This window comes from Petromyzon marinus, unplaced genomic scaffold (assembly GCF_048934315.1).
Source record: "Petromyzon marinus isolate PM22_M1 ecotype Great Lakes invasive population unplaced genomic scaffold, UKy_Petmar_22M1.pri1.0 PM_G_Scaffold_58, whole genome shotgun sequence".
NCBI lineage: Eukaryota > Metazoa > Chordata > Hyperoartia > Petromyzontiformes > Petromyzontidae > Petromyzon > Petromyzon marinus.
The window spans coordinates 151-72,239 of NW_027423011.1; the positions used below are offsets into that span (position 1 = coordinate 151).

General features: G+C 45.8%; 2 protein-coding genes across 4 annotated transcripts; one reads left to right on the forward strand and one right to left on the reverse strand.

The window, feature by feature from the left end:
• Positions 1-1,003: 1,003 nt before the first annotated feature.
• Positions 1,004-12,590, forward strand: LOC142918216 (speckle-type POZ protein-like). 2 transcript variants are annotated; one of them, XM_076062344.1, is made up of 9 exons: positions 1,004-1,115; positions 1,685-1,806; positions 1,990-2,141; positions 5,628-5,755; positions 6,539-6,716; positions 8,107-8,162; positions 8,595-8,717; positions 9,741-9,886; positions 10,049-12,590. In XM_076062344.1, the coding sequence occupies exons 1-9, from the start codon at positions 1,038-1,040 to the stop codon at positions 10,191-10,193; spliced, it is 1,128 nt and encodes a 375-aa protein (XP_075918459.1). In that variant the 5' UTR covers positions 1,004-1,037; the 3' UTR covers positions 10,194-12,590. The 2 variants fall into 2 exon arrangements, with proteins under 2 accessions (XP_075918459.1, XP_075918460.1); XM_076062345.1 differs by lacking the exon at positions 1,004-1,115 and adding an exon at positions 1,156-1,262.
• Positions 12,591-24,638: 12,048 nt separating this feature from the next.
• On the reverse strand, positions 24,639-56,333 carry LOC116937932 (hydroxylysine kinase-like). Of its 2 annotated transcripts, XM_076062346.1 has the most exons (7): positions 56,004-56,333; positions 41,888-42,002; positions 38,021-38,348; positions 34,871-35,013; positions 28,276-28,456; positions 26,843-27,155; positions 24,639-25,980 (listed from the first exon to the last, which is right to left on the reverse strand). In XM_076062346.1, exons 2-7 carry the CDS (start codon positions 41,981-41,983, stop codon positions 25,806-25,808), a joined length of 1,236 nt encoding a protein of 411 aa, XP_075918461.1. In that variant the 5' UTR covers positions 41,984-42,002; positions 56,004-56,333; the 3' UTR covers positions 24,639-25,805. The 2 variants fall into 2 exon arrangements, with proteins under 2 accessions (XP_075918461.1, XP_075918462.1); XM_076062347.1 differs by lacking the exon at positions 41,888-42,002.
• Between the last annotated feature and the right edge of the window lie 15,756 nt (positions 56,334-72,089).

Sequence of the window (72,089 nt, forward strand, 5' to 3'; positions counted from 1 at the left end):
CTCCCTCCCCTCCCTCCCTCCCCCCTCCCTCCCCTCCCTCCCTCCCTCCCTCCCTCCCTCCCTCCCTCCCCTTCCTCCCTCCCTCCCTCCCTCCCTCCCTCCCTCCCTCCCTCCCTTCCCCCTCCCCTCCCTCCCCTCCCTCCCTCCCTCCCACCCTCCCTCCCTCCCCTCCCCTCCTGCCCTCTCCCTACCTCCCTCCCTCCCCTCCCCTCCCTCCCCTCCCCTCCCTCCCTCCCCTCCCTCAGCTCCCCTCCCTCCCTCCCCTCCCTCCCTCCCTCCCCTCCCTCCCTCCCTCCACTCCCTCCCCTCCCTCCCTCCCTCCCCTCCCTCCCTCCCCTCCCCCCCTCCCTCCCTCCCCTCCCTCCCTCCCACCCCTCCCTCCCTCCCCTCTCCCTCCCTCCCTCCTTCCCTCCCCTCCCTCCCTCCCCTCCCTCCACTCCCTCCCCTCCCTCCCCTCCCTCCCTCCCCTCCCCTCCCTCCCCTACCTCGCTCCCTCCCTCCCTCCCCTCCCCTCCCTCCCTCCCTCCCTCCCCTCCCTCCCCTCCCTCCCTCCCTCCCTCCCCTCCCCTCCCTCAGCTCCCCTCCCTCCCCTCCCTCCCTCCCTCCCCTCCCTCCCTCCACTCCCTCCCTCCCTCCCTCCCTCCCACCCCTCCCTCCCTCCCCTCCCTCCCTCCCTCACTCCCTTCCCTCCCTCCCCTCCCTCCACTCCCTCCCCTCCCTCCCTCCCTCCCCTCCCTCCCCTCCCCTCCCCTCCCTCCCTCCCCACCCTCCCTCCCCTCTCACGACGTTCCGACCGCAACACAAGCAATCACCGTCAGGTGTGAAAACCACAGCAAGAACATTTAACTCGTAATCTCGTAGTCACTTACGTGTTAATATCGCCTGATGATGTCACTTACATGTTAATATCGCCTGATGATGTCACTTCCCTCTTAATGTCGCCTGATGATGTCACTTCCTGCTTAATGTCACCTCATGATGTCACTTCCCTCTTAATGTCACCTGATGATGTCACTTCCCTCGTATTCAATGCAAACATGTCCAGGGCCCCGAGCCCTCCACCTCCGTCTGAAATGTCCAATGTGCCCATCGCAGAAAGCTGGTGCTACACACAGGTAACTTGTTCCCCTGTTGTGGCCAATCACATTCAACGGGTCTCCCGTCTTGTGCCGATCAAAGTATGCGCATGGCTAATGTATTTAACTTTTACACGTTTTTTTGTTCATCGCGCAAAGCCATCCAAAATGGTTTCATAATTATGTGTAAGTGCAATTATGGATTATCATTGTACAGGCTATTTTTGTACATCAGATTGCAAAGTTCATAGAATTGCACTAACAACATTATACTAGATAATTGTCTCTGATTTTGACTGGTAGTGTATTTTTACAAAAGGGGCAGCAGTTTTTATCAAATAAAAAAATAAAAAGGCCTTTTATTGCACACTCTAATCTATGACATGTTGAGACTTGTGTTAACGCTGTGCAGTAATGAACATGCAAGGTAATCCCAGAACACTAATAAGACCCTTTCATTTACAGTAATGTTTCTTTCCTTATAGACAGTTTGTGTTTTTTGAGCACAATATTCAGATGTGTGGGTGAAATACTTGAGGGTTTGTCAATGGTGATGTATTTATGGTAATGCATGAGCTTTATAGCTGTTATGTGCTCGTGTGTTTCAGGTTAAGGTCGTAAAGTTCTCTTATATGTGGACCATCAACAATTTCAGCTTCTGTCTTGAAGAAATGGGCCAAGTTCTCAAGAGTTCTACATTTTCAGCAGGCACCAATGATACATTGAAATGGTACAGTAAATTCTGGCTATTTTATGACATTAAAAAAAAATCACAATGCTCACGGAGGTGCTTTACTAGAACAATTTTGCATAGTGCATGTTTTAGTTCATACTATATTGTTTTAGTAATGTAGTCTGCGCGTACATACACACCTAATATTAACGACCATGTCTTGTTCATATGTTCAATCAGGTGCCTACGCATAAACCCCGAGGGTTTTGACGAAGAGAGCAAAGATTACCTATCGTTGTCCTTGTTATTGGTCAGCTGTCCCAAGAGTGAAGTCTACGCCAAGTTCAAGATTTCTATTCTTAATGCCAAGGGAGAGGAAACCAAGGCTATGGGTGAAACTACTTGTATTAAAGTATCAATTCACGTCATATGTGTATTTGGTAACAGGATTATATCATAATCAGCCATTATTTATCGACTGCTTGAAACATTTTATAAACCTTACGAACACCATCCCTCATCCTTCACATGAGCTGATCTAATATCTCCTTGTCTACGTTTGACATCGTCTTGGGCATGTACTTTACTTTTCTTCCTATTCGACCACTAGTCTCATCCATCAACCATCCCATTTAGCGATGTGTCCTGTCCAAGCCCAATCTATATTTACAACAGTGAATATGATGTCTCTAATTTGCCGTTTTGATTTGACCAACGTGTTCCTCTTTCAGTTTCTCACTGTAATTCTCAACATACTTCTCTCCACGCTTTGTGTACTTTGTAGTTTTATTCCATTTGTCAGTGTTTCTATTTGTAATCAGTGTTTCATAGTAGGTAATATGCACTAGATTGGAATCTTTCATCCTGTAGCACATTGCAACTTTTCATTATCAAATTCATATTCCAAAAGTGATCTTGATCCTGTTCCACCTTCAGGAGTTTCCATTATGCATATTTTTGTGTTTTCCATGATATTGACCCTCCAATAATAATTTTATTTTGCTTAGTGTACCTGGACATTGTCATTCACGGACATTTCTTTTCCTAGTTTTACAATCTTCACCATGTGTTATTCCATTGTAATTTATCAAGTGACGGCTTTATTTTTTCTGCTTGCACTCACTGTTTATTACAACTTCATTATTTTTGTTTGTATTCTCATCCATTTTTTTATTCATTTCTGGTGGTTTTACAAAGGTTGGCATTTTCATCCCATTTCACACTTCTCCTTTACCTTGCTTTAGTGGTTCATATTGTTTGTTTTATAATTGCCTTATTACTTTCAGGATACTCTTTCAATGCGCGATAACTATTTTAAGTGATGACATCCATACATTTACTGTGCTTTGCTAAGGCTATTAACATTTCTCTGAGAGTCTAAATCTATCTTTTTGTTTTAAACTTTCATGTTTTTTTCTTAGTATTTGCTTTGGTGTTGTCTTTGGTAATGTTAACATGTAACTCACGTCACACAACCATGTTTACAAAGACAAGCATTATTAATACACAAACACATTCACCTAATCCATATGAACTATATCTTCATACACTTAAATCCAGGTCTGATTTTCATCTACCTTGAAGTTAAAAGCTAAACTGAACTATTTTTATTTTACCAGGCAAGGCCCACTGAGCTACAGTGTGGGGAAAAAGTATTTGATGCCCTGCTGATTTTATACGTTTGCCCACTAACAAAGAAGTGATCAGTCTATAATTTTCATGGTAGGTTTATTTGAACATGTAACTCACGTCACACAACCATGTTTACAAAGACAAGCATTATTAATACACAAACACATTCACCTAATCCATATGAACTATATCTTCATACACTTAAATCCAGGTCTGATTTTCATCTACCTTGAAGTTAAAAGCTAAACTGAACTATTTTTATTTTACCAGGCAAGGCCCACTGAGCTACAGTGTGGGAAAAAAGTATTTGATGCCCTGCTGATTTTATACGTTTGCCCACTAACAAAGAAGTGATCAGTCTATAATTTTCATGGTAGGTTTATTTGAACAGTGAGAGACAGAATAACAACAACAAAATCCAGAAAAACGCATGTCAAAAATTGTATAAATTGATTGGCATTTTAATGAGGGAAATAAGTATTTGACTCCCTCTCAATCAGAAAGATTTCTGGCTCCCAGGTGTCTTTTATACAGGTAACGAGCTGAGATTAGGAGCACACTCTTAAAGGGAGTGCTCCTAATCTCAGCTTACCTGTATAACAGACACCTTTCCACAGAAGCAATCAATCAGATTCCAAACTCTCCACCATGGCCAAGACCAAAGAGCTCTCCAAGGATGGCAGGGACAAGATTGTAGACCTACACATGGCTGGAATGGGCTACAAGACCATTGCCAAGCAGCTTGGTGAGAAGGTGACAACAGTTGGTGCGATTATTCGCAAATGGAAGAAACACAAAAGAACTGTCAATCTCCCTCGGTCTGGGGCCCCATGCAAGATCTCACCTCGTGGGGTTGCAATGATCATGAGAACGGTGAGGAATCAGCCCAGAACTACACAGGAGGATCTTGTCAATGATCTCAATGCAGCTGGGACCATAGCCACCAAGAAAACAATTGGTAACACACTACGCCGTGAAGGACTGAAATCCTGCAGCGCCCGCAAGGTCCCCCTGCTCAAGAAAGCACATATACATGCCCGTCTGAAGCTTGCCAATGAACATCTGAGTGATTCAGAGGACAACTGGGTGAAAGTGTTGTGGTCAGATGAGACCAAAATGGACCTCTTTGGCATCAACTCAACTCGCCGTGTTTGGAGGAGGAGGAATGCTGCCTATGACGCCAAAAACACCATCCCCACTGTCAAACATGGAGGTGGAAACATTATGCTTTGGGGGTGTTTTTCTGCTAAGGGGACGGGACAACTTCACCGCATCAAAGGGAAAATGGACGGGGCCATGTGAGAACCTCCTTCCCTCAGCCAGGGCATTGAAAATGGGTCGTGTATGGGTATTCCAGCATGACAATAACCCAAAACACACGGCCAAGGCAACAAAGGAGTGGCTCAAGAAAAAGCACATTAAGGTCCTGGAGTGGCCTAGCCAGTCTCCAGACCTTAATCCCATAGAAAATATGTGGAGGGAGCTGAAGGTTCGAGTTGCTAAACGTCAGCCTCGAAACCTTAATGACTTGGAGAAGATCTGCAAAGAGGAGTGGGACAAAATCCCTCCTGAGATGTGTGCAAACCAGGTGGCCAACTACAAGAAACGTCTGACCTCTGTGATTGCCAACAAGGGTTTTGCCACCAAGTACTAGGTCATGTTTTGCAGAGGGGTAAAATATTTATTTCCCTCATTAAAATGCAAATCAATTTATAACATTTTTGACATGCGTTTTTCTGGATTTTGTTGTTATTCTGTCTCTCACTGTTCAAATAAACCTATCATTAAAATGATAGACTGATCATTTCTTTGTCAGTGGGCAAACGTACAAAATCAGCAGGGGATCAAATACTTTTTTTTCCTCACTGTACATAGCTCTTTTTCAGAAGTGCCCTGGCCACAAACAATAGCCTAACGAGATGGCTTATTGTGTGGAAATGCATAGCAGCCAAATACTCTGGATTTTTATAAATATGGAGGGAAAAACCGGAAGACCTGGATAAAAATACATGCAAGCACAAGGAGAACATGCAGACTCCAAATATACAGGCATCAGGGTTGAGATCGAACCCATGACCTATATACCAGGCGAGGTAGTTGACTGCCACCGTGGCGCAGGGCTTTAGAATACATTGCTATCTTTACATTTTGAAAATATAATGAAGTTTTTTTTTTCCCATTACATGAAATTACCACAGTTTATTGTAAGAACTGGTGAGTATTGTTTGAAACCTATTTTTTTACAGAGACCCCGCGAGCATACCGCTTTGTCCAAGGAAAAGACTGGGGATTTAAAAAATTCATTCGAAGAGATTTTTTGCTTGATGAATCTAATAGCTTGCTTCCAGATAACAAACTGACACTCTTTGGTGAAGTAAGTATGACATGCTGCGGCTATTGTGTAATTTTCTATTTTATTCATTACAATTGCACAGTTGGAGTCAATATTCTACTTAATTGAAGATTGTAATAATTACTTTCCCTGTTCCATACAAGGAAATTGTTAACATGAGTTTTCCAAGCACTTTTTTCCTCCACTGGTGCTAGAGTTAACATAGCACAACAATTAAATAATCAAGCTTAATTTTTTTTAGGTTTTCTCCCTCTGGATAGTGTTTATATTTAAACCTTGACATTTTTATAAACTAGAATGTCAGGTATTACATAATGTGTTTTGTTTAAATGTCACCACATGAATTCCTTTTCCTATTCTCGGACATCAGCCAGTTTGATGTAAATGTTTATTGTCCTTGGGGGGGTCCTTTTAATCACCAGATTAAATTTTTTTACCTTTAAAATCCTTTACAAAATACAAGCATTTTTGATAATGAAAGGAAGCACATCAAGGAGGGCTGTTCACTTCCTCTGTTGCTGTGCAGAACCCATAATTAGGGGCCTCACTACCTGTTGAAACTGTTTATACAGTGTAAAATAACTTGACAAAAATATAGAATGAAAATTGATTAATATGAAAAACATTTCACGGACCACTATTTTGGCATTATTCACAACACTTGTTCTGATATAGGATGTTTGTGCAGATTTGCTTGCTTGATTGAACCAAAGCCTACATCTTCATGCAAAATGTGAAGTTAAGTGAGGATTTGTATAAAAAAATCATCAAATGCCTTCTCAAAGCTGGTTGATGTTTATGCAGGTTAGTGTGGGGCAGGATTCCGTGAACATTTCTGGTCAATCCAGCATGAGTACATTCAAAGTACCAGATTGCCGGCTGGCAGTTGACTTCGGGGAGATCTGGGACAATTCCCGCTTCACTGACTGCCTGCTTCGTGTTGGTGGCCAGGAGTTTAAAGCCCACAAGGCCGTATTGGCAGGTCTGTGCCACAACAAGCAACACATGCGTCGTTTAGTGTACAATAGAACCATATAATTAATGATACTGTAATTAGTTTGGGGTAATCAACTACAGCCATTTCCTGTTTTACACTGAATTTAATTAACTAACACTGGCAAATGCTTACGTCAATTTGTAATGCTTTTTGTTAAAGGATACATCAGTAAATATGTGTAATGAATTCAACTGAGTCACAGACGCACTTCTTCAACCAACACACGGGGTACTACCCCTTAACACATGAACAACCTATGGTGGTGGACCACCAGGCTATCTACACTAATTACACGGGGTCCGGGTCCACGTGTTGGTGACTCTTGTAGGACGTAGATTCTTAAGGATGAACAACAGCAGCCGGTCCCTCTCAGGGACCCGGCTTTTATCCTCTGTGGCGGGGGTGGCTCCGCCCTTAGCCACGACCATCTTCTGGAATCCTCTAGCGGGTTCCCGGCCCTGACACGTGACCACCCCTAGCCCCCACCTGGGGGCCCTGTGTACACTTTACCGGTCACGTGTCCTTCGGGGTCAAGTGCCATGGCCCTTGGTAACCCCATTCCCATGGCCAGCACTCTCACACACTATCCTGTAGGGGTCGGCACCGCACGCAGAGCGTGGTGCCACTCAGCACTGTCAGACAGCGCTCACCATGCCCCTCTCGGGCCGGTACTGCACCCACATCCACGTGGTGCCCTCGATGTTAATACGATGTTAATACATCGCACGCCGTGCCTCTCTATAGCCGGCATTACACAATGACATTCGCGATGTCACTACATATATATAAATGTAATATTGTATTATGTGAGAGATAAACATATTTAATAATCCTGTTGCTAAAGTTTTTATTCCGTTTTTATTTACTTCACTATATCATCGTTGTGCAGGAATTCATTTTACACAATGCAATTATGGTGTAGGTTTTGAGCCTCTAATTTGGACATTTATTTGCGTCCATGTTTGACAAATCTGTAATGGATATGCCATATGAAATAAAATATGGATCTGGATTGTACCTCTTTTGTATCTAGATTATTTGATCTCTAGATATAACATCTAAATGTGTCTGTACCACATTCCGGTGTTTTTCCAATTAACTGTACAGTAAAACCTTGAATTGCGAGTAAGTTCGTCTGCAAGTGTTTTGCAAGACGAGCCAAATTTTTTAATAAATATTAATTTGATAAACGAGTGAGGTTTTGCAATACGAGTAGTACGTATACGCTTTGTCTGCCGAGCGTCACGTGATCACAACTGATATACGAGTGCTTTGATATACGAGTGCTTTGGATTACAAACACGTTTCCGGAACAAATTATTCTCGCAATCGAAGGTTTCACTGTATTTGTTAACAGTTGCTTTACCTTTTTCAGGTCGGTCACTTGTTTTTAATGCTATGTTTGAACATGAAATGGAAGAGAGCAAAAAGGTATCTTTAAATGCAATCTTAATACAGCACATTAATACTGTGATCATACATTTCCAAGGTGCATTTGTCACAATGGATCGGTTGATAAGTATCTCTTGAGAGTGCTGTCAAATGTTGAACTATTACCCTAGTAACTCTTTTGGCGCATTGCACATTTATTATCAAAAAGTATTCATTCCGAGGGAATGTTAGATTGTATTTTATAGCTATTTTTTATATAACATTTCACAGAAGGCCATTGCATGTGTGTCAAGAATGGATTTATTACGCGCAATAAATAGTCATCGGCAAGTTGAATACAACTTTAATGGAGCCACTTTACATGTGTTGTGTAGATATAACGGATGTTTATTTTATTTAATTGAATGCTATATTTTCGTCTCCCAATATATGCCGAAGTTAATTTGAATATATTGTGTTGCTACCTTGCAGAATCGAGTGGAGATTAATGATGTGGAGCCTGACGTGTTCAAGGAAATGATGCGTTTTGTCTATACGGGAAGGGCTCCAAACCTCGAGAAGATGGCCGATGACCTGCTGGCCGCTGCTGACAAGGTTACACGCTTAAAATGTTAACATGAGATCGCACCACCTTGTGATGTATCGGTATGCAGTTGTAGGTCGCAAGTGAAATTAAAACAGCATTTAGGTATTTTCTAAAGCCCATGTCACAAATAATATGAATAGCAAATGTATATGATGCAGACGTTCACATTAGTGCTTTCAGGTTTTGGAATTGATGTCCTGGGAGATGATTGAATTTTCAACAAAAAATATAAATTGTCATGCAATTTCACAATGGAATTGAATGTCAAACTGGTATTAGTCCATGCTAGAGGCTAGTACGTGTGCATTGAAGTGCATTCACATGCAGCATTTTTATCCTAAGTGCAACCATTTGGCTGTGTGTTCTTGTATTGAGGGTTTTTTGTTAATCACATTAACAATTGATACAATTAGTAATAAAATAAAGGGAAGTGTTTTAAAAGATTGTTTGATGTGGCATGGCTGTATAGAAATAAATTGGAACAAATATACTTTTATTAAGGAAACGGATATCCTGCTGTTCCTGAAGATCTGCCAGATAATCAGTTAAGAGTCATTACTCTCCCTTCTGGAACATCATATTCAATAGTTCCTAAAGCGATTGTAATAAAATAAGAATACAAATCGTATAAAGTCGCATGTTTAAGCTTTGTTCATTAAAGTTTCATATTCTGCTAGAGTTGAAATATGGTGGCTTGCAGTTGCATTGTTTATCAGCTTAACAACCAAACTCTTTAAGCTCTTGGAAAACAACATCTCACCTCCTTTGTAATTTGCATGACTTTGTAACCAATATAATCAAGTTTAGGACAAGGACCCCTAATTATAGTAGAGATCAATAAATACATGACTTAAAACATAAATATGCTGAAAGGTTGATGCCATGTTTTAAGAAAATTATCAAACATTTGACTGCTGTATACTGCGTTTATAAAGTAGTTGATGGGGTGAGGGAATATTAAACAAGCGAAATAGGTAGAGAAAATAGTGTTCTTAATACTGAAATTGCACTTTGTTTTTACTTTTCTCAAGTATGCATTAGAGAGGTTGAAGGTGATGTGCGAGAATGCACTATGCACAAACTTGTCGGTGGAAAATGTTGCGGAGACTTTGATCTTGGCCGATTTGCACAGTGCAGAGCAGTTGAAGGCCCGGGCCATTGACTTCATAATAAACAGGCAAGTCTAGTGAGAGTGTGACTGTCACTGAGCTGCGTAACATTGATGATGCTTACATGGCAATTTGCATTACAGTCCCTTTTAATGGAGACTAACCGTTTGCCCCAATCCTTATAGACACTGCTTATTAGGAGCTCGCTTAACCCTGACTTGTACTTGCAGTCATGCGATGGACGTAATGGAGACGGCGGGCTGGAAGTCCATGGTTCTGTCTCGCCCTCACCTGGTTGCGGATGCTTTCCGTGCCTTGGCCACGGCCCAGTCTCCACAGCTGGGACCTCCATGCAAGCGTCTCAAACAGACTTAACGGTGGCAGGCAAAGAACATCTATGACCAAGAAAACTTGGGCTGCACGGTGCGGTTATTTACCTGTGGCCTCCATGCAAACAACCGTGAAGACTTTGCATCAGACTACCAACTTTCCTCTGCTTTGAAAATAATGTTAATTTAAGCAAATTTATTTACTTTCACAAAAAGGTGGCCAAATTCACTTTACCATGTAATATAGTGCTACATCTATACATCTACAACTCTATAAACAAGTACATATGTAGAAAAAATGGAAAACTACAGCCTAATAAACACCACGACATATCCCAATTGAGAGAGTGTAAAATAAAACGTTCGATGTGATTGTCCCTAGGTGGCAGGACAATTTGGTTCAATTGTTTAGTTAAGTAAAAACAGAATGGTCTAAAACCCTGCAATGTCTACCTTAACATGAAGGATGAGTATTCGTCCAGTGTCTGTGTACTCAAGGTTACAGATAGTGGCATAGAGAACAACCAGTTCTGAAAGATAAGAATGTGCCAAGCCATATAAGGCCTTAATTCAAGAGGTAAACTTTTCAGATTGATTTTTCATTGCACAGACAGCTTATGCATTGACTAGAACAGGAGTACTATGATTGCCGAGTTTGAAGACTGACAAAGATAATATTGCAGTCGTGTATCCTGCGTATAACAAAGCATGGATGGAGTACTCGGTGTAAGAAAAGGCAAGGCACAGCATCAATTTGGCCATGTTACGCAGTTCATAACATTTCACTTTTTTGCTTGTATGGGCTTTCATGTATGACCCAAAGATTTTTGACTTACAACAAAAGTAAATCTTATTTCCATCAATTTAGTAGTTTGTATTCACGGAAACAAGATGTGCTGTGTTTCTAAGTTTTGTTTCGTATTATATTGTAATGATTTGTTTTTATTATGAATTTCATCTATTACCAACTCGTAGCATCATGTCAACCCAGAGTTTTACGTGATTGGAAGGACCATAATTTTTGCATCAGCGCTGTTTTACGTAACCTCTCACTTAAAATTAAATTGTACATAAAATTGCATAAGCTTTGAAGGATTACACACATAGATTTGGAAGCACAGATTTAAATAATATTCAAAGCTGCAGGATATAATATGAAAGTACAACAAATGAGCAGTGTCATGGATTTGAGTCGATTTGAAGAATATTACAATCTAATGCAATGTGTTGGGATATGAACAAATGCAAACGACGAGAATGTTGGAGGTTTTTTTACGTGTTAAACGTACAAAACAAGTTGGATAATACATGCAAAATTAAGGATAGCCAGTGTTGTAAGCAGTCTATTTATTTTGTTATTTGTTTAATATTTTAGTTTCGTCCTTATATATATTTGATGCTAAAGATGTATATGGTACATTGCACTCTACCTCTTCAATTAAAAACTGATTAGGTGATTCGGGGAAGTTATTTGTTGTCATGGTGAGAGTTAAAGCATTGAAATCTGATTGGGGTTCTAATCTGCAGCAAGTCTATGCTGTCGTAAGTGAGTGTGACAAAAACTCTTAGCAGAGTGCAGCCAGTGCGGTGGACTAATTGAACCCTGAAATGTATCAGGCAGTTACCGATAATGTACTCTTCAAATTGTTGCCTTGTATGACTTCCGAAATTGAAAATACTTTGCGCCAAATGTAAATGTTTATTGGAAAATGGATATACTGTAACTGCCAAAAAAATATATATAATTGCAGAAATAATAATATGGTCTTTGTAAAAAGTGTGTGTTTTGAAAAAGTGTGATTGCATGCAAGACAGTTTTGGGTTCTTCCCACGAGTTTTTATGCATATTCAGAGATGAAAATATGTTAATTGGTTTAATTAAAAAATGTTGCTACAATTGTAATACAAAAATATAAACTTGAAGCTAGTAATGCGGTATAGTGCCCCAATGTTTGACCTTTTATCTTTTTCCATTACAGATAATACTGTTTTGGATGTAATATAAATGTTTTGTAAGGCCCTTTTACAATGAATTGTCAGCAGATGATTGGAATTGCAAAATGAACCATTCTTTGTATATTACGTGTTTTCTAAATTGATTTGCATTATAAATGGCAATATAAACCCTTTTCATATGGTAAATATATTACCGTTATCTGATCTCTTCTAGAAATCAGTATTTGGATATAAGAAAAAAAGCTGCTTTTAGCTCTGCACCACTTATTCCACATTTTTTTCATTAAAATTGTTTTTGATAATGTTAATATTTTCATTTATGACATTTTGCAGTGTTACACTTTTTTCGGTAAAGTCTCGTCGAAAGAAATTACTACACGACTTTACCCGAAAGAACCAAAGAGTCATTCCTGCAGTCACGAAAGCTTTGAATCTATTTTGCAGTGTATTTAAAAGTTGAATAAACATGAATGTACCTGGAAATATGTCCAGTTTAAGTTGTCATGTTCTTTACTCTGGGAATGTTACAGATATGTGGATATGTAAAATTTCAATTGACACCCAACAGCAACATTTTAACAAGTTGTATTTTGGAGCCAAAGGTAAACTTAAGTGTATATTTCCTTGCCACTTTTAAAGGCATGTTTACCATGTGTTGATAAACAGTTCACTGGAGAATTGTAATGTGTTCACTGTTCATCATTTACAGCGTTTTGTCAACCCACTGCTTAAACGAAGGCCTCACCACACCATGTCGGTCATTCTTCACCCACTGATGTTAACTGTGGCTGGGAATTGAACTGGTTGTTTCGTCAGTTTCCTAGTGCCACCACTCCATTCAATTACATCCTGTTTAATGTGTATAATTATAAGTGGCATTCTTACTCTTTGGTTCTATTCGGTAAAGTCACGTAGGTAAAAAAATTAAAACAACAAAAATCACGACGTTTCGGCCACAACACAAGCGGCCTTCATCAGGTGAAGGGACCAACCTGTCCAGCGGGCAGCGTTGGAGTGAAGAAAGCCAAGCGCTGGTCGCCTCCCTTTAAGCTGTGAGGGGGCAAACAGCAAACGCTCTGACAAAGGAAATTAGCATGAAACGCACCACTGACAAAGCTTGGAATTAGCACAAGATGATAATACACCACCCTGGGAGTTTGGAATACCACTATGCATGTTGTTGTTGCAACGCAACAACAACATGCATAAATACAAACTGACAATTTCATCCTTGCAGTCACGAAAGCTTCAAATCTAGAAGTCGCATTCTATTTTTGGTGGTCATACGTTCAGTATTTTCTGCTGAACTGAGTGTTGGATTTATTCATTTTAAATGTACTTTTTGCTTGGTTACATTTTGCTCAGGTAACAGCTCGCATTTGCGGTAATTGGTGCCATACATCAATGTCTTGTCTGGCATTAGACACGTCTGTACGAACAGTGTTTTCATTAGCCTCCATTTATCAGTTAGGGGAACAACTAAGCTCGAAGGGGCAGTACGTGTCGTTCTGGTCACTCAACACGACGTGTACTGTTCACGGACCACTGAGAAAACGCGTTGCAACAACAACATGCATAAATACAAACTGACAATTTCAGCCAGTGCAGCAGCTTTATATAGCATGACCACATCGATTCAAGTTTCACAAACATCTTATTCGTATGTGCAGACGTGTAGCAACTACAATAATGTTTCTTTGAGGTGGTAGAGCCGGATGACTGCGTCAGCTGTAGCAGATTGTATCACTGTAATGCCTCCATTATGTTTGTGAATCGGGCATTGAATTGTTATATGTTCCATGGTTCTGGGTGAGCCCAGTCGCACACTGGAGAGTTTTTTCTATTTTCCTTTTTTGTGCATCGACCGGATGTTGTTTAAGGTAGCCCGTAAGCTTTACGGAAGATCGAAGCCAGGTACCTTTTACATCGGGTCTTTCATGAGGTGCTTGTGTCTTATGGACTTCATTCGGATTTCCAAGAATCACGTTTGAATGTTGACTTAAAGCTTTCGTGACTGCAGGAATTCACATTCTTGGGTCTTTCGGTAAAGTCACGTAGATAGGTTCAAAGAAAATAACAAAAAAACTACGACGTTTCGATCACAGCACAAGCAATCGTCATCAGGAGAGCAATCTTATTATCCCTGAGATCAGGGCTAGGCCAGCCCTGAACAAGATCCGTTTACCATTGGGAGAAGTGACAACAGCAGATGTCAGTGTGAAGGCGATCGGTATTACCTTAGTGTTGCGGCATCTCTTCAGAAATGTGAGTCACTTGATCGAGTCGACGGATCTTGTTCAGGGCTGGCCTAGCCCTGATCTCAGAGATAATGAGATTGCTCTCCTGATGACGATTGCTTGTGCTGTGATCGAAACGTCGTAGTTTTTTTGTTATTTTCTTTGAACCTATCTACGTGACTTTACCGAAAGACCCAAGAATATCACGTTTGAAGTTACATTGTTGAAGGTTAAGCGCGTGGGTCCAAAAAGGCTTGCGCGACTCGAGTGCTGGCGAGGGACTGTATTGAGATCCGAGTGGATGGGGAGACGTTCGTTTTTCCACGATTTGCTGTGCTTCCCGGACAGTTGCAGTATTGAGGCAAATGGATGGGGAAGTGATGCGTGGCAACTCGAGAAGCCAGGATTGTGGATCCTGCTTTAAGGTTCAAGTGCCACCGCATTGCATCGTTCAATTGGACATCAACAAGCCGGGTGTGTGCCGAGCTATTTATGGTCCATGCCATTGCACAGAATACACAAGGACCATGGCTTATACCATAGCACCGGTGATAAATAAGAATTATCAAACAAGAACATGGAACAAAAGCTGAAAAGTATTTAGGAAAAAAGCGTGGAGCGGTGCATGCTGAGAGTTACTCCGGGATGGAAAGAGGAATGCAGATGTACTGACATCGCAGACGTCGCTGTGTAATGCCGGCGGTAGAGGGGCATGGTGTGCGATGTACTCACATCGTGGACACCACGTATATAGTGACATCGTGGATGTCACTGTGTAATGCAGGCCCTAGAGAGGCACGGCGTGCGATGTACTCACATCGTGGACACCACTTGTATGCGGGTGTCGTGCTGGCCCTAGAGGGGGCTCTGTGAGCGCTGAGTCATAGCGCTGAGTGACACCACGCTCAGGTGTGCATTGCCGACCCCTACAGGATGGGGTGTGAGAGTGTCAGCCATGGAATCGGGTTACTTTAGGCCATGGCACTCTGGTTGACCCCGGAGAACACGTGACTGGTAAAGTCTACACAGGGTCCCCAAGTGGGGGGCTAGGGGTGGTCACGTGTCGGGGCGAGATCCTGCTCGAGGATTCTAGAAGGTGGTCGTGGCCAAGGGTGCGGCCAGCCACGACCACGGAGGATATAAGCTGGGTCCCCAGAATTGCTGTTGTCATCCTGAAGATCTACATTCGACGTCCGTGAAGAGTCACCAACACGTGGACCTGGACCCAAGCTGGGGTCCTGTCCGTTGTAGCTACTCCCAGTGTAGTTACGGTGTAATTAGTGTAGTTAGCCTGGTGGTCACGTAGCTAGTTACGGTGTAATTAGTGTAGTTAGCCTGGTGGTTATGTAGCTAGTTACGGTGTAATTAGTGTCATTAGCCTGGTGGTCACGTAGCTAGTTACGGTGTAATTAGTGTAGTTAGCCTGGTGGTTACGTAGCTAGTTACGGTGTAATTAGTGTAGTTAGCCTGGTGGTCACGTAGCTAGTTACGGTGTAATTATTGTAGTTAGCCTGGTGGTTACGTAGCTAGGTACGGTGTAATTAGTGTAGTTAGCCTGGTGGTTATGTAGCTAGTTACGTTGTAATTAGTGTAGTTAGCCTGGTGGACACGTAGCTAGTTATGGTGTAATTAGTGTCGTGATTCATAATAAAGGTTTTTGGGTTAGATCGCGTTAGTTATAAATGTGTCGTAACCCTCCACCACCCGACACGGCCAATCAGCAAAAAAGTGTCACGTTGACAAAAGACAAAAGAGTTCACTACATCAGCCCACCGCTGTGTTGAAGGGTGAATCCACAACATTTACAGTTTGAATACGACGTTTCGCTGGTAATTACATCCAGCATCATCGGGCAATTCGCCAGAATGGTAAAGCCCTCACTTGCTCCCGGTCTTAAATAGAGCAGCAGTAGGGTGACGTCTTCATTTAACTCATTCAGGTGCAGTAATTATATAATCGATTGGTGATCAGTGACAGCACCGTGACTACACGGGATGTCGCGCTTGGCCTGAGCAAAAGGCAGACGGCACAAAGAATGAAGACGCACAATATGACACTGTGAACTTGCGAGACAATTTCGTTTTGCGCGTGCGACACTCACCGCCATTCTGCTGGGTAAAATGTGTAGTACTCTTTGGTTCTATTGGGTAAAGTCACGTAGGTGAAAATAACATAACAAAAAATCACGACGTTTCGGCCACAACAAAAGCGGCCTTCATCAGGTGAAGGGACGAGACTGTCTGGAGGACAGCGCTGACTTTACCCAATAGAACCAAAGAGTATGGATCCTAGCAGTCACGAAAGCTTTAAATCTAGAATTAAAATGTGTAGTCCAATCACTTGGCACTAAACATTTTATTTAAATGTGAAGACCTTTGTCGATCCACTGCTGGATAAATTCCTCCACCACGATGTTTCTGCCATGGGGGTTGTTTGACCATCATTCACCACATTGGTCAGTGTGGATTGGTGGACAGGTAGGTGCCCAGAATTAGTTCAGATATCACTCGCTAGTGATGTCATCCATGATCAGTAATCAAACTTGAGTCGCTGCTGGGTTCATAGTGCATTGCGCTAACAATTGCACCGCTACTACACCTTAAACATTGAATGTCATCATTGACCACGATCAATCCACAGCTGGATGAAGACCTCCCGGTGCTATCCGTGTATCTGCTTGAGTCCCGAGTGGTTGGGGTCATCTGAGTGGAAGTGGTGTGTGGTTATCCACGTCGGGTGAGTTTTCTCACCAACCTGCATTGACCAGGGTATAATGACTAACGGTCACATATCTTTCCCACAATTTTAACGCATCTTGATACATTAACCAGAATCTGAAAATATGAAATATTCATCATTACGAGGAAATAAAACAGGAAGGAGACAGACTCCTAAACATGGATTTCTCTTTTTCTTAGTTCTTTCGGTAAAGTCACGTTGAAGGGAAACAATAAAATAATCAAATATATATAAAACAATAAAAATTCTCACGACGTTTCGACCATAACACAAACGGTCGTCATCAGGTGTGTCGGTTTGCATATATTTATTTTTAAACGGTGTATTTATTTATAAAAACGTTAGCGCCACACGCAGTGATTTGGCAGTATATTTAGAAGGACTAGTCCATCTATGTTCTGAAAAGAGGAGGGGGGAGACGAAAAATTTTAATGTATGCTGTCTGAAAGCCACTGTAAGCGTGAACAATCAATTAAGACCTGAAATGGTTTATCAAATCTTTCCAATGATTGCTAAGCCAGAATCCATCTTCTCGGTTGAAATTGTCTCTGTGCTTGTATATGTGGATAGCCTCATGAACGAATCTCTCATGGTAGCCAGATGGCTTACAAAGAACCTCTGTCTTGAAAAAGTCAATGTCATGTGAGCCTACTGAATTATAACAATGATCTGCCACGGCCGAGGTGTTGGTCCTACCGTGTTTAAGGTCTGCTTTGTGTTCACGAATGCGGTCCGAGACATGGCGTTTGGTTTCTCCAATGTAACTACTACCACAGAGGCAACTTAGTTTGTAGACACCGGGGTATTGTATGTCCGGAATCACATCTTTTACAGACGGAACCAGATCACGGATTTTATGTAATGTGTTGAAATGGACCTGGATCTTGTGTTTATTCAAGATTTTGGACATCTATTTTGTGATCCCCGCAATGTAGGGTAAAGTGATGGTTTTGAAAGGCTCCTCAAGTGGGTCCTTCTTCATGGTTTGAGTGATAGCTATGCGGATTGTATAGTCGGAGTAACCATTAGCCTTAAGAGCTTGGTGTACGTGCTTGAGTTCACTGTCTATGTGTTCCTGGTCGGATATGCATTGGACTCTTTGATACAGAGTCTTGATGAGAGAATTCTTCGGTGATGGATGGTGGTGGGAATCCGGCTTCAGATAAGCATCCGTATGGGTAGCTTTCCTGTAGACAGAGTGGCTCATTGAACCATCAGGTCTCTTTTTAATTAGGACATCCAAAAAAGGTAGCTTGCCATCTTTTTCGACTTCCATGGTAAATCTGATGGCTGGGTGTATGGAATTGATGTGGTCGAAGAATTGGTCTAGAGCAGGCCGGCCATGTGGCCAGATGACAAAAGTGTCATCCACGTACCTCTTCCATAAGGTTGGGCGCAGAGTGGCAGTCTGGATGGCGTCAGTCTCAAATTTCTCCATGAAAATGTTAGCTATAACCGGAGATAGGGGGGAGCCCATTGGGGTGCCCTCAGTTTGTTTGTAGAAAGTTCCATTCCAAGTGAAGTATGTATTGGTTAAACAGTGTCTCACCAGGGGGGGTACCTCAGTGTTTAGTCCTTGATGAACCAAGTCTTCAATGATTGCGATGGTGTCAGGTACAGAAACCTTGGTGAATAAGGAAACTAAATCAAAACTGACAAGCAGGTCGTCTGGGGACAGGGAAATACCCTTGATTGTCGATACCAGGTGAGTAGAATTTTGTACCGCAGAGGTGGTTTTTCCAGTGAAAGGATGCAGGATTTCAGACAAAAAACGAGCCAGTTTGTAGGTGGGGGAGTTGATAGTAGAGACGATGGGACGAAGGGGTGTATCTACTTTATGTATTTTTGTTAAGCCGTATAATCTTAGTGGCCTGGCAGCAGAAGGTTTCGACGAAAACTGTTTAGATTGATAAATTAATGCGGTTGAATCAGAAATTATTTTGTTGGTTTGTGTGACGAGGCTGTTGGTGGGATCTCTTTTTATTTTTGTATAACTACCATCGTCGAGTAATTCTTTAATTTTGTTGTTGTATTCTATTTTATCCATGATGACAGTAGCATTGCCCTTGTCAGCTGAGAGGACTACAATATCATCCCTCTTTTTTAATTTATATAATTCAAAACGCTCATCTTTGCTGAGGTTGCTAGCTGGCATCTTAGCGTTTTTGAAGGTTGCAGCGATTTCAGATATTTTTGGCATTGCCTTTGTCGGCTGAGAGAACGACGTTCTCTCAGCCGACAAAGGCATTGCCACTGTCATCATGGACAAAACAGAATATAACAACAAAATTCAAGAACTACTCAACGATGGCAGCTATACAAAAATAAAAAGAGATCCCACCAACAGCCTGGTCACCAAAACGAACAAAATTATCTCTGATTCAACAGCATTAATTGATGAGAACAAACAGTTCTCGTTGAAACCCTCTGCTGCCAGACCACTAAGATTATATGGCCTTCCAAAGATACACAAAGAAGATACACCCCTTCGTCCCATCGTCTCTACTATCAGCTCCCCCACCTACAAACTGGCACGTTTTCTGGCTGATATACTGCGACCTTTCACTGGAAAAACCACCTCTGCGGTACTAAATTCTACTCACCTGGTATCGACAATCAAAGACATTTCCCTGTCCCCAAACGACCTGCTTGTCAGTTTTGATGTGGTGTCCTTGTTCACTAAAGTCCCGGTACCTGACACCATCGCTATCATTGAAGACCTGGTTCATCAAGGACTGCATACTGATGTACCCCCCCTGGTGAGACATTGCTTAACCAACACATACTTCACCTGGAATGGAACTTTCTACAAACAAACTGAGGGCACCCCAATGGGCTCCCCCCTATCTCCGGTTGTAGCCAACGTATTCATGGAAAAATTTGAAACTGACGCCATCCAGACTGCCACTCTACGCCCGACCTTATGGAAGAGGTACGTTGATGACACCTTTGTCATCTGGCCACATGGCCAGCCTGCTCTAGACCAATTCCGCGACCACATCAATTCCATACACCCAGCCATCAGATTTACCATGGAGGTCGAAAAAGATGGCAAACTACCCTTTCTGGATGTCTTAATTAAAAGGAGACATGATGGTTCAATGAGCCACTCTGTCTACAGGAAAGCTACCCATACAGATGCTTACTTGAAACCGGATTCCCACCACCATCCATCCCAGAAGAACTGCCTCATCAAGACTCCATACCATAGAGCCCAATGCATTTCCGACCAGGAACACATTACCAGTGAACTCAAGCACGTACACCAGGCTCTCAGGGCTAATGGCTACTCCGACTACACAATCCGCAAAGCCATCACTCCAGTCATGAAGAAGGATCCTCTTGTGGAGCCACTCAAAACCATCACCTTACCCTACATTGCAGGGGTCACTAAAAAGATCTCCAAAATCCTGAATAAACACAAGATCCAGGTCCGATTCAACACAGTACATAAAATCCGTGATTTAGTTCCATCTGTAAAAGATGCTGTTCCAGACATACAGTACCCGGGCGTTTACAAACTAAAGTGCCTCTGTGGTAGTAGCTACATTGGAGAAACCAAAAGACATATCTCGGACCGCATCCGTGAACATAAAGCAGACTTGAAACACGGTAAGACGAACTCCTCTGCCGTGGCAGATCACTGTTACAATTCAGTGGGCTCACATGACATTGAGGTTCTTTGCAAACCAACTGGCTACCATGAGAGATTCGTTCATGAGGCCATTCACATATACAAGCACAGAGACAATTTTAACCGAGAAGATGGATTCAGGCTTAGTAACCACTGGAAAGATGTGTTAAATCATTTCTGTTCTTAATTAATTGTAATTTTACGATGACCTTCAGACCGCAGCTCTTTCGCCAGCATTGCCTCTTAATACCTCTCACACCACGGTTAATGGTATGGTTTACAACATGGAGTATACTAGGGCTTCGCAGCTGTCTCTCTCCCCCTCCTCTGTTCCGACCATGGACGAACTCGTCCGTCTGAACGGGGCCCGTAGCTATCCGTGGTACGGAAATTTGAGGGTAAGAATCCACCCATTTTTTCACCATATAGCATTGTGATATATAACGACTTATGGTTGGTAGCTTAGCTGATTGGAGAATATAGAGTTTATTGATAACATGAAGGTAATTTATATTTTAGTTTTTATTGGTTCACTATATAGTACTGTGAATAGCTCAGATGTGTAGTCATTTCTGTGACCAGTCACTAGCAAATCACCCAGTTATTTCAATGCTAAATTCGCCTAGTTATTTCAATGCTAAATTCTCCTGTTTGATTTGTACTAAGTGCCTCGGTGAATGTGTATGCTCTGACTTCAACGTAACTATTTCTGTAGCAGTTACAAGCGAATCACTCAGCCATTTCAATGCTAAATTCTATGCTAATCCCATTATCAAGGGGTGCCTCTGCGGATGTGTATGCCTTAATTTAGCTATTTCAATGCTAAATTCTATGCTAATTCCTTTTAACAATGGGTGCCTCTGCGGATGTGTATGCTTTAACTTTTAACATAGCTATTTCTGTGACCAGTCACAAGCTAATCATTCAGCCATTTCAATGCTAAATTTTATGCTAATTCCTTCGTCAAGGCTCTTTGTTCCTCTCACACAGCTTAAAAGCCGTGATCTGAACGTGGCTCTCTCACTCCAGCGCTGTCCTACCAGACAGTCTCGCCCCCTTCACCTGATGAAGGCCGCTTGTGTTGTGGCCGAAACGTCGTGAGAATATTATTGTGTTATTTTATTTTATCAATTTATTATTTTATTCTCATTCTACGTGACTTTACCGAAAGAACCAAAGAAGATAGATGGACTAGTCCTTCTAAATAAACTGCCAAATCGCTACGCACGGCGCTAACGTTTTTATAAATAAATAAATACACCGTTTTTAAAAAAAAATGTATGCAAACCGACACACCTGATGACGACCGTTTGTGTTATGGTCGAAACGTCGTGAGAATTTTTATTGTTTTATATATATTTTATTATTTTATTGTTTCCCTTCAACGTGACTTTACCAAAAGAACTAAGAATATGAATTACTCCAGTCACGAAAGCTTTAAATCAAAATGGATTTCTCTGTTAGATGCAGTCATTTGATGCCACTATTTGTGATATCTCAGGGAACACGATGTGACAAATCAAGCATACCAGCTTATATGGAAGAATGTCTCGATTCCAGCTCTCAAATCAACAGATAGACACGATGCTTATATAAATAACCACATTGTACAGCTTACCGACCTGCCAAGGAGTTAACCAGTTCTTTCGATGTCCTCTAGTACACAGGTAACTATAGGCTACAACAGGTGTTTCGTAAAGCCAGTAGATACACCTTTCTGCGGCCCACTTTTCAACTCCCACAAAATCAGCAGCCTGCAATACAATGCAGCGATACGGTCCAATTAACACTTCAATGGCGACTAATGGGAGATGCGAATGGACCGTGGAAGACTGGCCCACAAACTTCAGTTTGAGAATGCAGAGGACTAGAGGGAAAAATGCCAAGGAAATCCCAATCGGATACCCCCCCCCCCAATTTCTCTCTACGAAGAGTTGACGGCGGGGATTTGAGAGGCGGCAGCAGCAGCAGCAGATGGTGGCCGTACGCTTGTGGCAGCGAAGCCCCGAGTAGCCGTCCCTGCAGGTGCACACGCCAGGGAGCCGCGCAGCGCCCGCCGTTGACGCAGCCATCTCGGCACAGCGCTGTTCGGGGGGCATCGCCAGAGGCGCACGGGAGGAGGAGCCTTTAGCCGTCGGCAGAATCCTTGCATCGGGTAGAGCTGCCCCAGACATCGTCGTCGTCGTTGTCGTCGGCCGCCAAGTGATCGGAGTGGCGATGATGACGCATTGGCGAATGTTCGTGCGTGTGTATGTGGTCACAACGGTGACTTCCTGGGCCTCAATTATGTCGGCGCAGACTTAAATGAGTACCTGGTGTGCTGTGGATACAACGTCAGCATTGGGGCGACAAAAGCGGCTTTGGGGCCGTCCATAAATGACGTCACGCGATTTTGGACGATTTTTGACCCCCCCCCCTCGTCATTGTCACAAATGTCTGACCCCCCCCCCCAAAAAAAAAGATAAAACATCTTCTTTGGTCTGGTAGGACAGCACTCCAGCGCTGTCCTACCAGACAGTCTCGTCCCTTCACCTGATGAAGGCCGCTTGTGTTGTGGCCGAAACGTCGTGAGAATATTATTGTGTTATTTTATTTTATCAATTTATTATTTTATTCTCATTCTACGTGACTTTACCGAAAGAACCAAAGAAGATGAATCATTGCAGTCACGAAAGCTTTAAATCGAAAGATAAAACATGCTTCAAATCGCTTTAAACTATTGTCATTGTAGTGCGTATTTATTGTGCCGCTGCACTCTGATGTTGTAGGAGAAAACATTTATTAACAAGTCTATTTAATTAAGTGGAACGTGTTGTCTATATTTATTTAAAGTTGCGCATTTTGATGTGACGTCACATTTATCACCCCCCCCCCCTCGTCACGCATCGTCACAAATGTCTGACACCCCCCCCCCCCAGGTGCGTGACGTCATTTATGGACGGCCCCTTTGGCGTGGTGTTGGCCACACCACCTACTCGATACAAGACGTACACAAGCTGAAGAATCAGACTGGCGAACGAGAGGCACAATTGAAATAAATACATCGTGACACGGTTGGCATAGATGAGGTGAGAAGGAAAGGAGAGCACCCCATACCTCTGAAGAGTGGCATAACCTTTCCTATCATAGGGGCACAGCTGACAGTAATTCTAGAGGAATGGGATTATATTATTGCTGTCTCTGAGAATCGCGCTTCGTGTTTGATCGCTCTCATCGGATAGGGCGACCTGAAAAACTGGCGGTGTACTTTCGGGTTACCAGAGCACAGAATGCAAGCTCACATTCACTCGGGTAAGATGGGCTGCAAGCACAGTGGCCAGATGTTAACTATCTCGCCTGGTATACAGGAGGTCGTTGGTTCGATCTCGACTGATGCCTGCTGCTGTATATTTGGATGTTCTCCCCTTGATCGTGTGGCTTTTTCTCCGAGTCCTCCGGTTTTTCCCTCCCAATTCAGAAGCATGCGTTTGGAGTATTTGGCTGCTAGAAATTTTCACACGATAAGCCACTTCGTTGAGCTATCATTTGTGGCCAGGTCGCTTCTAAAAAAAAAGAGCTTTATAGCTCAGTGGGCCCCGGTAAAATAAAAAATAGTTTTAATTTAGTATGAGAACGCAACATTCTCGTCGGCAATGGCATAAGACAGGAGGCGGCAGTGTATACGTGGTGCATCTGCATTCGAGGCTTAGCCAATTTTCACAGCCTCAGATCAATCCACTGCTGGATGATGCCTTTCCCCATATTATATGGGTTGCTTCACCATACTGCACCACACTGGTCAATGCGGTTTGTTTGAAGGGGTCCAGATATCACTTCCAATTCATGTTATAGTCATTCCCTGTAATCGAACTTACAGTGAGGGAAAAAAGTATTTGATCCCCTGCTGATTTTGTACGTTTGCCCACTGACAAAGAAATGATCAGTCTAAAATTTTCATGGTAGGTTTATTTGAACAGTGAGAGACAGAATAACAACAACAAAAATCCAGAAAAACGCATGTCAAAAATGTTATAAATTGATTTGCATTTTAATGAGGGAAATAAGTATTTGACCCCTCTGCAAAACATGACTTAGTACTTGGTGGCAAAACCCAGGAGTGTCCCACTTTTGTAGAGGAAACCTTTACAGCAAAATCATCAAACACCCACCACCCCCACCACACTACCGTTCCCAAAGTCCGCCGAGTGGAAGGTCATGGCAACGCAAGAAAGTCGACTGATCTTTCACGAGGCCAGGACTCCCCACGCCCGTGTCTGAGGGTTCTAAGGTCAACTGTAGTTTAGATTAACAAAAATATCTGAATGCAACTGCAACTCACAAAATAACAAAATTAACCCAGAATGCACCAAATCTCGTCAGATCTTTGAAGCTCAACCGGGGAAGAGCCTGGGTTTAGTGCTTAATTTGAAGACTGTCTGGGAAAAGCAGACGTTTTATGCCTTGCGCTGCAAGTTGGCCAACAGATGTCGGTGTACGGTGACGCTTTTTATATTCTTGGTTCTTTCTGTAAAGTCACGTAGCAGGGAAACAATAAAATAATAAAAATATAAAACATCTATGCAGTTGTCGAGTGTTACCCCCCCCACCACCTTTCGTATGCACAGGTAATCTCCGAGTTACTCCGGTTTCCTCTCACGAGCCAAACAAGCTACAAAGGAATTGGTCGAACATCTGAACGCTGGAACTTCATGAATACAAAATCTCAGAAACAGTCAGGATTTCCTGAGTAAATGAACGGGAAAAAAATATTCTGACAGTATTATTATTATTATCACCCACGGATGCGCATGTGAATGCCGTTTTGTCAACAGCGCTGGATGCAGCAACAATACGTTCCTAACCTGAAGCTACGAAAAACCTCCCCTATGCATTAAGTGCCTGGCATGAGCAATTCACATTTTTCAGATTCCGTATTCAAAGATCGCACGTGTCCAAAACCAACGGCGCCACGTTCAAGTTGAAACCGGTTCCTTGCGAAGCCTCGGGAGGTACCGGTGGGGCGAGTGGGAGGACGTGTCTCACGGTGGGCCCCCCCCGACCCCAAACTCCCCCTTCTCTCTCCTCGCCGTCCGTCTCGATTTCCACCGCGGTTCTAGTTTCTGTACCGTGCCGCAATATCGGACCACAGCCTCTGCATGTCCTCCAGGCCCCTGGTCCAGAGCTCGCGTAGCTTCACCCAGCCGGTGCGCGCCGTTATCAGCAGGTAGTCAGCGTTCTGCGGGTATCGCAGGATCGTGTAGCGGGCCATGACCAGCGACTGGCAGAACCTGCGGGGAAAAGTAGACCATGTTGTTGTTGTCGCCGTTGCTGTCGTGACGGTTAATATCGTTTGTTATTCAAGAGGGTTTTTGCTGCCGACTTGTTGATCGGCTGGGATTTTAGCGTCCAGGAATTGCAGCCATAGTTGGATCAAGTCTCGTGGTCAGCAGCAGAAGTGCCAGCAGAAGGAAAGTCGCTGTCTTCATCTTCCTCGTCTCCAGCAGCAGCAGCAGTGTGATCAGCAACATGATCGTAAACAACATCGCTATGAGTGTCTTTTCTATAATCATCATCACCGTCATCAGCAGCATCCGTAAAAGTGCTGTTAGCAACATCATGGTAATCAGCATTATTATGTCTTAACTGTTACTGATCCCCCCCGTTCACCAACACACATTAACCAGCATGGTGAAGTATGGTCAACTACCGCGACGATCGACATGGCATTGGCAAGACCTTCATTCATCATTGGTCTGATGAAGAGCTTTAAATAAATAATAAAGCACGTTTCGATTTAAAGCTTTCGTGACTGCAATGATTCATCTTCTTTGGACTGTCCTACCAGACAGTCTCGTCCCTTCACCTGATGAAGGCCGCTTGTGTTGTGGCCGAAACGTCGTGAGAATATTATTGTTATTTTATCAATTTATTATTTTATTCTCATTCTACGTGACTTTACCGAAAGAACCAAAGAAAATAAAGCACTTTTTTTTTGCCGCACAATCATCGAGTTTATCGGATTCTCGCCAGACCTGGATTAATTCTCGTTACGCAACCGCCACAGGTTTTTGAAGCCAACGTTTCCCGATGCGGCCAACGGCGATCCGGGCAGACCCGACCCGAACTGCCCCGGCCCCCCTCCGCTCTTACCTGCACGCCACCAGGAAGTAAACGGCCCTCCTCTCGTCCTCGGTGAGGGCCTGCACGCTCTCGTAGCCAGCCAGGACGTGACCCCCGGCCTCCATCGCCTCGCCGCTCTCCACCATCATGTACATGATGGCTATGGCCAGGTCGTACACGTGGTAGCCGAACATCATCGAGTTGAGGTCCACAATGCCAGAGACGCGGTGCCGCGGCGCTCCCTCCGCCGACTTGGGCCCCTGCTGCTGCTGCTGCTGCTCGCTTCCTGCGGCCACCTCCTGCACCAGGATGTTGTCGTCATTGAAGTCACCGTGGATTATGCCTGCGGCGAGGGGGGAAAACGTCGAATTTGATTTCGTCCGTTGTCTTTTATTGTTGACCGTCCTCCCCTCGTCGCCGTCGTCATCGTTCGTGCCCGTGACGTTTTTATTCCGGCTGCACGATTGGGGTTGCGCAAGCCGCGTGTGCGAGTCTAAGAATGGCCCCCGCAGAGTCTCAGTGAATCACCAACTTCTTCTCCTGCCTTCAAAGGCACAGAATTACAATAACCCACCAGCGTCGTACAACCCTGCACGGGGGCGAGATATGGAGCGGTGTGTAGTGGTATGCACACCGCATCACGAGCCCTTGATTCCCGGCCATGGAGAACATCACTGATATCTGAACCAGTCCTGGGATCCTACCTACATCCTCACCGACCAGCATGGTGAAGGTGGCAAAACAACCCCCATGACCCTACACAGCCTGGGAAAGCCTTCGTCCAGATAGTGCATTGACAAAGGGCTGTACATTATTATTAAGAGTATATGTGTAACAAAAACTGTTGAACACAATTTAGCATGCATTGAAAAATGATTTGGTAGTCTGAATGTAATAACCCTGTCATTTGATTTCACCTGTGATCAGTGTCTGTGCGAGTGTTCCCCATTACATGCATGCCTTGTAATGCATCTGTGTATGCTGGGTAAAAGTAATCACGTAAAGCACATTGCAAAGAAAATGCTTGCCACAAATGAATCACAATACCTTGCTGATCTCGTCAAGCAGCATAAACCATCATGCGAACTCGGGTGATCCTCGCAGCGGCTTTTGGCTAACCATCGAACAAACAAAGACGGTCACCGCATCGCGCGCTTTCAGATGCACTTCTGCGGCCGTCTGAAAAGCTCTTCTTTCCGATATTAGGAAGGCACTGGAGCTATGCACTTTTAAACCTAGATTGAACACTAATTTATTTTTGAACTGATTTTTTGTGTTTAGTTTGTTGTCCTTCCCCCGCACCTCCGATTAGCACGGTTGGCTACGTACGGTGCAAAAGAAGTTCAACGTACACACGTACGCGGCACCCGTCGTGGCTTCAAGGCCTCGTCGGTGGCCTGAAGCGCCCCTCGCCCCCTGAGGCATGGAGCTACGTCCCGGGTGAAGCTGCGAGGCGAGCGTACATCTGGTAAACTTGTGCAGGTTGGGTTGGATCTCCTCGCGGAACTTGGCGATGACCTCCCTGACCAGACCCTGGTTGGGGTCGCCGTCCAGAGTGAAGAGGTAGGACTCGAGCAGGTGGGTGTTTGATAGGTTCCAGATGAAATCGTCTCGTTGCAGGGAGTGCAGGAACGGGTGCTCAAACTATGCAGATGTTTAAAAACGAAGGCGGTAAGATGACAAAAAATGCAATACGAGATTAACATAGCATTGGCCAGTTGAGTACACATGTAAGTTAAAGGCAGCAAAACGTCAAGCTAGCAAAGGATAGTCTTCGTTTCAGAAAAGATGTTCTCCTTGACTTATTATTTTCTCTTCGGTTTTTTTCGGTAAAGTCACGTAGGTAAAACTATAAAATAAAAGAATAAATGAAAAAACTACATTTTTTTTCATTCTATCATTTTATAGTTTTACCTACGTGACTTTACCGAAAAAACCAAAGAGTATGAATCCTTGCAGTCACGAAAGCTAAAAATCTAGACTTATTATGCAGCTGAGGGTGGGGCTGCCCAAGTCCTGCGTGCGGCTGGCAAATGTTTGATTGGTATTTGTGAATAACAGGACACTTGAATGGATCTGAGAAGTAGTTTTGTGAGATCACCTTCTGTGGGCCATTCTCTAACCAGAGGTGATGCACAGAATGAGATGTTTTTTTCCATCTCATGACATGGCACCAATTAGCACAACTCATACAGCCCTTATCAAGGCACTGCCGTATTCAGTGTTGGTCATGTAGGGTGTTTGACCATACTTCGCCAAACTGGTCAGTGTAGGTTGGTGAAGGATAGAGGACAAGGGGGGGTGGGGGGGGGGCAGGACTGGTTCAGATATCACTTGCCACGAATGTTAGCCGTGGCCGGAAATAAAACTCAGGTGGCCGGGTTCGTAGCGCAGTGTGCGCACAACTGCGCCACCGCTCCACCCCGACGCTTGGAATAAAATTTGGGGGGGAAACAACAAAAATACGTTGTTCATAATAAAGGTTTATGGGTTAGATCGCGTTTATTTATAAATGTGTCGTAACCCTCCACCACCCGACACGGCCAATCAGCAAAAAAAAGTGTCACGTTGACAAAAAGACAAATAATTCACTACTTTAGCCCACCGGTGTGTTGAAGAGTGAATCCACATTTACAGTTTGAGTACGACGTTTCGCTGGTAAATACATCCAGCATCATCGGGCAATTAGCCAGAATGGTAAAGCCCTCGCTTGCTCCCGGTTTTATATAGAGCAGCAGGGTGACGTCATCACTTAACTCATATCAGGTGCAGTGATTAGAGGCGGAGGGGGGGGTATTGTAATTATATAATCGATTAGTAATCAGTCATTGGTTATGATTAGTAATGAGTTGTAGATTAGTAATTCTTTAAATCAAAATGTAATGTGTATTATTTAATAATACGCTTCCAGGCCGCACTAAGCCTGTAGCTGTCAGAGCGATTAAAGTTATTCTTGTTCCTCTCAATTTCAATGGATTCTCTAATTAGTCTTTGCCAGTAATAATTAGTTTTACACACCACTGCAACATTGTCAAAATCAATTGAGTGTCCTTGTTGACAAGCATGTTCTGCCACTGCCGACAGTTGTGTTTGAGATAATTTAATATTTCTCTGATGTTCTTCTAGTCTTACGCTGATGTTACGTCCCGTCTGCCCAATGTAGCAGCTGCCACATAAACAATTAATCCGATATACACCTTCTGTTGATAGTTAGGTAATGCGTCTTTAGTGCAAGATACTAGTTTTTGAATTTTGTGTACTGTACCAAATCTTACTGTAATGTTTTGCTTTTGCAAAACACGGGCTAATTTGTCAGTTACTCCTGAGATATATGGAATTTTTATTGTTTTAACAATCTGGTCGCTTTCAGCAGTATTGCTTTGCAATCGTGATTTGGCATTTAGTGCTCTGTTAATTTGAGCATTATTGTAGCCATTCTGTCGTAGTGCGTCTTTAACGTGTTTAATCTCTCTCACTAGACTCTCACCATCTGACACTGTTTTAGCCCGATGTATGAGCATCTTGATAAGAGAGGATTTCTGAGCTGGATGATGATGTGATTCTGCATTCAGATAGGCATCAGTGTGCATTTGATTTCTGTAAACGCTGTGTTATTTTATACATCGGGCTAAAACAGTGTCAGATGGTGAGAGTCTAGTGAGAGAGATTAAACACGTTAAAGACGCACTACGACAGAATGACTACAATAATGCTCAAATTAACAGAGCACTGAATGCCAAATCAAGATCGCAAAGCAATACTGCTGAAAGCGACCAGATTGTTAAAACAATAAAAATTCCATATATCTCAGGAGTAACTGACAAATTAGCCCGTGTTTTGCAAAAGCAAAACATTACAGTAAGATTTGGTACAGTACACAAAATTCCAAAACTAGTATCTTGCACTAAAGACGCATTACCTAAATTATCAACAGAAGGTGTATATCGGATTAATTGTTTATGTGGCAGCTGCTACATTGGACAGATGAGATGTAACATCAGCGTAAGACTAAAAGAACATCAGAGAAATATTAAATTATCTCAAACACAACTGTCGGCAGTGGCAGAACATGCTTGTCAACAAGGACAGTCAAATGATTTTGACAATGTTGCAGTGGTGTGTAAAACTAATTATTACTGGCAAAGACTAATTAGAGAATCCATTGAAATTGAGAGGAACAAGAATAACTTTAATCGCTCTGACAGCTACAGGCTTAGTGCGGCCTGGAAGCGTATTATTAAATAATACACATTACATTTTGATTTAAAGAATTACTAATCTACAACTCATTACTAATCATAACCAATGACTGATTACTAATCGATTATATAATTACAATACCCCCCCCTCCGCCTCTAATCACTGCACCTGATATGAGTTAAGTGATGACGTCACCCTGCTGCTCTATATAAAACCGGGAGCAAGCGAGGGCTTTACCATTCTGGCGAATTGCCCGATGATGCTGGATGTATTTACCAGCGAAACGTCATACTCAAACTGTAAATGTGGATTCACTCTTCAACACACCGGTGGGCTAAAGTAGTGAATTATTTGTCTTTTTGTCAACGTGACACTTTTTTTGCTGATTGGCCGTGTCGGGTGGTGGAGGGTTACGACACATTTATAAATAAACGCGATCTAACCCAAAAACCTTTATTATGAATAATATTGGTCGCGAAAGCCTACATGTTAAACTGACTAACTTCTATGGGGAGGATACTTTTCTTAAAACCAGAAAATTGGAGAAGCTCCGCATTAAGCGGATAAAATTGATATCTTCACTGGCGTTCCTCAAAAGGTGCAGAGATTCAAAGGTAATACCAAACGCAGTTAAAATAACACATCACATAAAGTCTTCTAAAGCTAACCAAATACTACACAAAGCTAGCGAATTATTATTAATAGAGAGAATACAGCACAATAGGAGTGAATTATCTTACATTTCGGAATCGCTAAAGCAGTTACACTTAGATATAAGCAATAGTGTATCTATGCATTATTGGAATATAATCGATAACATAACACAACAATCGGCTCATAATGTGTTTAAACTAACAAAAACTAACCAAATTAATACATTTTCTAGACTACATAATAAACAAATCCCTACTGAAAACCAAAAATTTAAAAACAAAACCGTACTGAACTTGACTAACACTGTATTAACCGGTGACATGGTCTCTATCCTTTCTAAAGGCCTTAACTTTGCCGTTACCCCACACACAATTCCAGTGGATGAGATAATTGCTGAGGTAGAATCAGCAGTTAGACTCCTTCCACATAATGAGGCAGAGATGACTAGACATGAGATTGCTAAAATAATTGAGAATAGCAAAGTTCCAAAAGTAAATATTAGCTCTAACGAGGCAAAAGCCTTAAGAGAGCTGCGTGTAAACAAGGATATCCAAATCCTAGCAGCTGATAAAGGCCGCACTACTGTAGTGATGTCACGAGCCGATTATGATAATAAAATTAGAAATTTACTAGAGGAAAGAACCTACATTAAAATTAAACGAGATCCAACTAATACTTTAGAACGTAAGACCACTGCAATAATTGCAAATTCATTAATCCCTAAAAATGAGCAATACCAAATTAAGCCAAGGGCCTCAAAACCACCTAGAATCTATGGGCTACCAAAGATTCATAAAATCGGCATCCCATTACGACCCATAGTCAGTACAATTGGCTCTGCCACATATCAATTAGCAAAATATATAACCCAACAAATACAGCCCTACATCGGTAGGACATCTTCATTCATAAAAAAAAAATTCAGAACATCTTGTGAATGTGCTTAAAGATATTAAACTTACTCCTGATGATATTCTGGTAAGTTTTGATGTGATTTCTCTATTCACTAAGGTTCCAGTGGACGAATCGCTTAAATTACTTGATACACTAGTAAAGAATACCGGTTTACCAAAAGATATTCCGAAACTTGCTGGCCATTGTTTAAATAACACTTACTTCTTATGGAGAGGGAATTTCTTTAAACAAAAGGAATGAGCAGCAATGGGTTCTTCTTTATCCCCTGCTACAGCAAATTTGTACATGGAAAACTTTGAAATAAGAGCACTTGCCTCGAGCACATTAAAACCATCCTTTTGGTTTAGATATGTGGGTGACACTTTGGTTGTCTGGCCACATGCTAAAGATACACTGAATGATTTTCTAAATCATCTCAATGCACAAAACCCGGCCATCCAATTCACCATGGAAATGGAGGTGAATAACACACTCCCATTCCTAGATATTTTGCTTGGACATGGCCTAAACGGTAAAATAACACACAGCGTTTACAGAAAGCAAACGCACACTGATACCTATCTGAATGCAGAATCACATCATCATCCAGCTCAGAAATCCTCTCTTATCAAGACGCTCATACATCGGGCTAAAACAGTGTCAGATGGTGAGAGTCTAGTGAGAGAGGTTAACCACGTTAAAGACGCACTATGACAGAATGGCTACAATAATGCTCAAATTAACAGAGCACTGAATGCCAAATCACGATTGCAAAGCAATACTGCTGAAAGCGACCAGATTGTTAAAACAATAAAAATTCCATATATCTCGGGAGTAACTGACAAATTAGCCCGTGTTTTGCAAAAGCAAGATTTGGTACAGTACACAAAATAAAAAAAACTAGCATCTGGGACTAAAGACGCATTACCTAAATTATCAACAGAAGGTGTATATCGGATTCATTGTTTATGTGGCAGCTGCTACATTGGACAGACGGGACGTAACATCAGCGTAAGACTAAAAGAACATCAGAGAAATATTAAATTATCTCAAACACAACTGTCGGCAGTGGCAGAACATGCTTGTCAACAAGGACACTGAATTGATTTTGACAACGTTGCAGTGGTGTGTAAAACTAATTATTACTGGCAAAGACTAATTTGAGAATCCATTGAAATTGAGAGGAACAAGAATAACTTTAATCGCTCTGACAGCTACAGGCTTAGTGCGGCTTGGAAGCATATTATTAAATAATACACATTACATTTTGATGGAAAGAATTACTAATCTACAACTCATTACTAATCATAACCAATGACTGATTACTAATCGATTATATAATTACAATACCCCCCCCTCCGCCTCTAATCACTGAAGCTGATATGAGTTAAGTGATGACGTCACCCTGCTGCTCTATATAAAACCGGGAGCAAGCGAGGGCTTTACCATTCTGGAGAATTGCCCGATGATGCTGGATGTAATTACCAGTGAAACGTCGTACTCAAACTGTAAATGTGGATTCACTCTTCAACACACCGGTGGGCTAAAGTAGTGAATTATTTGTCTTTTTGTCAACGTGACACTTTTTTTGCTGATTGGCCGTGTCGGGTAGTGGAGGGTTACGACACATTTATAAATAAACGCGATCTAACCCAAAAACCTTTATTATGAATAATATTGGTCTCGAAAGCCTACATGTTAAACCAAAAATACGCCGCTTGAAAACCAGTCATTCGATCACTTGGAAGGACTCTCACGTTGCTAATTATGAACAGCTGCGTACGTTCCGAGCAAGTGGGCTCGTTACGTCACATTACACTTGCTTACCGAGAGAAAAGGCTCGCCGAAACTCAAGAGTTTTTTTTTAAGATTGTCGCAGTAAGGGGTTGGGGAAACTATCGCTCCGCATTTCCCAATGAAGTAATTTGCGAGTTATTTCTTTTTTGGCTTTTTACTTTGGCGAATATTCTCATATTCTTGTTTCTTTCGGTAAAGTCACGTAGAAGGGAAACAATAAAATAAAACAAATATAAAACAATAGAATTTTCACGTTTCGACTGCAACACAAGCAATCATCATCAGGCGTGAAAACCACAGCAATAATTTTTTTTTTCAAATTTCCTTGTTGTGGTTTTCACACCTGATGACGATTGCTTGTGTTGCAGTCGAAACGTCGTGAGAATTTTATTGTTTTATATTTTTTATTATTTTATTGTTTCCCCCTCTACGTGGTGACTTTACCGAAAGCAACAAGAATATGAATCCCTGCAGTCTCACGTCACCTGTCAAGAGGCGCTCGTGCGCTCGTACCTGCTGCAGGGCTTGGTGGATGCTCGCTGCCAGCTTGCCCACCTGGTAGTACAGGCTGCCATCCGCCAGCACCCTGGACAGCAGCACGCCGGGCAGGTTCGTGAGCAGCCGCACGTTGAACTCCTTCTCTCCTTCGCCGCAGTCTGAGAATTCACAGCAGGAGTCGCCACCGAGGTCAAGAGGTCACCACGGTTAGTGAAATCTCACCGTCGCTTCCTTTTGCTGGAACATAAAAAGCTGTTCGGAAGCTGATATCGGAACCTCCAAGGTCTGGCCAAAGTGTCAACTCACCACTTTGCGCCCTGTGTTCATTACCCACGTGCTATACTACACAGGGTCTCTAATGAATTGCTCAACTGATAGCCAAGGCTACTATTCTTTTTTTAGGAAATTAAGCGACAATTTGCTGCTCAGCATTAAATGGTTAATAACAATAATGAACGTGCCAAGTCCGATATATAACGCACATAAAATTCGTGTAGTCTTTAAAACGCCAATCTCTCAAGCAACTTGAAACGAGTATTTCTGTTCCCCCCCCCCCCAAAAAAAATAGTAAATTGGAGTGATTTTTTTCTCATGACTTTCTTTCACGGTACTATTAACGCAGAAATTAATAACACGAACGCATTCCGAAATTCGCATTCCTATATGGCCTTGTTGTCTAAACCGCTATAGCTAAATAAAGCATTTGAGAGGAATAATACCTCGCCACACCCATGCGTAAGGCATCGGCCAAAGTTGCAACGTGGCATGCAACCCTCGTGCCTTAGCGCACGCTGACCGGAACCGCGGGCAATTCGCCCAGGTTCGGGCCAGAATGGATACGTCAGCACACGAGTCTAGCTGAATTCCCTGGGTTCAGCTTGAGCAAATTACTTAGGAGCAGGGTGAATGGGGGCCCATCTGCATCAGGAGGCGACTTTTATCGCTCGTTCCATCACGTAAATATAAGGGTCAGCGGCTTTCCGTGATCTTCGCATTCCAAACACGGCGTTGGGCGGTGATGTCAGCTCACGCGATGAACCCCGAGCCTGGGTTTAAAGGAGCGCTGCTAGCCCAGGCATTATAATCAGAATATGTACTTTTACTGGAGGAATCTGATGAGCTATGAAGCACTTTGCTTTACAAATGTTTAGCAGCCCAGTGTTGTCCCAACTACAGCCCGTGGGCCAAGCCCGAACCACCAAAATTAATTCATTCTGGTCTACAGGACAACTATCCCGCCACGCCTTACAGGAACTAATTAAGTACATGTCTCAGTCAGCAATACTCACTTGAAATTACACACGACAACCGTCGCCCCCACGCCCGCCCCCCAACTGAAAAGTTTGACAAGACCCTCCCGATATTCAGTGAGGCTCTGCTGTGAAAACAAGTGTAACGATGATGATTACAATAATAATAATATTAATAGAAGTGATGCGATGCAGGAGGTCGAAGTGGGTGTGGGGGAGAGATAAGCTCTGTATCGACATGTTTGCATTTCTCTAAATCTCTCCTCTTGCGGATAGATCTTTCTCCTATCTCTTCCATATAAATATCATATTTCTGATTAAATCTCTCTCTGAATGAGTTAAATGATGACATGACCCTGCTGCTCTATTTAAGACCAGGAGCAAGTGAGGGCTTCACCATTCTGGCGAATTGCCTGATGATGCTGGATGTAATTACCAGCGAAACGTCGTATTCAAATATTGTAAATGTTGTGGATTCACTCTTCATCACACCGGTGGGCTAAAGTAGTGAACTATTTTGTCTGTTGTCAACGTGACACATTTTTTTACTGTTTGGCTATGTCGGGTGGTGGAGGGTTATGACACATTTATAAATAACGCGATCTCACCCAAAAACCTTTATCATGAATAAATCTCTCTCATATCTCTACAATATATCGCTTGTGACATATCTTTCCCGTCTATGCTTGTTCATGTAATACATGGTTTTGGTTTGACGTGTTCCCCTTGTCAGCCAATCCGGAACTCGATGCAAAGAGTTTGACGTTTGCTTCTCAGGGTCTCGTGGGAAGATAAGCAGAAACAAAAATTACGATTTAGGTTTTGTAAGTATGTTGAAATTCTTTCGCACCATACGTACGTAGCCAACCGTGCTCATCGGAGGTGTGGGGAGGTGGAACACACTGTGCAGTTGGCGAATGGCGGCGTCGGTGAACTGTACAAACATTATATCTACCAACCTGCAGGTCAGTAGATGAGAAAACAGCAAGTGTGCTTCTGATCTCTCACCACAGATGTTATCGTCTCGTCCGTGTGGCTTTGCTGTGAGCAGTCATTCCAGTTTCATCCCACACACCAAACATTGTTTTTTTAATATATATGAAGAATTTACAAAATATCACAATGTGGACCTTGGGCCAGTACCAACAAGCAGTGCGTTACATCCACCAACCTCACAAAAACTAAAAAGTATGATCCTTTTACATCACTTATCGTCAGTGGAGTGCGACCCAGTATTATACCACCGCCTCATGCTCGGATATTGATCGTTGTCTTTGCAAGTATAAACCAATGCTGTGTTCGTATGATTACTATCAGCCTATGACTAAATCACCTGGAATGTGCCCTATCATAAGATCTGAAAGCTAAGCAGGTTGAGCCTGGATTAGGGCTTCTATGGGTGACAATCGTGCATTAAACAGGCATCACAGGCTGCTGCGTGGTGCTATGTTGTGGGGGCCAGAGTTCAGTTGCAGCAAAATCAATTGTACTGCACTGTACATCTATTAAACTTGATTTGTCACTTTCGTGACTGCAGGAATGACTCTTTGGTTTTTTTCAGTAAAGTCACGTAGAAATAAGAAATAATAATAAAATTACATAATAGCATACGACGTTTCGATTGCAACGCAAGCAATCATCATCAGGCATAGAAGAGCTAAATTTAAGAGAGAGAGAGGAAACATAGAACCGCAGATATATATACAGACACCTAAGTAGAAGGGAGTTCACACAGAGACACAAAGAGAGACACAACGTACGGAGCACAGAGAGATAGGGTCTCTGTGCCGAGGCCTTAGCATGTAGGGGGAGACAAAGGGAGATGGAGACGCACATCAAGTAGAACAAGATTTAGTATTATGTACATCTCTTCTCCAATGTCTCTGCTCCCGGGACCCACGCAGGCGCAGCTCACCGATGCTCTCGAGCGACATGATCTTCCCGCTGATGTTGTCCACCACCTCCTGCATGGGGAAGCCCCTCTCCCGCAGGAACCTCATCATAGCCATCTGCACCTCGAGCATCTGCGGCCGCTGGCTGTCCCACGTGTTGGTGACCTTGAGCACGAACTGGCGACCGTCGCGCGCCAGCACGCGGTAGTTCTGGTCGACGTAGCTCGCCAGCGGGCTCACCCCCGCCACGCTCACCCCGTAGAGGCGCTCCACCAGCTCCGCCGCGCGGGACTCGCTGAGGCACGGCTTCTCGTGCTCGCGGCCATCGTCCTGCGGCGCGGCTTGCATCGTCTTCAACGGACAAAACGAGGGCAATCAAAAAGCTTTTGGGTTTTGCGAGTGCACGTTGGCGTTCGCTCCATTCGTGCAGCGCAAGGCGCCTCCGATGAGCACGGTTGGCTACGTACGGTGCGAAACAAGCTCAGAGTACACACGAGGCTACACCCTGGAGGCGCTACGCTTCACGGACAGCCCACAGTAGTTGTCGCATTTACAGAGTTGTGCCGACACACGTGGCATACTACTTATTTAAATTACATCTCCGAGATCTTTAGCATCCGACTGTGAAGCAGACAGTGCGCAATATTTACAGTTCATACACCCACAGCGTTAACCGGGGCGGTCGTGGGACTCGTACCACAAACATCTGCAACGCGCTACCGCTTGGCCATGAAGTCAATCGATCGATCAGCGATCAATAAACACGTCTCTTTGCTCGCATCACATTTACTAGCAACACATTTCACCGAACAGAAAAGCACCACTTAAACATGTCAGATATAAGATTCGTAATAACAGAGAATTCTCCTTGTGTATTTCAGTGGAAATACAGCCAGTGCCTGATAAAGTAGCATTACTGTAACTGGAATTATAACAAGAACCATGGGTTTATGCAGCATTGGGGAGCTGCAGCTATGGCCCACCGAGTAAACACCTTGTCCCGTAAGCACAAAATCACGTGTTCAAATTCCACTGGATGTGTAATTGTGTGAATAATAATCAGGGCTTAATCTGTCACTGAATATTTTCCGGGTCGCTGGTGCGAAGTGGAGTGGGCAGCACAGCCCCGGTAGCCACGGCGATAGCGAAAGGTACACACGGGACGTGGTGTGCCGGGTGTCAGCAGATTTTTCAGAGTCGCTGACACAGGGCAGCCCTGGCCGAAATTATCTCCATACATATGTAAAAGGCAAAGTTGTGATTATGTGTGTCTGTTCAAAATGTTTAGCGTACTTCCCGACATGCAACAAACTTGAAATTTGCCATGTGGGTACTTTCCAGACTGTACACCACGCAAAAAATATTAAAATACACTTTTGTGTTTTTTCTGGGGGGAGGAGGGGGGGGGGGAGCTCAATAATGCATTTTTTTGCACGGCAAGTGAGCTGTGACGTCAAATCTGTCACGTGATCCACGCATGTGGAAGTGTAACGAATTAGTGTAGTGGTTAGCGCACTGCGCTACGAACCCGGCAACCCGAGTTCAATTCCCGCTCACTGCCACCACCGGTGACGATTATTTCAACCGCTCCTGGGCCTCCCCTAGATCGACTCAGCCTAAAACGAGTAATTGCTGTGGTGTGTGAACATCGCCACTGGGGACACAAAGGCGGCCGGGCGTGGTGCTGTCACCCACCCCTTCGTCTGTATATATAAAAGGGAAATTTGTGATTATGTGTGTCTGTTCGAAATGTTTAGCATACTTCCCGACATGCAACAACTTTAAATTTCCCATGTGGGTAGCTTCCAGACTGTAAACAATGCAAAAAGTATAAAATATACTCTTTGGTTCTATTGGGTAAAGTCACGTAGGTGAAAATAAAATAACAAAAAATCACGACGTTTCGGCCACAACACAAGCGGCCTTCATCAGGTGAAGGGACGAGACTGTCTGGAGGACAGCGCTGGAGTGAGAGAAGCCACGCTTAGATCACGACCTTTAAGCTGTGTGAGAAGAAAAACACAAAGCGCCTTGACAAAGGAATTCGCATATAATTTAGCATTGAAATGGCTCATTGAAATAGCTAAGTTAAAGTATACACATCTGCAGAGGTACCCCTTGACAAAGGAATTAGCATAGAATTTAGCATTGAAATAGCTGAGTGATTAGCTTGTAACTGGTCACAGAAATAGCTATGTTAAAGTCAGAGCATATTTCACGTAAACAAAACGTGCCAATTAGTTACTGCTTCAGCACACTGGTGTATTGGATAGTAAACCCAGAACATTTACCATTAGAGTATGACGTTTCACTGATTATTACAACCAGCTTCATCAGGCGATTTGCCATAATTGTGAAGAAGTATTCCTGTTTCCGTCTTTGAAGTCAACTCAGCCTTAAATGAGTACTTGGTGCAGGGTGTGAACATCGCCACTTGGGAGACAAATGCGGCCGGGCGTGGTGTTTGGCCACCCACCCCATCGTGTGCTGGGCCGGCCTTCATAGGTGTTGGCTCCCAGCCATTGCCCCGAGTCTGTTGAGGCTATACGGGGGTCTTTGTCTTTGTGTGTGTGTATGAGATGCATGCGAGTGTGTGTGTGTATGAGATGCGTGTGTGTGTATGAGATGTGTGTGTGTGTATGAGATGCATGTGTGTATGAGATGTGTGTGTGTGTGTATGAGATGTGTGTGTGTGTATGAGATGCGTGTGTGTGTATGAGATGTGTGTGTGTATGAGATGTGTGTGTGTATGAGATGTGTGTGTGTGTATGAGATGCACTGCTGTATAATAATGAACTACTCACTACTGAGTACACAGACAGTCCCCACTGTGTTCACAGCTACCACCCCAGCGCACGCATAAACTCAACTCAGTCATTAAAAATGTTAAGTTATGTTTAGCAAACAATAGTCATTGCAACGTTATACTTGAATCTAATAACAAGTTTAAGGCACTGCTGTATAATAATGTAATACTCACTACTAACCACAGTCCCCACTGTGTTCACAGCTACCACCCCAACGCACACAAACTCAACACACACTCACACAGTGAGCTAACCACTGCACCACCGCTCCCCACACACACACAGTGTGCTAACCACTGCACCACCGCTCCCCACACTCACTCACACAGTGCACTAACCACTGCACCACCGCACCCCACACACACGCAGTGCGCTAACCACTGCACCACCGCTCCACACACACACAGTGTGCTAACCACTGCACCACCGCTCCCCACACACACGCAGTGTGCTAACCACTGCACCACCGCTCCCCACACTCACTCACAAAGTGCGCTAACCACTGTACCACCGCTCCCCACACACACGGTGCGCTAAACACTGCACCACCGCTCCCCACATACACACAGTGTGCTAACCACTGCACCACCGCTCCCCACACACACACAGTGCGTTAACCACTGCACCACCGCTCCCCACACACACACAGTGCGCTAACCACTGCACCACCGCTCCCCACACACACACAGTGCGCTAACCACTGCACCACCGCTCCCCACTACACACACAGTGCGCTAACCACTGCACCACCGCTCCCCACACACACACGGTGCGCTAACCACTGCACCACCGCTCCCCACACACACACAGTGCGCCAACCACTGCACCACCGCTCCCCACACACACACAGTGCGCTAACCACTGCACCACCGCTCCCCACTACACACACAGTGCGCTAACCACTGCACCACCGCTCTCCACTACACACACAGTGCGTTAACCACTGCACCACCGCTCCACACACACACAGTGCGCTAACCACTGCACCACCGCTCCCCACACACACACAGTGCGCTAACCACTGCACCACCGCTCCCCACGTCCACCACAACCTGGCACCCGATGTCGATCGGCTCGGCTCACCGTGGCTGCTGCACCACGTGACGAGGCTGCTGCACCACGTGACGAGGCTGCTTCACCACGTGACGAGGTGCAGGACGAAGAGTTCCGCATCCCCATTCACTCCACGCCAAGTCACCTGCAGAGAAAATCGATTTAAATTTCGATTAACTATACTCGTGCCGATTCCTAATGGGATAACATTAGGAATCGATTATAGTAGAGTTACGGATGTATGAGTCGATTTCCTTTGGGATAACATTGGAATCGATTAATTTGTGGCTTAGGCTAAAAAAAATCGATTTGTATTGGGATAACATGGGAATCAACAGTGGTCTAAAATGAACCTTCATTAATCGATTCCGACTGTGTAGACGTGGGAATCGACCACGTTAGACGATCACGTGTGTGGGCGTGGTCTCTCAGCGTCAATCAACCAGGTAGGGCGTTGACTGGTGGGGAGTTTGGGATCTGATTGATTGATTGCTTCTGTGGACAGGTGTCTTTTATACAGGTGTAGGGGTGCTATGGGGAATAAACACATGGCACGGGAAGGTGTGGTTCACCCACACCTTGGTGGCTACAACAACGTCCGCTAAGGCTCCAGTGGGTATAAAGTGCGGGGAGCCAGGGAGCTCGGGGCAGAGTGTGGGGCCCGAGGCTGAAGCAACCAGTGAAGAAAGAAGGCCAGCTAGGTGAGACCCTGGAACTCCTGTGACCGCTGCCCTTTTCAGGGCCGGCACAGCAAGCCAGTGGTGCAGCCCCAGAGCCCCAGAGTCAGAGTCCTTCTAAGGGCCGGTCTGGTCGGCGGGGTGCCGAGATCTGTGCCTAACCAGGGCCGGATCTGATAGCCTCCCTTAGAGCCCTACCAGAAGGAACTGGGAGCCTAGAGCTTAGGCTAGAGAGCCTGGGGTGTGTTCCTGAGTTATACGGGTGGAGGGGCCGCTACCCCTTCTAGTGTAACCCTTGTTAAGGTTTAAATAAATAGTGCTGCTTCTATTCTGCCGTGTCCTGGAACCCACTACAACTGGTGTCAGAAGTAGTCTTAAAATGAACACAAGGAGTACAAACCGATCACAGGCACCCCAGGAGGAGGACGGCTCGCCTGGGATTGCGCCAGAGGCCGCGGCCGACGATCCTGGGATGCCCCAGACGCCCCAACAGCAGCCGCCGCTGGAGGAGTGGCCGCCGATGGAGGACGGGTTGCAGGCAGCTCACTCTCGACTGGCTGAGCTGCTGTATGCCGCGGCTTCCACGCTGGAGGAAATCAACCGCGCGGAGCTGCGGGCGCAAAGGCGGCAGAGAGACGAACGCCGTTCAACGGCCATTCCCGCCGAAACACAGCCACCAGATTTCGGATTTGCCGCCATGACAGTGTCCGCCACGGCGATTGGAGGGTCGCAGCTCGACGTGGACGCTGTGGGCCAATCAGCGGTGGTGACGTCATCACCAACGGACGCCCGCTGTCAGGACCAAAAGGCGGGCGCATCGTCATCACCTGCGCGACCGCCGATGGGTGTCCCCAGCCCCTCCAACACCGGCGGGGAGGCCGGAGATGGCGCGCGGCACCTCTCAGAGACGAAGCCATCATTTCAACAACGCCTGCCGGTGTTGAAGGAGTTCGTTTCAGACGGCAGCGACTGGGGGGGCCTTTCAACGCCGCTTTCTCGCTCATCAAGAGATGGCCGGCTGGATGGACAACGAGACGTTGAGTGCGCTACCGGCCATGCTGGACGATGACGCCCTTGCTACGCTCATCACAGCTCCCAGATCAACGCGATCTACGCTACAGTCGGCGCTCCAGGTCCTCACCATAGCCTACGGGCCATCGTCGGACTGCCGCAAACTCTTCCACGAGCGGTGCAGGGGCCAAAAGGAGCCACCGCTGGCGTATCGCACGGCTCTCCTGGCCCTCGCAAAAGCGGCTTTCCCGCGGATGGACGGCGAAGGGGTGGACGCGATGGTGACGGAGACGCTCCTGGCGTTGGCCCAGGAGCTACAGATCGTCATCGTCGCAGAGGACGACGCGGACATGTGCTACTTGCGGGCAGCAAGACACATCCACGCGCACCTGATAGCGCAGCGTCGATCACCTCTCGTCCCCAAGGGCGCAGCTGCGGTGTGCGCTGGGACGCCGACCATCCCCCCCTCCGAGGAGGTCTTCGCGGCGGGTCGCCCGGTGGAGTGGAGATCCGGAGGGAGGCCGGCTGGGACAACACTGGATCGCCAGGAGCACCCCAAGGTGCTCATCACGTGCTACAACTGTGGCCGCAAGGGCCACGTGGCTGCGGAATGCCAGGCGCCTCGTCAACGACAGCCAGGACGGTCGGACGGCGCTCCAGCCTACAGGCCTCCGCATCGCAACCCGGCAAGTCGCGGCACCCCACATGCTCAGCCTGTGCACACACCTGTCCCCACCTCGCGCGTTTCGGTGTACGGGCCTCGGGGTACGCCCATTGGTTAGTTGGGTGGCGGCGGGGTCGAGAGGGTGCTCGGGCCAGGGCAGTGGACGGAATTGGCCCACCGCATTGTTGCTGCGTTGGCAGGCTCGTCCGTGGTCGCGGGTCGCATTGACGGGGTCGAGGTGCGTATCCTCGTCGATACGGGAGCTTCGGCGACCATTGTGTCAGACTTGATTTATAATATTCTTCCCGTTCAAAGCCGCCCCTTGCTCCCAGTCACCGTTCCGTGTTACGCAGCGAACGGGGGTTCGCTGGGTATCATAGGCCAAATTCGAGCACAAATTTGCATTGGCGATATCAAACTCTCCGGGCCGATATTAGTCTCGTCCTCGCTGGCGGTTCCGTGCTTGTTGGGGACGGACTTTTTGGGCAAAATGCCGATTAAAATTCTAATTGATCAGGGTTGCATCGAGCTTCCCTCGGGCCAACGGGTAACATTCCTGCCTTCCCCTGTCACCTCAAGGGCAGCGTGCGCGTCGATACAAGCGTTCGTCACTCGGACGGTGCGTGTACCTCCCGGGGCGCAAATGCTCGTGCCCCTTCGCTTGCGTCGGCCTTTCGTGCCTGGTGTTCTGGACCAGGGAATTCTATTAGGGCCCTCGAGGGCTGGGGAAAACGGGCTGGATCTGGTGGCCGCTTAAACGCTCGTTAAGGGGAGCGATGACCCGTTTATCCTCGTCCTTAACGTTGGCGTACAGACGGCCGTCGTTCCTCAGGGAACTGTGCTCACGCACGCGACGCCGGTCCCCGTGGTAGACACGGTTATGGGTAATGTGGGGACCGATCCTCTGGCTCAACCGCATTCTGAGGGGGACGATAGTTGGATGGACGCACTATGTTCGGGCACAAGTGATCTGTCCGACTCCCAGCGTGCCGGCCTACGCACCCTTCTGACGGAATTTTCCGATGTCTTTAGTAAACACAAATATGACATTGGGTGCACGAAATTGTTGCATCACCACATTGACACGGGTGACAATGCCCCGGTACGCCAGAATCCTTTTCGGTTAAGTCCGGCCGAAAAAGATCATGTCAAATCGGCAGTGGATGACATGCTGGCTGCAGACATTATAGCCCCTTCCACCAGTCCATGGGGAGCACCCATAGTGCTTGTCAAAAAGCGCGATGGGTCCTTGTGATTCTGTGTGGATTTTCGCCGCCTTAATAAGATCTCCGTGGCCGACGCGTATCCACTTCCCCGGATGGACGAATCTCTGGATGCTCTGGCTGGTGCACGTTTTTTTTCTACGTTGGACTTGTTATCCGGATTCTGGCAACTCCCATTGGATGATGAGTCCAAGCCAAAGACTGCGTTTCGCACACCACATGGCCTATTCCAATTTAACTGGTTACCTATGGGATTACACTCCGCTCCGGGGACATTTCAGCGCCTTATGGAACTGGTTTTGGCTGGCTTACAGTGGAACGTCTGTTTGATCTATCTGGATGACGTCATCGTGTTCAACAAGACATTTGACGAACACCTTTTGCGCTTGCGCGCCGTGTTCCTCAAAATGCGTGCTGCGAATTTGAAATTTAAGCCACAAAAGTGCCACCTGCTACGGGAATCCGTACGTTATTTGGGGCACATCGTCAGCCGCTCGGGCATATCCACCGATCCCGCAAAGACGCAGTGTGTCAGCTCCTGGCCAACCCCCACCTCGGTGGCTGAGGTCAGGAGTTTCATTGAATTTGCGTCTTATTACCGGCGGTTCGTCGCGGATTTTGCGACCATTGCTAAGCCCTTACACGCTCTGACAGCGAAGGGAGTGAAATTTCACTGGGGCCAGGAGGAGGAGGTCGCTTTTTGTTCCCTTCGCGACGCTCTCGTGCGGGCCCCTCCATTGAGCTACCCCGATTTTTCGGAACCCTTCCTGCTCGATACAGACGCCAGCAATACGGGCATTGGGGGTGTGCTCTCACAGGTGATCTGTAGTGTGGAACGCGTCGTGGCTTATGGCAGTAGGGTTTTGTCTCCGGTGGAACAGAGATACTGCGTCACGCGTCGGGAACTCTTGGCTATTGTATTTTTTATGCAACAGTATCGCCCATACCTGTACGGTCGGCATTTCACTGTCCGTACGGACCATGCGGCATTACAATATGCCTTGCGGGTGACGCAGCCTTCGGGGCAATTGTCCCGATGGCTCGAAATCCTTCAGGATTATGATTTCACGACCACATATCGGAAGGGTGCTCGGCACACTAATGCGGATGCGCTGTCTCGCCTGCCGCCCGCCTCAGATTGCGCTTGTCTCAGGGGATCGGGGCGTTGTAAGCCGCAAGAGGATAGCTCCCCCTTAGATATCCCGGTTCTCGCTGCTGCCACTGAGGACCCCTTGCCTGAGGGTCCTGTCGGGGAGGGAGGTGCGGACTCCTTGCTGGGGTTGTCCATTGCGGAATGCGGGCGCCTCCAGATGGAGGACGCATCCCTCCTCGCGTTGCGTCGTCGCGCAGGGGGTTCCGTGCGGGGGGTCGCGGGGATTGATTCGTACGGGCTGCTCCAGGGGCTCCTAATGCATTGGGATGGGAGGGCCTGCCGTCACAGGCTTGTGGTGCCATCCGCTTTGCGGGGTAAGGCCGTTTGGACCGCACACGAGCGGCTTTTGCACCTGGAGACCCACAAGACCCTTGCCATGCTCCAGCTGGATTTCTTCTGGCCGGGTATGGCAAGGGATGTGGATGACCGCATGCACTCAGTGCGCCCAACGAAAACCACCAGCGAAAGGCGCCTGCCCACCGCTACAATCTATCACGGTCTCTCGGGTTAACGAACTCGTCACACTCGATATATTGGGGCCCATCCCTGCGACCCCTAGGGGTAACAAGTACCTGCAGGTTGGCGTGGAATATTTCACCCGATGGCCTATGGCATGGCCTCTCGCTAACCAGTCAGCAGCAGCCGTTGCCGAGGCCTTTGTCCAGGGCTATGTCCTCGACAAGGGTGCTCCCGAACGGCTGCTGACTGACCAAGGGAAGAACTTCTCTGGCGTCCTTCTGCACGAGGTGTGTGCGTTTCTTGGTACGAAAAAGATTCGCACTTCCCCCTATCACCCACAAACCGATGGCATGGTGGAGCGGCTGCATAGGATGCTTACATCTATGTTGTGTCACCAGGTGTGTGACTCCCAAACCGATTGGGACCTTCACATTCCGGGGGTTTTGGCCGCCTATAGAATGGCTCCTCACGCGGCAACCGGCTTCTCGCCGTTCTTTTTGATGTACGGTCGCGACGTTGACCCACCAATTGCAACTCAGCTCCGCGTCTCAGAAACCAGCAGAAAATCTAAATTGGCCGACCACGTTAAATTTAATATCCTGAGGTTGACCGAGGCGCGGGAGGCAGTGGCCCAAAACTCTTCCTCTCGGCAGAAGGCCAACGAGAGGTTGCGATCGCGCCAATCACGCACACATGCGTGGAAACCAGGCGATCAAGCCTGGCTGCACTGCCCTCAGGTGCCGTTGGCGACCTCGGCGAAATTGTTGCGGCCTTGGAGGGGCCCTGTGGTTATTGTGAAGGTTATGCGGCCGCAGTGCGTTCGTATCCAGTGGGGGAAACGCCGCTGGTACGTACACCCCTCGCGTCTGAAGCCGTTTGTGGTGCCGCGCGTCCCTCCACCACATTACACGGGCCGAGCATGTGATGTGTCCGCTGACTCCCGGACGGCATCTTCGTCACCTGCCCTTGATGCTTCGCTAACTGTTCCACCTTCAGGCGCCTCAAGAATGACGGCTTCCAGCGCGCCTGCGCCACCCGGTGGGGACGGAGTTTGCCCTTCCTGGGTGACGGAAGACGGTGCACCTGCACAGCCGGTGCCCACTGCCGGGCCGACCCGACCCTCCCCCTACGATGGACCCGCAAAACGGACTCGTGCCAAAATGCGCCGCTTGTTGTAATAATGGTTCTTGTTACTCTTGTTGTTCACTGTTAAGTTTTCTTGCTGCGTTGATGGGGGGGTACAATGTATATGTGTATATAGTGTAATTTTGTATAGGTGGGTTGGGTTATTTATTGGGGTGTTCGTTCTTATGAGGCACGCACGGGTGGGGGTTTGTTGTGTTTATTGTTCGAGTATTGTTGCAGCCGGGACGGCTGCGGGTTACACGGGAGGGGGTGATGTAGGGGTGCTATGGGGAATAAACACATGGCACGGGAAGGTGTGGTTCACCCACACCTTGGTGGCTACAACAACGTCCGCTAAGGCTCCAGTGGGTATAATGTGCGGGGAGCCAGGGAGCTCGGGGCAGAGTGTGGGGCCCGAGGCTGAAGCAACCAGTGAAGAAAGAAGGCCAGCTAGGTGAGACCCTGGAACTTCTGTGACCGCTGCCCTTTTCAGGGCCGGCACAGCAAGCCAGTGGTGCAGCCCCAGAGCCCCAGAGTCAGAGTCCTTCTAAGGGCCGGTCTGGTCGGCGGGGTGCCGAGATCTGTGCCTAACCAGGGCCGGATCTGATAGCCTCCCTTAGAGCCCTACCAGGAGGAACTGGGAGCCTAGAGCTTAGGCTAGAGAGCCTGGGGTGTGTTCCTGAGTTATACGGGTGGAGGGGCCGCTACCCCTTATAGTGTAACCCTTGTTAAGGTTTAAATAAATAGTGCTGCTTCTATTCTGCCGTCTCCGTGTCCTGGAACCCACTACACAGGTAACGAGCTGAGATTAGGAGCACTCCCTTTAAGAGTGTGCTCCTAATCTCAGCTCGTTACCTGTATAAAAGACACCTGGGAGCCAGAAATCTTTCTGATTGAGAGGGGGTCAAATACGTATTTCCCTCATTAAAATGCAAATCAACTTATAGCATTTTTGACATGCATTTTTCTGGATTTTGTTGTTGTTATTCTATCTCTACTGTTCAAATAAACCTACCATTAAAATTATATTTCTTAAAATTATATTTCTTTGTCAGTGGGCAAACGTACAAAATCAGCAGGGGATCAAATACTTTTTTTCCCTCACTGTAAACCCCAATGATCCGATCGAAATGAGGGATCTTGATCGGATCATTGGGGGGCCACGTGCCACCACTACCCCCCCCCAAACAGTCATGAGCAGCACCTCCCCACACGCCCTGCCACCGAGAAAAATGTTTCACGTAAGAGAGTGAAACTGATATTTTCATTCTCAGCTGGAATTTAGCCAAATGCAATACGCTTGAGAAACCTGGTTTAAAATCACAAGCAAGTTGCCTGAATTTCAAACCCATGGTCTCAGCGGTACAGCTCGGTGCTCTTGGCAGGCTGAGCCAACCGGTCACTTCATCGCAAGCAACCGGAAGCATCAAGGTTGTCAATGCCGTGCGCGTCGTCCTAATGGGGAGCGGCAGTGTGGTGGCTTGCAACGCTGTGTTGCGAACCCAGTGAACAGAGTTCAATTCCTCCCCACTCACAACCAATAACGGTGCCGAATATTTAAACCGCTTTCCATGGGTCGGCATAGCTTTAAATGAGTACCTGGTGCAGTGTGATCGTGGTGGTGGTTGTGATGGTGGTGATGATCATGGTTGTGATGATGGTTGTGGTGATGGTGTCTCTATTGGTCTCTGTGAGTCCCTGAGCCTCTATGGGTGTCTACGAGTCTCAGTCACTCTGGGTCTATATGGGTCTCTATGAGTCTCTACGGGTCTCTACGGGTCTCTGTGTGTCCCTGTGGGTCTCTGTGAGTGTCTGTGTGTCTGTTGGTCTCTGTATGTCTCTGTATGTCTCTGTGGGTGTCTCTGTGTGTCTCTGTCGGTCTCTGTGAGTCTCTGTGGGTCTCTGTGTGTCTCTGTCGGTCTCTGTGTGTCCCTGTGGGTCTCTGGTGGCCGGGCCTGCTGTTGGCCACGCACTGCTCGTGTGCTGTGCCAGCCTTCATAGACGCTGCTACTCGCCAACAGCAATTGCCTCAACAGTCTGTTATTTCAAGTTTCATTTCAAGTTTTCATGTATTAGGTATAGCCCTGTGACATGGGAATCAAGTGGTCACCCACCTAAGTTCATTAAAAATGTGGGAGCGTTATACGCATTAGTTCGCTATCACGACATACAGTACCCTGGTGTCTACAAACTAAGTTGCCTCTGTGGTAGTAGTTACATTGTAGAAACCAAACGCCATGTCTCGGACCGCATTCGTGAACACAAAGCAGACCTTAAACACAGTAGGACCAACACCTCGGCCATGGCAGATCACTGTTATAATTCAGTAGGCTCACATGACATTGAATTCTCCAAGACAGAGGTTCTTTGCAATCCATCTGGCTACCATGAGAGATTTGTTCATGAGGCTATCCACATATACAAACACAGAGACAATTTAAACCGAGAAGATGGACTCTGGCTTAGCAATCATTGGAAGGATTTGATAAACCATTTCAAGTCTTAATTGATTATTCACGCTTACGGTGGCTTTCAGACAGCATAAATTAATTTTTCGTCTCCCCCCTCCTCTTTTCAGAACATAGATGGACTCTTGATTTAAAGCTTTCGTGACTGCAGTAATTCATATTCTTAGCTCTTTCGGTAAAGTAACGTTGAAGGGAAACAATAAAATATATATAAAACACAATATATATTTTATTGTTTCCCTTCAATGTGACTTTACCGAAAGAGCTAAGAATATGAATTACTGCAGTAAGGAAAGCTTTAAATCAAAACATCAACAGGCTGATGTGCCACATCTCCTCCTTCAAGAAGTCTCACAGCCCTGCGATGTTGTGTCCACACAACCCAAACTACGGAGTGCCTGGTGGTAAACCGCTGTGCTGTAGCCTGCGCCCCTCCAGTGGAGGAGGAACAGTAAAACCTCGCTGATGCTCTCCTGAAGCACTCCTGTGCGTAACAATCATTTAGACTAGTTGCACGTGCATCGATTGTAAAACCCCGTTCCGTTTCAGGTGGGGACAGTTGGTGCCGTGTGCTCGTTTCACGTCGGGGTGCCACTAAAGGCGCAGGTCCCACTTCTGAGTGATCGGTTACGCGACTCTCTTTTGCACGCAACACAATCTCTTGTGATTCTATTTAATTATTTAAATATTTCGTGACTGCAGCGATTCATATTATTTGTTCTTTCGGTAAAGTCACCACGTAGAAGGGAAACAATAAAATAATAAAAATATAAAACAATAAAATTCTTAAGACGTTTCGACCGCAACACAAGCAATCACCGTCAGGTGTGAAAACCACAGCAAGAACATTTAACTCGTAATCTCGTAGTCACTTACATGTTAATATCGCCTGATGATGTCACTTACATGTTAATATCGCCTGATGATGTCACTTCCCTCTTAATGTCGCCTGACGATGTCACTTCCCTCTTAATGTCACCTGATGATGTCACTTCCCTCTTAATATCGCCTGATGATGTCACTTCCCTTTTAATGTCGCCTGATGATGTCACTTCCTTCTTAATGTCACCTGATGATGTCACTTCCCTCTTAATGTCGCCTGATGATGTCACTTCCCTTTTAATGTCGCCTGATGATGTCACTTCCCTTTTAATGTCGCTTGATGATGTCACTTCACTCTTAATGTCGCCTGATGTCACTTCCTTCTTAATGTCACCTGTTGAAGATGTCACTTCCCTGTTAATATCGCCTGATGATGTCACTTCCCTTTTAATGTCGCCTGATGATGTCACTTCTCTTTTAATGTCACCTGATGTCACTTCCCTGTTAATGTCGCCTGATGATGTCACTTCCCTTTTAATGTCGCCTGATGATGTCACTTCCCTGTTAATGTCGCCTGATGATGTCACTTCCTTCTTAATGTCGCCTGATGATGTCACTTTACTCTTAATGTCGCCTGACGATGTCACTTCCTTCTTAATGTCACCTGATAATGTCACTTCCTGCTTAATGTCACCATGAGCAGCAGCATCAGTGAGTGTGGCACTGAAGAGAGAACCCCGTGGGTGAGGCTGATGGAGCGCCGCGTGATGCTGCTGCTGCTGCTGGCGGTGGCGGCGGTGGTGCTGATCACAGAGCAACAGTCTCAGGTAACGGGGGTCCCCCCCCCCTCTCATTCACCGCTCTGGGGCCCCTCTCATTCACCCCCCTGGGGTCCCGTCTCATTCACCCCCTGGCGTCCCCTCTCATTCACCCCCCAGGGTCCCCTCTCATTCACCCCCCTGGGGTCCCCTCTCATTCACCCCCCTGGGTCCCCACCCCCTCTCATTCACCCCCCTGGGGTCCCCTCTCATTCACCCCCTGGGGTCCCCTCTCATTCACCCCCTGGGGTCCCCTCTCATTCACCCCCCTGGGGTCCCCTCTCATTCACCCCCTGGGGTCCCCTCTCATTCACCCCCTGGGGTCCCCTCTCATTCACCCCCCTGGGGTCCCCACCCCCTCTCATTCACCCCCTGGAGTCCCCTCTCATTCACCCCCCTGGGGTCCCCTCTCATTCACCCCCCTGGGGTCCCCACCCCCTCTCATTCACCCCCTGGGTTCCCCCTCTCATTCACCCCCTGGGGCCCCCCTCTCATTCACCCCCCTGTGCCCCCCCCCCTCTCTCTCGGTGGTGGTGGTGTTTGGGGAGTTTGTCTCCCGCTCGCGACTCAACCCACACCCAGTGACGGCCGTTATCTGAACCGGTCCTGGGCCTCCCCCAGTTCGACTCAGCCGCAAATAAGTAGCCGGTGTAGCGGTGTAGTAGAGCGGTGCACATCGCTAGCACTGGGGGAGACAAAGGCGGCCGGGCCTGGTGCTGGCCACCCGCCCCCTCGTGTGCCACAGTGCCGGTAGCCTTCATAGGTGCTGCTACTCGCTAACAGCACTTAACAGCACTTGCCCCTGTCGCACCTCAAGGTGTACAGGGAATGGCTCTGACTCCCGGCCACGTAGTTTACCCGGGCCCGCTCACCATCATGAAGGTCCTTAATGATCGTGAGCAGAGGGTCAGGTACTCCAAAAGCACGAAGAACGACCCAGAGCCCAGGCCTACTGATGGTATCATAGGCCTTGACCAGGTCAATAAAGCAGAAATGTAGGTCTTGTTGGAATTCCCTACATCTCTGCTGTAGCAGACGGACAGAAAATATGGCATCTGTGCAGGACCGCCCTTTCCTGAAGCCGCATTGGGGCTCCGCAAGCCTCTCCTCAGCGTGCCTGGCAAGGCGATGCTGAATAATCCTTGCCAGGACCTTTCCCGGCACACTGAGGATTGAGATGCCCCTGTAGTTGTTACAGTCTGTGCGGTCCCCCTTCTTAAAGAGGGGGACCACCAGGGAATCCTTCCAATCCTGCGGAACCCGTCCAGTGGTCCAGACTGTTGTTATGATGTCATATAGGGCAGTCTGTGCACAAACGCCACCCTCCCTCAGCATTTCACTTGGGAGATCATCTCTGCCTGCTGCCTTTACTGGTCTCAGACTCCGGATCGCCCTCAGTACTTCCTCAACAGATGGCACCTCAGCCAGCCACTCACAGGGGGTGACTTCTTCCAATATTTGAGGCACCGCAGCCTTAGCAGGGTCATCCTCACTTTGTGCCACGATGTTTTCCTGGCTGAGGTATTTTCCCTCCCCCAGGACCTCACAGAAATGCTCAGCAAATCTGCAAACCTGTTCCTGGGGGTCGGAGATTGGATCACCGTTTTTTCCCCTAATGATGGTAATAGGTGTGGTGCTGCAGGTTACTTTTTTGATGGAGTTAAATAGAGATTTGTGATCACGGGCCACTGAGGCAGACTCCATCTCCTCAGCAACCCGCGACCACCACCCATCCTTGCAGCGCCTCACGGCTCTCCGAACCTCCGAGCGAAGGCTGCGGTAAGCCTCATTCTCTGACGTGGGATTCTGTAGCCGATGACAGTGGGCCTGTCGCTTTTTCTCAACCATCCTGAACACCTCCTCTGTCAGCCAGGATCTCTGGGGAGGTCTGGACCGCGTACCCAAAGCAGCCATTGCAGCTGCATGAGTCACAGTCCTAAACCTCGCCCATTTACCCTCGACATCAGGAGGAGTCGGGAACGATGCCAATCCCAGCCGCAAGCGATGATGAAATTCTCGCTTGCAACTTTCATCAGATAACTGAGACCAGGCCACTTTAGGTCGGAATTGGGTCCTGGGTGTACACCCACCTCCGGAGTGGTAGAATGGCAGGCGCATCTTACAGATGACTAGTCGATGGTCAGAGGGCAGATCAGCTCCACGGTAGGTCCTGGTGTCAAGGACATGGGCTCGCATCCGCTCGTCCGTCACTATGTAGTCCAGCAGCTGTTCTTGCTTGGACCCGGCATGCATCCATGATGTTGTGTGGATGCGCCGATGCCGGAACAGCGTGTTGGTAATTACAAGCCCATGGGCTGCACAAAAATCTAGCAGCCTCCTACCGTTGCTATTGAGCTGATCTGGCCCATGCCCTCCACTCACTCCAGACCAGGTGCCAGTATCATGACCAACTCGGGCATTAAAGTCACAGACACAACAGACACAACACACACAGAGACACACACACAGAGACACACAACACACACAGACACACACACACTGAGACACGCACAGAGAGACAGACACAACACAAATGTCTCCCCGTGTAGTCTCCCTGACGGGCTGCGCGAGGCTTACAGACACACACACACAGACACACACACAGAGACACACACACAGACACAACACACACACACAGACACACACACAGAGACACACACAGAGACTCACACAGATACACACACAGACACAGAGACACACACACAGAGACACACACACACAGAGACACACACACAGAGACACACACAGACAGACACAACACAAATGTCTCCCCGTGTAGTCTCCCTGACGGGCTGCGTGAGGCTTACACACACAGAGACACACACACAGAGACACACACAGAGACACACACACAGAGACACACACACAGAGACACACACACACAGAGACACACACACACAGAGACTCACACAGATACACACAGACACACACACAAACACAACACACACACACAGACAGACACAACACAAATGTCTCCCCGTGTAGTCTCCCTGACGGGCTGCGTGAGGCTTACAGAGACACACAGAGAGACACACACAGAGACACACACACAGAGACACACACACAGACACACACACAGAGACACACACACACAGAGACACACACAGAGACACACACACAGAGACACACACAGAGACACACACAGAGACACACACACACAGAGACACACACAGAGACACACACAGAGACACACACAGAGACACACAGACACACACACAGAGACACACACACAGAGACACACACACAGACACACACACAGAGACACAACACAGAGACACACACACCCACACACAGAGACACACACACAGAGACACACACAGAGACACACACACAGAGACACACACAGAGACACACACACAGAGAGACACACACAGAGACACACACAGAGACACAGACACAACACAAATGTCTCCCCGTGTAGTCTCCCTGACGGGCTGCGTGAGGCTGACAGAGCCCGCGCGTCTTTGTGGGCCTCAGGCTGTGAGGGCGAGAGGTCGGCTCCACTCTCTCACTCACCGCCCTCGTTGTTGTGTCGCCCGCTCTCGTTCACGTTTTTGTTTTATTATAGTCGTAGTAGTTGTTGATATTACAGTATTAGTTATTATAGCAGTTCATGTTTTTACTATTGTAATTGTTTATATTATTGCTGTTGTAAGTTGTTGATGTTATTATTAGTGTTATAGTTATGATTGTAGATGTTGTTATTATAGTAGTAGTTATACTTACGATTATAGATGTTGTGGTGATGGTGGTGCTGGTTGTTAGTCTCCTCAGAACACACAGCCGCCTTCTCCCGCCAAAACGCGACTCTTCGGTGGTGGAGGGAGAGGGTCGTGGGCGAAACCAACGCGAGCAGCGGGCGATGGAGGGGTGAATGCCACCGGCGAACTTAAATTGTTTTAATTTAGGGGGGTACACAGCAAACTCCACCTTTCACTAACGCCAGTGAGCCCCTCTTGCTTCTTGTCGCTATGGATGAAATAATTAAACATCAAACAAATTCGCTACATTTATTCAGCGCGTCTTGAGTTTTGATGCTTTTCATCCCCCTCCCCCTCTTCCGGGCTATGCTTGGTATAATCTGAAACGCAGCAGCGCCTTATCTAGTCTATGCTATTTACCATGGGCCTTACTCCGGGCTATGAAATAAAGTTCAATGTCACGTGCAATGGAGCTGACCAATTAAAAAACACCCACAAAATATCAACACCACGTGACTCGTGGTGGGAGGGGGGTTGCCATCTTGGTAAGGGAGAATCCACCACACACCCCCCCTACCTAAGATGACCGCCCACACGTTGTTTGACTGGTTGTTGGGGAGAACCTCTGATAGCCAATAGCGACTATTAGGCGACTATTCACACTCGACTATTGCGGAGCTGTAGAAGCCCATCACGCTTTTACCCCGTCGTGGTCTTTGCGCAGGCAAAGTGAGTTCTCAGGCCCGTACGGGCGTACAGCCGTTTCAATACGGGCAAACAACAATAAAAATCTGTGTCGATTTGTTTGTGTTTCTTCCTTGTGATGGGACTTTGTAGGATTAACGTTGAGATTTATAAGGGGCACGGGGTGATCAGTAAGGTCTGAATTGGTCTGTAATAAGGTAGGGCACTGATAAGGGGTTGACAGCTGTGTAGTGTATAGTGTAGTATAATGTATAGGATGAACGTTGAGATTTATAAGGGGCACGGGGTGATCAGTAAGGTCTGAATTGGTCTGTAATAAGGTAGGGCACTGATAAGGGGTTGACAGCTGTGTAGTGTATAGTGTAGTATAATGTATAGGATGAACATTGAGATTTATAAGGGGCACGGGGTGATCAGTAAGGTCTGAATTGGTCTGTAATAAGGTAGGGCACTGATAAGGGGTTGACAGCTGTGTAGTGTATAGTGTAGTATAATGTATAGGATGCACGTTGAGATTTATAAGGGGCACGGGGTGATCAGTAAGGTCTGAAATTGGTCTGTAATAAGGTAGGGCACTGATAAGGGGTTGACAGCTGTGTAGTGTATAGTGTAGTATAATGTATAGGATGAACGTTGAGATTTATAAGGGGCACGGGGTGATCGACAAGGTCTGAATTGGTCTGTAATAAGGCAGAGCGCCGATAAGGGGTTGACAGCTGTGTAGTGTATAGTGTAGTATAATGTATAGGATGAACGTTGAGATTTATAAGGGCCACGGGGTGATCAGTAAGGTCTGAGTTGGTCTGTAATAAGGTAGGGCACTGATAAGTGGTTGAGAGTTATGCTACTTTCACTAACGGTGTGACTATGCATACGTAGCCGTTCAGAGTGTTCAACGTCGGCCTGGGTGCTGCGGTCGTCCAGGCGGGCACCGTTCTGGCCCACGCAGTGGCCGCGTGTCGTGGGGAGGCCGGCAAGGCGACCACAGATGTCTCGTGGCCATGGTGAAGTGGAGGAGCGAGCCGGACGAATCATGGATGGACGCGCTGCGCTGCAAGAATTCCGATTTTATCCGGCGAGCGGCGGGGCGAATTTTCAAAACATTTTCAGTCAGGGTAAATATGACACTTTGGGCGCACGTCCCTAATGGCAGCACCGCATTGACACGGGCAAAGCCGCTTCCGTACGCCAGAATTCACACGGGCTCAGTCGTCAGGAGGAGGACCACGTTCGCCACTGCGGTCGACGAGGGGAGCTCTCGTTGTTCCCGTTAAGAAACACGATGGGAGTCTGCGGCTTCGCGTGGATTTCCACCAATTGAACAGGGTCTCCGTGGCAGATGCACACCCGCTCCCACGGATGGACGATTCATTGGATGCCCTGTCGGCCGTGTGGGTTTTCTACCACACTTGACTTGTCGTCGGGGTGTTGGCAGTTGCCTCTTGATGAGAGCTCTAAACCAAATCCTGCGTTCTGAACACCTCGGGCTCTATTCCAGTTTAATTGTCTCCCGATGGGACTCCACTCGGCTCCGGTCACGTTCCAGCGACTCACGCAGCTGGTCCTAGCAGGCCTCCAATGGGACTCGTGCCTTATTTATTTGGACCACGTGATCGTCTTCGGATGCATGTTCCAGGAGCAGCTGCAGCGGTCGCGATCGGTGTTTGTTAAACGTTCGGGCGGCCAATCTTACGTTTAAACCACAGGAGTGTCATCTCTTGCAGACATCGGTTCGCTACTTGGGGCACATCATCAGCGAGTCCGGGATAGCCACGGACCCCAACAAAACTGCGTGCGTGCGCAACATGGCCAACCCCCACGTCGGTGGGTGACGTTTGCAGCTTTGTCGCGCTGTGGGACGGCCTCGTGACTGCTTTGTGACGTCATACACCAACGTGCATGAGGCCCTTATAAGGATTGCTTTGTGACGTCATACACCAACGTGCATTGAGGCCCTTATAAGGACTGCTTTGTGACGTCATACACCAACGTGCATTGAGGCCCTTGTAAGGACTGCTTTGTGACGTCCTACACCAACGTGCATTGAGGCCCTTATAAGGACTGCTTTGTGACGTCATACACTAACGTGCATTGAGGCCCATATAAGGACTGCTTTGCGACATCATACACCAACGTGCATTGAGGCCCTTGTAAGGACTGCTTTGTGACGTCATACACCAACGTGCATTGAGGCCCTTATAAGGACTGCTCTGTGACGTCATACACCATTTGCCATGACGTCCAAGCCATTAAACACCGGAACAACGAACGTGCCATTCAAGTGCATCTTGAAACCCATTATCTGAAGTAGTTTGTATTAAATAACTAAATAATAGAAACACGTTTACAATATTGAGCGAAGTTATAGTCACGGACTTTTTCCAACTTTAGCTCAACAGGACCACAAAAGCTCAAATATGTGGTTCATAATAAATGAATCAATCTGATTGCAATCATGAACTGGCCAAACACTTTTCGATTTCAACATCACTTTATAAAATAACATTTTAAATATAAGCGCACAACTTTATCTATCTGTGATGAGCGCTGCACTTTCCGTTGTTTTCATGCAGGGGGCGCTGCAAACTTACACACCCCCTGCATGGACGACGGAGGCACAGGGACAGACGTTCGATTACGTTGGAATCGATCTGCAGACGGCGGTCTTCTCGCACGGCCAGCAGCTCGATGTCGTCTTATCTCGATCCCGCAATCCCAAACAGGTGAAAGTCCGCATCGAACCGAACCCCCGGCAAGGCCATCTACTTAATGACGAGAGAAAATTCACACGAAATGTCCTTTTCAATGAAGTCTTCCAGATGTAAATTGATACAACCTTTTAATGAAGAAGTAAAATCATCCAATTCAAAACACAACACAATTCAAAGATGCTTCATTTTAAAACTTCAAAACGGAGCATGGGGTACTTGCGTGAATGCGTCCTTCGTGTGCAAATGTTGTGACTTTCCTGGCCTGAAGGCCGTCAACGTGTTGGACCCTTATTGGTGCACAGCGTCTCAACAACAGCAGTGGGGTTTGCTTCAACCGATAGGTACGAACATCCAGACGTCAATCAGCAAGGAGCATTTCTAGTCCTAGTTAGACAAAATCTACGACAACACGTAAGACAAAACTACAATTCGTGTTGTAGAGAATGTACCTCCTCCTATACGTGTAACTTTTAAGCGGTATGCCTTGTAACTGATTAATGATCCGAGCGTGCTACCTATGTCAAAGACAATGAGTTGCTCCAGATGCTTCGTGAAACACAAAAGTACCCTTTGACCTGTATCACAAGAACAACGGGTCTCACCTGAGTTCTCTGTACAGGTTACTTCCAAACACACACACACTTTGTCCTAACATCACTTATTCAATGTGTGACCCTCATACAAAATGTTACATGCACGCGCACAATCAGACAAGTATTCATTCTAAACCATTGACGGGCATATTAACATCGAATTACTGCAGCGAAATTGAATGCATCACGTTACATCGTATTAACAAGAAGCTATTTTACAAATGCGCACCGTCTGCTTAACAGTGTATGTACAACGTACTATTGTTGCGTTATTCAAAACGAGTAGGCCGTTGCATGCTGGCGTCTGGGTCAAAATGTAGCAAATTTAAAACATTACGCTACAAATAATAGATCACGGCGTTTCGATGGCAAAACAAGCAATCGTCATTAGGTGGGACAAGCACAGCAGCAAGAAGAAGAAACTGCTGGAGTAGGCGCCTACTACTTCAGCAGTTTCTCTTGCTGTGGTTGTCCCACCTGATGACGATTGCTTGTGTTGCCATCGAAACGCCGTAATCTGTTATGTTTCTACCCACGTGGTGACTTTACCGAAATAACTCAAGAGTGTGGATTCCTGCTGTCACGAAAGCTTCGAATCAAGATTGCCTACAAACTACACAACTGAGATGACGCATCAATCATCGCCCCCTACTGACAGGCTCTTGTCCACATGCAGGCTGGTGCAGGGCCACCACCTTGTGCCACACAGGGGCAGCTGCTACTTGGGGATGCTCTTCAAGTGTTTCAGACGAGGTACGACACAAAACTCCGAGTTGCTGAGGCGATTAAGCAAGCACGGTGTAAATTCAATTATTATAACATAGTGAATCATTGGGGGCTTATTGTCTCTCGCTCCTGGTTAAATATCTACCCAACCCACAGGTCCACAAAGACTTGCCACTCTTACTCTGCAGGATGAACCTAGAAACTGAGTGTCCAACTTCACATTCTTGTCATTAAAGGCCTGTGACAAAGGTGCATCTATTGTAGCGACCGTCTCAAGCTTACACATCTACCGGGTCTCCATTTGACTTTGTATTGTCTCGGAGGAAGTCCACCCACACCTCGACTTCCACAAACTGCTGGGAGTTGCCTCGCTCTGCCTCACAGTCAGAATTCTCCTCCTGCTTCACGTTGCCTCCATCGATGTGAAGGTCCCATTTTGGAGTTGAATCTTCATCTTCACATTTCACCTTCACTTCTTCCCTCTTCACAATCACCTCTTCCCTCTTCACCATCACTTCTTCCCTCTTCACCATCACCTCTTCATATTTCACCTCGATAACTTTAAAAGTGTCCAAGCTGGGATTTTCTTCCGGTTCTTGTTTCATGAGGGATGGGCTTATTGTGGCACTTTGACTTTCACAAGCTGATTTCAGACTCCACTCCTTGTGGATCTTCTGATGCTTCTGTGTTCTCTGGTGTACTTGAAGATGTGGTTGCTGTGCAAACGCCTTCCCGCACGGAGTGCACCTGAAGGGTTTCTCTCCCGTGTGTGTTCTCTGGTGAATTACAAGAGGAGATGACTGTGCAAACGCCTTCCCACACACACTGCACTTGAAGGGTTTCTATCCCGTGTGTTCTCTGGTGTATTACAAGAGCAGGTGACCGTGAAAATGCTTTCCCACACACACTGCACCTGAAGGGTTTCTCTCCCGTGTGTGTTTTCTGGTGTTCTACAAGAGTAGATGATTGTGCAAACGCCTTCCCACACACACTGCACCTGAAGGGTTTCTCTCCTGTGTGTGTTCTCTGGTGTTCTACAAGATTAGATGACTGTGCAAACGCCTTCCCACACACAATGCACTTGAAGGGTTTCTCTCCCGTGTGTGTTCTCTGGTGTGCTAGAAGAGCAGATGAATGTGCAAACGCTTTCCCACACACACGGCACTTGAAGGGTTTCTCTCCTGTGTGTGTTCTCTGGTGTTCTACAAGATTATATGAATGTGCAAACGCCTTCCCACACACACTGCACTTGAAGGGTTTCTCTCCTGTGTGAGTTCTCTGGTGCCGTGTCAAATCTCCTGTACGATCCGTGCTGTATGCACACTGGTCGCATTGTTGACTTGTCATACCGAGCTGCGCTGAGTGCCTTTGCTCCATCAGACCAATTCTGCAGAGGAAGCGTCAGAGGAAGCGTCAGCGGCAGACAGAAAAAAATAATATCCACACCATCTACACGTCAGTATCGAGGCACAGAGGAATGCATATAGTCACACGTGACTTACATGTCTATACTTATTCATATATTCATTATGTAATAAAAACGTTTCCCAAATTAATCACACGGGCTGTTATGGCACACAATGAGAGGGCAAATGGTTATAAACATGCCTGCAAGCCCTCGTATCTTCAAAATGAATGTTAACACAAAACTCCGAGCAAACAATTTCAGCTGTCTGGCTACAAAAGGAATATTTATGAGAGCTAAATTCAGCTGACATAGCAGAGGGTGTTGAAAACAATACTTCATAAATTAATGTTCAATCGCAACTTAGAGGTGTGAATCCAGGCTCAGATGTCCTTGAATGCTGGGATGAACAGTTCCGACTTCAGCTGCATGTGCGTACTGTGTTAACTTCCTGTTTCCATTCTTATAAAGAGTTCCAGAGGAAAACAAAAGTAAACTATTGTTACGCTATAACCTCCGTGTTCAACAGAGTTAATAGACGTTACTGCAAACACAAACTGTACACTGTCACTGGGTAAACAGGCGGTGGCGTGTCTAGAATCACGCCTGGCCACCTTCATCTGCTTGGCATGAATGCTTCCTCACTCCACCAAGTAATTAATTGAGGATCAATGAACATAGCTGAGGCTAACTGGAGTTTGCGTGTCTCTCTCCGTGGTGAGATGTTAACTACCTCACCTGGTATACAGGAAGTCGTGGGTTCGATTCCGACCCTGACGCCTGCTGTATATTTGGAGTTTGCGCGTCTCTCCGTATAGCGTCTTTGACCGATAGACATTGACACACGTATTCTTGTTTCTTTCGGTAAAGTTACGTAGATAGAAGATAACAATAACAGATAATACAATTACATTAAATAAAGAGCACTTGTGTTGCGATCAAAACGACGTGAGTTTTTTTGCTTTATTTACATTCATTTTTATTGTTATTTTCATTTAATTTTCTATCTACGTGACTTTACCGAAAGAACCAAGAATATTAATACCTACAGTCACCAAAGTTTTAAGTCAAAACATTCACACACGTTGACAAAGCCTCACCTTGTGTTGTTGTGGGCAGGTCGCTTCTGATAACAAGAGCGGTATAGCAGCTCAAGCGGGCTTGGCCTGGTAACAAAAGAAAATAAAAACTGCGTGAATATTTACAATAAAACAAAGTTACAAAGTGGCGAGCCGGGTGAAGACAAATTAAACTTAAGCGAGATAATTAAAGTGAACGCAACCAGGCGAGGGCAGGAGGCAAGGCCCCGCGTGGCTAGGCCCCGCGTTGTAAAGTTCCAACCTGGACATCGATTCCCATGCTCACTGCTACTCAACCGACATCCCTACGAGAGAGAGGCTCTACCTTGGTAAACAACAACCACAACCACCACAACAACCACCACCACAAGAACAATGACCACCACCACAACGATGAGAATTTCTCACCTCGGATTTCAGTGCAAGAGCGCACACGGCAGCTTCCTGTTACCTTGCGACAGCAGGAAGTAGCATGACGTCAGTGCCCTTCCACGAGCAGCTCTCTAACTGAATAAATTATGTTAATCAGGCCGGCCCACACGTAGAGGGACGGGGGCGTGGGCGCTGAACCCGTCGCAACAAACTCGCGACGGCTTTAACGGTCACATTATGTTAATGAGCCAGCGGTCACTGGGCGTAGCTTTGCCCAAATAAGGATTGCCACTGGACCGATATCGGCGGTAACCCGATCGGAGGTGACGTCACGCTCAAGAGCGCGGTGGACGGGGGGAGGGGTGAATACCTTGGTGACATAACGTCACTAGCGAGGTACACCTCACCCTGGCGTTTCACGCCGATGAAGTAATGCTGAGTGGTGACGTCACAGAGCGGGATTGGAGTTTAAGTTGATTTAGATTCATTTTCCATTGCTCCCTCCCTTGGGTGTGTGAGCTCAGCAACAACGTGGACATTATTGTGTATACACTGTGTGTGTGTACACTGTGTGTGTACACTATGTGTGTACACTGTGTATACACTGTGTGTGTACAATGTGTGTGTACATTGTGTGTACACTGTGTGTATACACTGTGTATGCTGTGTGTGTACACTGTGTGTGTACACTGTGTGTATGTGTGTACACTGTGTGTGTACACTGTGTGTATACACTGTGTGTGTGCACTGTGTGTGTGTACACTGTGTGTGTGTACACTGTGTGTGTACATTGTGTGTGTACACTGTGTGTGTACACTGTGTGTGTGTGTACACTGTGTGTGTACATTGTGTGTGTGTGTACACTGTTTGTGTCCGCATTGAACCGAACCATCTACTTAATGACGAGAGAAAATTCACACGAAATGTCCTTTTCAATGAAGTCTTCCAGATGTAAATTGATATAAGCTTTTAATGAAGAAATAAAATCATCTAACTCAAAACACAACACAATTCAAAGATGTTTCATTTTAAAACTTCAAAACGGAGCATGGGGTACTTGCGTGAATGCGTCCTTCGTGTGCAAATGTTGTGACTTTCCTGGCCTGAGGGCCATCAATGTGTTGGACCCTTATTGGTGCACAGCGACTCAACAACAGCAGTGGGGTTTGCTTCAACCGATGGTTACGAACATCCAGACGTGAATCAGCAAGGAGCATTTCTAGTCCTTGTTAGACAAAATCTACGTCAACACGTAAGACAAAACTACAATTCGTGTTGTATAGAATGTACCTCCTCCTATACGTGTAACTTTCAAGTGGTATGTCTTGTAACTGATGAATGATCCGAGCGTGCTCCCTATTTCAAAGACAATGAGTTGCTCCAGATGCTTCATGGAACACAAAAACACCGTTTGACCTGTATCACAAGAACAACGGGTCTCACCTGAGTTCTCTGTACAGGTTACTTTCAAATACACACACACACACACTTTGTCCTAACATCACTTGTTCAATGTTTGACCCTTACAGATCAAATGTTAGAAGTATGCACAAAACCAGACAAGTATTAATTCTAAATTATTGACAGGCATATTAACAAAATTGGATTAAATTTCGATTTAAAGCTTTCGTGACTGCAATGATTCATCTTCTTTGGTTCTTTCGGTAAAGTCATGTAGAATGAGAATAAAATAATAAATTGATAAAATAAAATAATACAATAATATTCTCACGACGTTTCGGCCACAACACAAGCGGCCTTCATCAGGTGAAGGGACGAGACTGTCTGGTAGGACAGCGCAGGAGTGAAAGAGCCATGTTCAGATCACGACCTTTAAGCTGTGTGAGAGGAAACAAAGTGCCTTGTCAAAGGAATTTGCATATAATTTAGCATTGAAATGGCTGAGTGATTAGCTTGTGACAGGTCACAGAAATAGCTATGTTAAAAGTTAAAGCATACACATCCGCAGAGGCACCCCTTGACAATGGAATTAGCATAAAATTTTGCATTGAAATAGCTAAGTTAAAGCATACACATCCGCAGAGGCACCCTTGACAAAGGAATTAGCATGGAATTTAGCATTGAAATAGCTGAGTGATTAGCTTGTGACTGGTCACAGAAATAGCTATGTTAAAGTCAGAGCATACACATTCACCGAGGCACTTAGTACAAATCAAACAGAATTTAGCATTGAAATAACTAGGCCAATTTAGCATTGAAATAACTGAGTGATTAGCTAGTGACTGGTCACAGAAATGACTATGTTGAAGTCAAGGCCTACACATGAGCTATTCACAGTACTATATAGTGAACCAATAAAAAACTAAAATATAAATTACCTTAATGTTATCAATAAACTCTATATTCTCCAATCAGCTAAGCTACCAACAATAAGTTGTTATATATCACAATGCTATATGGCGAAAAAAATGGGTGGATTCTTACCCTCAACTTTAGCACCACGGATAGCTACGGGCCCCGTTCAGACGGACGAGTTCATCCATGGTCGGAACAGAGGAGGGGGAGAGAGACAACTGCGAGGCGCTATTATACTCCATGTTGTAAACCATTTCTGTTCTTAATTAATTGTATTTTACGATGACCTTCAGACCGCAGCTCTTTCGCCAGCATTGACTCTTAATACCTCTCACACCATGGTTAATGGTATGGTTTACAACATGGAGTATAATAGCGCCTCGCAGCTGTCTCTCTCCCCCTCCTCTGTTCCGACCATGGATGAACTCGTCCGTCTGAACGGGGCCCGTAGCTATCCGTGGTGCTAAAGTTGAGGGTAAGAATCCACCCATTTTTTTCGCCATATAGCATTGTGATATATAACGACTTATTGTTGGTAGCTTAGCTGATTGGAGAATATAGAGTTTATTGATAACATTAAGGTCATTTATATTTTAGTTTTTCATTGGTTCACTATATAGTACTGTGAATAGCTCAGATGTGTAGGCCTTGACTTCAACATAGTAATTTCTGTGACCAGTCACTAGCTAATCACTCAGTTATTTCAATGCTAAATTCGCTTAGTTATTTCAATGCTAAATTCTCCTGTTTGATTTGTACTAAGTGCCTCGGTGAATGTGTATGCTCTGACTTCAACGTAGCTATTTCTGTGACCAGTTACAAGCTAATCACTCAGCTATTTCAATGCTAAATTCTATGCTAATTCCTTTGTCAAGGGTGCCTCTGCGGATGTGTATGCTTTAACTTAGCTATTTCAATGCTAAATTTTATGCTAATTCCATTGTCAAGGGGTGCCTCTGCAGATGTGTATGCTTTAACTTTTAACAGCTATTTCTGTGACCAGTCACAAGCTAATCACTCAGCCATTTCAATGCTAAATTATATTCGAATTCTTTTGTCAAGGCGCTTTGTTTCCTCTCACACAGCTTAAAGGTCGTGATCTGAACGTGGCTCTTTCACTCCAGCACTGTCCTACCAGTCTCGTCCCTTCACCTGATGAAGGCCGCTTGTGTTGTGGCCGAAACGTCGTGAGAATATTATTGTGTTATTTTATTTTATCAATTTATTATTTTATTCTCATTCTACATGACTTTACCGAAAGAACAAAAGAAAAATTGGATTACTGCAGTGAAATATACTGCATCACGTTACATCGTATTAACAAGAAGCTTTTAAAAAAAAGTTGCACAGTCTGCTTCACAGTGTATGTAAAACATACTATTGTGTCATTCAAAACGAGTAGGCCATTGCATGCTGGCGTCTGAGTGAAAATGTAGCAAATTCTAAACATTACGTACAAACTACACAACTGAGATGACGCATCAATCATCGCCCCCTATTGACAGGCTCTTTTTTCGATTTAAAGCTTTCGTGACTGCAATGATTCATCTTCTTTGGTTCTTTCGGTAAAGTCACGTAGAATGAGAATAAAATAATAAATTGATAAAATAAAATAACACAATAATATTCTCACGACGTTTCGGCCACAACACAAGCGGCCTTCATGAAGGCCGCTATTTTATTTTATCAATTTATTATTTTATTCTCATTCTACGTGACTTTACCGAAAGAACCAAAGAGGCTCTTTTTTTCGATTTAAAGCTTTCGTGACTGCAAGGATTCATCTTCTTTGGTTCTTTCGGTAAAGTCACGTAGAATCTTAGCAGCGTTCATTGCAGCTGTCGTCCCGACAGGTTTGTTCCTTTCACCTGAAGGCCACTTGTGTTGTGGCCGAAACGTCGTGATAATTTTTTGTGTTATTTTATTGTTTTATTTTATTATTTTATTCTCATTCTACGTGACTTTACCGAAAGAACCAAAGAAGATGACAGGCTCTTGTCCACATGCAGGCCGGTGCAGGGCCACCACCTTGTACCACACAGGGGCAGCTGCTACTTGGGGATGCTCTTCGAGCGTTTGAGATGAGATACAAAACTCCGAGTTGCTGATACGATTAAGCAAGCACCATGTAAAAGCAATTATTCTGATAACAGTGAATGCTTGGGAGCTTATTCGCTCTTGCTCCTGGTTAGAGATCTACCCAACCCACAGGCCCACAAAGACTGGCCGCTCTTACTCTGCAGGATGAACCTAGAAACTGATGTTCAACTTCACGTTCTTGTCATTAAAGGCCTGTGACAAAGGTGTATCTATTGTAGCGACATCGTCTCGGGCTTACACATCTACCGGGTCTCCACTTGACTTTGTATTGTCTAGGAGCAAGTCCACCCACACCTCCACTTCCACAAACTGCTGGGAGTTGCCTCACTCTGACTCAGTCAGAATTCTCCTCCTGCTTCACGATGTGAAGGTCCCATTTTGGAGTTGAATCTTCATCTTCACATTTTACCTTCACTTCTTCGCTCATCACTTCTTCACATTTCACCTTCACCTCTTCATATTTCACCTCGATACCTTTAAAAGTGTCCAAGCTGGGATTTTCTTCCGGTTCTTGTTTCATGAGGGATGGGCTCATTGCGGCACTTTGACTTTCACAAGCTGATTTCATACTCCGACTCCGCTCCTTGTGGATCTTCCGATGCTTTTGTGTTCTCTGGTGTTTTCGAAGATTTGATGAATCTGCAAACGGCTTCCTGCACAGAGTGCACCTGAAGGGTTTCTCTCCTGTGTGTGTTCTCTGGTGTTTTACAAGATCAGATGAATGTGCAAACGCCTTCACGCACACACTGCACTTGAAGGGTTTCTCTCCCGTGTGTGTTCTCTGGTGTGTTACAAGATTACCTGACTGTGTAAACGCCATCCCGCACATCGTGCACCTGAATGGTTTCTCTCCCGTGTGTGTTCTCTGGTGTGTTACAAGATTACATGAATCTGAAAATGTCTTCCCACACACACTGCACTTGAAGGGTTTCTCTCCCGTGTGTGTTCTCTGGTGTACTTTAAGATGTGGTGACTGTGCAAACGCCTTCCCGCACACAGTGCACTTGAAGGGTTTCTCTCCCGTGTGTGTTCTCTGGTGTGTTTTAAGAGTAGATGAATCTGAAAATGTCTTCCCACACACACTGCACTTGAAGGGTTTCTCTCCCGTATGTGTTCTCTGGTGTGTTTTAAGAGTAGATGAATCTGAAAATGTCTTCCCACACACACTGCACCTGAAGGGTTTCTCTCCTGTGTGTGTTCTCTGGTGTGTTTTAAGAGTAGATGACCATGAAAATGCCTTCCCACACACAGTGCACTTGAAGGGTTTCTCTCCTGTGTGTGTTCTCTGGTGGGTCTCAAGAACTGATGACCATGCAAATGCCTTCCCACACACAGTACATTTGAAGGGTTTCTCTCCTGTTTGAGTTCTCTGTTGCCGTGTTTAGTTTCCAGTCCGGTCCGTGCTGTATGCACGCTGGTTTCATTGTTGACTTGTCGTACGGAGCTGCTGCCTTTGCTCCATGAAACCAATTCTGCATAGGAAGCGTCAGAGGAAGCGTCAGCTGTAGACAGAAAATAAGAATATCAGTTTCGAGGCACAGAGGAATGCATATATACACAGTGACTTACACGTCTATACTTATTACTATATTCATGATGTAGTGAAAACGTTTCCCAAATTCATCACGAGAGGGGAAATGTCATAAATATGCCTGGAAGCCCTCATATCTGCAAAATGAATGTTAACCCAAAACTCCGAGCACACAATTTCGGCTGTCTGACTACAAAGGAATATTTATGAAAGCTAAATTCGGCTGACATAGCAAAGGGTGTTGAAAAAATACTATTTCTGTTGTGCAAAAATGCATTAATTAACGTTCAATTGCAACTCAGGTGTGAATTCAGGCTCATATGTCCTTGAATGCTGGGGATGAACAGTTCCGACTTCAGCTGCATGTGTGTGCTGTATTCACCTCCTGTTTCCATTCTTATAAAGAGTTCCAGCGGAAAACAAAAATAAACTATTGTTTTGATATAACCTCCGTGTTCAATAGAGTTAATAGACTTTACTGCAAACACAAACTTGACACTGTCACACACTGCCATGAGTAAACAGGTGGCGGTGTGACCAGCACCATGCCTGGCCACCTTCATCTGCTCAACATTAATTCTTCCTCACTCCACCAAGTAATGAATCGAGGATCAATCAACATAGCCGAGGCTATCCGTGTCTCTGTCTCTCTCTCCCCGTGGTGAAGGTGTTCCCCTCCACACATTCAGAGTCAACAGCGGCACGCGCTTAGCGTCTTTGACCGATAGATACATTAACACACGTATTGTTGGTTCTTTCAGTAAAGTCACGTAGATAGAAAATAAAAATAACAGATTAAATTCAATAAGATAAAGACCACTTGTGTTGCGATCGAAACGTCGTGGGTTTTTTGCTTTATTTTCAATTTTTTTATTTTTCATTTAATTTATAATCTGTTATTTTCATTTAATTTTCTATCTATGTGACTTTACCGAAAGAACCAAGAATATTAATTCCTGCAGTCACCAAAGTTTTAAGTCAAAACATTCACACACGTTGACAAAGCCTCACCTTGTGTTGTTGTGGGCAGGTCGCTTCTGATAACAAGAGCGGTATAGCAGCTCAAGCGGGCTTGGCCTGCTAACAAAAGAAAATAAAAACTGCGTGAATATTTACAATAAAACAAAGTTACAAAGTGGCGAGCCGGGTGAAGACAAATTAAACTTAAGCGAGATAATTAAAGTGAATGCAATCAGGCGAGGGCAGGAGGCAAGGCCCCGCGTGGCTAGGCCCCGCGCTGTAAAGTTCCAACCTGGACATCGATTCCCATGCTCGCTGCTACTCAACTGACATCCCTACGAGAGAGAGAGGCTCTACCTTGGTAAACAACCACAACCACCACCACAACCACCACCACAACGATGAGAATTTCTCACCTCGGATTTCAGTGCAAGCGCGCACACGGCAGCTTCCTGTTGCCTCGCAACTGCAGGAACTAGTATGACGTCACTTCCCTCCCAAGAGCGGCTGTTACTGTATAAATTATGTTAATGAGGCCGGCCCATATGTCGAGAGATGGGGGCGTGGGCGCTGAACCTGTCGCAATAAACTCGCGACGGCTTTAACGGAAACATTATGTTAATGAGCCACCAGTCACTGGGCGCAGCTGTGCCCAAATAAGGATTGCCACTGGAACGATATCGGCAGTGACCCAAGCGGAGGTGACGTCACGCTCAAGTGCGCGGTGGACGGGGGAGGGCTGAATAACCTGGTGACATGACGTCACTAACGAGGTACACCTCACCCTGGCGTTTCACACCGATGAGGTAATGCAGAGTGGTGACGTCACAGAGTTGGAGTTTAAGTTGATTTAGATTGGGTGTGTGAGCTCAACAACAACGTGGACATTATTGTGTATACACTGTGTGTGTGTACACTGTGTGTGTGTACACTATGTGTATACACTGTGTCACTGTGTCGCTGTGTCACTGTGTGTGTACACTGTGTGTATATACTGTGTGTGTACTCTGTGTGTGTACACTGTGTATATACTGTATGTACACTATGTGTACACTGTGTGTACTATTTGTGTACACTGTGTATACACTGTGTGTTCAATGTGTGTGTACATTGTGTGTACACTGTGTATATACACTGTGTGTACACTGTGTGTATACACTGTGTATACTGTGTGTGTACACTGTTTGTGTACACTGTGTGTACATGTGTGTGTACACTGTGTGTGTACACTGTGTACAGTGTGTACACTGTGTACACTGTTTGTACAGTGTGTGTGTACACTGTGTGTACATTGTGGGTGTACACTGTGTGTACACTGTGTGTGTGTACATTGTGTGTGTACACTGTATGTACACTGTGTGTGTGTACACTGTTTGTGTCCGCATTGAACCGAACCCCCGGCAAGGCCATCTGCTTAATGACGAGAGAAAATTCACGCGAAATGTCCTTTTCAATGAAGTCTTCCAGATGTAAATTGATACAAGCTTTTAATGAAGAAATAAAATCATCTAATGCAAAACACAACACAATTCAAAGATGTTTCATTTTAAAACTTCAAAACGGAGCATGGAGTACTTGCGTGAATGCGTCCTTCGTGTGCAAATGTTGTGACT

Coding starts and splice junctions, on each gene's coding strand:
- LOC142918216 (XM_076062344.1), top strand. CDS start 1,038: ATGTCCAGGGCCCCGAGCCCTCCACCTCCGTCTGAAATGTCCAATGTG. Junction 2,142..5,627: donor AGAGGAAACCAAGGCTATGG/GTGAAACTACTT, acceptor ATTTTTTTACAG/AGACCCCGCGAGCATACCGC. Junction 9,887..10,048: donor ATTGACTTCATAATAAACAG/GCAAGTCTAGTG, acceptor TTGTACTTGCAG/TCATGCGATGGACGTAATGG.
- LOC116937932 (XM_076062346.1), bottom strand. CDS start 41,983: ATGGGGATGCGGAACTCTTCGTCCTGCACCTCGTCACGTGGTGAAGCA. Junction 38,349..41,887: donor CACGTGGTGCAGCAGCCACG/GTGAGCCGAGCC, acceptor TGTCCGTTGAAG/ACGATGCAAGCCGCGCCGCA. Junction 28,457..34,870: donor TCCACCAAGCCCTGCAGCAG/GTACGAGCGCAC, acceptor ACATCTGCATAG/TTTGAGCACCCGTTCCTGCA.